The sequence below is a fragment of the Haliaeetus leucocephalus genome, unplaced genomic scaffold (assembly GCF_000737465.1).
Source record: "Haliaeetus leucocephalus isolate CR32 unplaced genomic scaffold, Haliaeetus_leucocephalus-4.0 Scaffold273, whole genome shotgun sequence".
NCBI classification, from domain to species: domain Eukaryota; kingdom Metazoa; phylum Chordata; class Aves; order Accipitriformes; family Accipitridae; genus Haliaeetus; species Haliaeetus leucocephalus.
This window is the reverse complement of record NW_010972709.1, coordinates 9,453,130-9,524,445: the sequence shown is the minus strand read 5'-3', so window position 1 is coordinate 9,524,445 and position 71,316 is coordinate 9,453,130. Positions and strand designations below refer to the sequence as shown.

Sequence of the window (71,316 nt, the reverse complement as noted above, 5' to 3'; positions counted from 1 at the left end):
AGGAAAGCCAAGAAGATTCTTGCTTGGTTTATGATTGGTTTGATGCAGACATGGTCAAAGGTGAGACATCGTCGCAACCAGCAATCTAACCTTTTGAACATATTTAATTAGCAATGACATTGCTGGAGGAGCCACCCAGAAACTCACTCCCAGGCCCAGGCTGCCACAATGGGGACTGTCATGGAGGAGCGAAGCCAGGGAAGCCCTGGAGCCATGCTGGGGCATGCCTGCCCTGCTGCCCCAGCTCTGACTCACCTCCCTTCTCCCTCTCTCCCAGGGTTCAGCTCAGCCCCAGTCAACACACTTCACTTTCCCCCCCTTTTTTCACTTACTTTTCTTTCTTCCCCTCTTCTCCCTGCCCTGCCTCTCTGCTGCATCCCAGCTAAGGGATTAGAAGCACCACAAAAGCCATTCTCCTTCCTTTCGCCCTCTTCCAATAAAATAAAATAAAATAAAATAGGAAGAGAGGTTTAAAAGTCTCAGATCATTCCACAGGGCCAGGTTAGGACTTCGGGGTGGGAGCACTTCCAAGCATGGCTGTTGCAGGGAGCACACGGGTGACTGCCCCACCACCTTCCTCTGCCGGCCGTGCTCCAGCCCGTACCAGCTACTCCAGCCCTCCCAGCCTGTGGTGGATAAACAAAGTCCCACTTTCTGCAGTTTAACGTACCGATGGTGCCAAAAACACTTTAAAGAGGGCTTGTGTGAGCACCTTTGCTGGCAGCCTGAAGAGGAAGGTAAGGTCTGTCGGTGCATGGCCACAAGCAGGAATGGAGGGACAGGTCCTGCCAGTGCACCTACACTCACAAGAAGATGTAGCTGCACCATTACAGCACATCTCCACATAAAAGGCATTCTGCATCACTGGAGGGAGAGCTCTGTTTTGATGGCTCGGGGGTGCCCCAGCGTGAGCACGGTGCTCCGAGGGAGGGTACGGGCACTATTGCACCACACACAGTCTGGAGAGGCTGGAGCTGCATATTCACAGTGGTGGCACCAATGCAGTTGCTCAACTGCTGTGCGTGGGAGACCAAAGTGGCAGCTATCATTGCTCACTCCTGATGAATGCTGGCGTGACCAGGCTGAGCAGACATCTGGCAGGCCAAATCCTGCACCCAGCCACGAGAGCACCGGAGCTGCGCTGGAGAGGGCGGCCAGGGGCTGCCTCGCACCCTGCAAGGAGCAAACCCACCTGCCCAGGAGTTGCCCTGAAGTCTCGGATCTTGGACAGGCAGTGCCACGTGCTCCCGAGGGCCAACAAGGAGCAGGCAGGGCTGAGGAGCGCTGCCCGGCAGGGTTAGCAGCAGAGCCTTACGCAGGAGCTGACCCCAGAGCAGGCAGCCAGGTAAAAGGGCTGCCGTGGGGAACATAATCCTCGGTTTTGGGGTTTGAAACGGTCGTTAAAGGGCTGCTCCACTCTGCACATCTCTTACTGTCACTTTACACAGAGGCTCGATGTGGACTACCTAATCTGGGAGGAAAATCTTTGTTCTGCCACTTCGGCAAAGGAGAGATTGTAGCAAGGATGTCACAGCCCTCGCTAGCACTTTGCAGTCTTTGTCACGGTCTCTGAAGTTTCTGGCACCTTCAGCCCCAATGGCAGAGACTTTCCAGAATAGACTCCATCCTGTGATTAGGAAAATGCCTCCACTTATAAAGGTGAGGACAGTCAGCATTGCACCGTGTCAGCCCTCCAGCTCTTCGGCAATGCTGTTTGCTTTGGATCTTCCCTGGAGTTTCTGCCACCAGACGGTTTGTGAGTGAAGTGGGAACCTGAGCTGTGTTGCTCAGAGAGACGTGCAGACTTGGGGTGGACTGGATGCTGACCAGCTCTCGGCTTTGCAAAAGCAATGTGCTCCCTTTATTTCTTAGTAAAAGTCTCTTTGCAACATGGGGCTTGCTCCAGCTCCATTTAAAGCCAACACAGTGTCATCACCGGCTTTGGGCAGGAGCAGGACACAGAGGATGCATGCATAGTAGGAATGTAAATATTTTCTACATGTACACCCACAGACACAGCATATGCAATAAATACTCACTCAGCATATTGTTTGCTGTGTGCCAGATCATAGACATAATTATTGATGCAGCAGGTTTTCAGAAAGACACAACAGGGTGTGTACTTAATTTGGCAATAAGAGCACACCTAAGTGGCCCTGGCATTTTCGGCTGGGTATTAGACCACTGCCACCCACGGGTGCTGCTATTTTGTCTCGCATTGATGTGTTGGCCATAACAGAAAGGAAACCAAAGGCAGATATTTGTTTATTGAGATGGAAAAACTCCACCGAACGCTGCAAGGTGCTCCTTGCAAGCAGGATTACTGTAGACCAGTTCTCAGATTATGCTACACTTTCTAACAAGGCTATTAGGGCTCTGATCTTAATAGCACCCGTACACGTGCCTAACCATAAGAATAGCTCATCCTGCCACAGTCAACAGATGTGTCATAGCTCCCAAAAGGGGCAATATCGACAGGAATTATTTTGCACAGCTCCATGTTCACTTGGGAGGTGGCTGTCGTCAGAAAAATAGGCTAAAATATTAAGCTTGTCATGGCACTTTGCAGAGATTCAATTGATTTCGTTGCCTCTGTTTGCGTCAGCCCACCTCTGAAGGCTGATGATCTATCCCAGTCAAAGTGGACTTGCGCAAAGACTCATAAAGTGTCTTTGAGATCTAAATATTCTGTCAAGGGAATACATCAGGCTGTACTTTCCAAAATTTCGCAAGGAAGGAATCTTCAGCAGACAAGAGATAAAATTATTGTGTAATTTAGTGTAATTCATCCAGATTTTAAAATATAAAATATTTTTTTGAAATAAAAAAAATTTAAAACTTAACAAAGTCCCTGTCAAAAAGCTGTGACGATGGCTGGGCTGAAATACTGCCAAACAAACTGTGTGGGAGTCAGAAATTAAACAGGCCATTTTCAGCACACCAGGAGGTCGAGATGGGGATGGTAGGAAATTCTCCACTGGGGCCAGCCTTGTTTGTGGATGGTGTGGAAGAGTGCTGCTCTTCCCTGGTCTGCAAGGGATCACAAGGATGTTGGGCAAAACCAGATGAAAGGGCAGTGCAGGCAGAGGTGAAACCCTGCCTAACTCCTGCCAGGTGATGGGGATGGAAAAGAAACATCTGGACTATTCAGACACACAGCTGGATTTCAAAACTAACAGCAGAGGCAAGAAAGTGGGGTGAAATTCTGCCTCTGTTGAAGCCACCTGTAAAAAAGACTTCAGGACTTCACACCATGTAGAAATGTGACTGCCTTCCATAAATCTGGGGACAAGGACAACCAGGAACAAAAGAACATTTCAGAGGAAATTGCTTTCTATTAACTCATAATTACATAATGCAAAATTAACTCGCAAAGGCCAACAGCTTAATTGGATTCCCAAGAGGGGAAGACAGTTTCGTGGTGAATAAGAACCTTCCACAGCTACATTAAATATGGTGTTTCAAATACAGAATGTAAATTCTTCTGCTGTGCAGCAAAAAAAATGCCCATTGCCTTCAATAGCTACGACTGAGGGGATTTTAACCACTTCCACTCAATCACTGACCAGTGCCAAGCTACCCACGTGACCCTATGAAAAAGCTCCATTCTGGACACCTCCTTGCACTTCCAGCCACACAGCTGAATCCTAATTAATTCTGTGAATATATTTGGATATTTTGCCAGAGTAAAGTATAAAGGCTTCCAGCCATCTTAACCTTCTTCCCAGCTTGGGCTTTGATTAACTGGAATAAATACTTAATTAGAAAGGCAAAGAACTGAACCTCTTGACCACCCAGGCATTGCTTCTGTAGTCATTGCCCTTTGATGTACAAGGAAAGGGCTTGTAGGACTTTCTTAAAACATGTGCAGCCTTTCATTTCTCTTAAAATCATAGCAAGTTTGGGCAAGTTTGGGGGTTTGTCATTCAGAAGCAGTGTGGTGAACATTGCGCAAAGTGATTCCTGCTCTACACTACATGTCGGGCTCCACATCGGTGACAGCGTCGGGTGAGAGAGGCACCCATTTCAGCCATGCACCCTTTCCCCTCCCCGTAACCTGCAATTCAACAGAGCACTCAAATACCTGCTTAAAAGTCACCGACTTCAGCAGGGCTTAGGCATGTGCTGAATCAAGGCTTAGGAAGCAGCTCAGCCCGTGAGAGCAATCTGCTAGAACCATCAACGCCGCCTTTAGGGTTCCCTGTCTTCTAGGCTTAATTACCGCCTGCTTTTGGCACTGGCACCATTTGTGCCGTATGCTTTTATTTTTCCCTAAAGGAGCATTTGCACCTTTACTATATTTATTTTATTCTGAGGAAATCCTAATGATTTTCTTTCATGCTTGATTTTGTTCCTGTTTGCAGTGGGACTCCTGCTGTCACTCTATAAATATCTGACTCTGAAGTCTTTGCAGGAGTGAGCGTGACTGAGAGCAGAAAAGGTGAAGTCAAGCTAAAGAGACCTTTACCAGCTCTAAAAACAGCTGCTGCTCTTGCTGCCGCAACTGATTTATACCTCATCTGGAGAACAACAGTTCAGAGCCCAGAATCATTGCCTCCAATGATTTATTTGGCTGTGCTGGAGTTTGGCAACGTGCTGTATAATGTTTTTTGCATGGAAGTGTCACTCTGAGGGAGGTTTAATTGCTTTCAACATGGATGGTGATGAGAATGCCTTGGAAAAGCTATTTGCATACGTTTTCTCGAATGCCAAATGTGTAACTTCCTCCACGCTCAGGCAGTCTGAGGCTGCTTCCCGGCATTAGTCAGCTTCGCTGGGTGCCTCTGAAAAATTAACAACCAGAAATTCCCCAGCATGGAGCAGAAAGCAAAACTCGGGGCCAGTTGTTTTGAATGTAGGATTATTTGTAACAGCTAAAACAGCAGGACTCTGAATATGGGGTTGCAAACCATAAACAGACTGCCCCAGGCCCCCAGCATCCAGGGCTCTATGGCCGACACTGCTTGCAGAAGTCCAGGGCGAAGCAAGGGCAAGGGCTCTGCACTGCCTGTTCCCAGGGTATTGGCTTGACTTGCTGAGCAAAAGAAAGTAAATGAGCGATTTCAACAGTACAGGGCCAGTGTCAAAGAGCTGAGCTGCCACCAAGGGCAGGGCACACACCTGCGCAACGCAGCACCACTCACACACTGTCTTTGCAGTACTGATTCTGGAAAACGCTCACCAGAGTCATCCCTCTGACGACCTTCACGCAAGGCCAGGAGGTGCCACACGCAAATTCCTTATCCTTCTTTCTCCACAGAATTCAAGGGCAAAGTATCTCTCGAGCGGCCTCAGAGGTTTACGCAGCATCAGTCACAACAATCTGGCCTAAACAGATCTTTACTGCACTACATCTCTCACTCTACAGGGCAGTTCATTTTTTTAATTACTTAATGTTTTGAAGCATCAGCTGTTGCCACAAGCAGGACCCTGCCTAAAGGAGTGAAAATAGGTATTGATTTAATGTCCTCAGTGCAAGGGATCCTAAGACACCTGGAAGCGACTTATTTTGGAACTGCAGCCACCCCCCTAGGCGAGCTTGCTGCCTGCCTGCATTTCCCCAGATACATGCTCTTTTTCAGCCTAGATGTTGTACCTGGAGAGGAGTTATTTACAGCAGTCCGGGATTTGCAGGCTGGTTGGCAGCGCTGTACAGCAGCCCCAGCTGTGCTGCCACACATAGCACAAATCAGGAAGAAGAAACACAGCATTTTTCTGTCCGTCACACAGTGAACGTGCTGCAAGACCAACACCTTCTGGAAGCATCAGATTTGTTGTGGAGGTGCTGTGCAGCTGCGTACGTGTGTGTGATGGATCAGCACCTTTTGAGCGCGATAGATTTGCTGAGCGTGTACAAACCATCTGCCCAGGAAAGCCACAAAGAAAGGCACCAGTCCTGGTTCCCCACACAGGACAGCAGTGGTCCTGTTTGCCCGCAAAGAAAAATGGCAATCATGTCACGGTGGACCTTGAAAGAGGCAGAGCATTTCCTGATGGACACCACATTTCTGGTGCGACGGGGTTGTTTGCGCCAACCTGGATACCGCAACATGGCACCATTTGTCCTGCTAGCCAGATTTGGGTTTGGTTTGGTTTGGTTTTACACATGTGGCTCTGTGTGTGTTGTGTATCCATCTGAACAACAGGAACAAGGGCTGCGATCCACAATCAGGCTGAGCCTGCTTTGATCCTCTGGGGAGCTCAAGATCTCAGCCCAAGCCCACACCAGGGTCTGTAGCTGACAGTGCAGAATGACCCTGAAATGCAGGGCAGGGCAGGAAAGGCGGAGCATCACCAGCTACTACAGAAATGGTGGAAACTGTAGCAAAGCAGAATACAGTCATCTAAACTGGAATTTAATCAAAAGACCAGAGCTCATATTTGCTTGTTATGAACAACCTAAGTGACTATGTGAAGTAGCTACAGCCAGAAAATATTCCAGTTGAAACTCAGGCTGAACTTTGTAAGAGCAAAAGTGGAAGTGGTAGTTTCTTTATTTCTTGCTGTCACCCAGTTAAAGCAGTGTAATTCTGTGGAATTTATGTCAGCCACACATCCTACCTTCCTGAAACACAAGCTGTAGGGTTCATTACAGGGTTTTACAGATGATAGTATGTGGCCTGTGATACAGAGGTGGCCAGCTGCAATGACCTAATTGGGTCTGCTGGCCCTAACTGCTCTGTGTCCCCAGACAATCACCACTTCATGATTCACAGGGAAAAAAGGTACTCCTTGCATTACCAGCATGACAGCTGGTTTCAGCCAGGTTCGCAGAGTTTCTCATCTTATGCAAGCTCTATTAGTTATTCACAACAGCTGACTGCAGCTAGCAGGCGAGTTTGCTAAGAATGGTGCCTAGTTACAACAACAAACCAGGCTTGGCTTTGCCATGGGCATATTTTTCTCAGATAAACCAAGAAAAAAAATTTTACAGTGTACAGTTCATTGTATGCAACCTGGATTTAAGCTGTTTAGTTTGTAAGGGTATTTTAAACTAAACAAACAGCTTTTTGTTAACATTTTCACTAGCACTGCAGATTTCTAGGTTTAAAATAGCACTGATCGCTTTGAGCCAGTACCGCTTCGCTGGGACAGAGGTATGAGATGTTATACATCCTAGTCAGAACTCTGAGACCATGCAACCACTTTTCTGGCAGTGTCCCTGAAATTAATTGGAGTATCAGTCAAAGGCCTGACCCTCAGGCTTTCCCTTGGATTTCGGAGCAGGGGGAGCTGCTGGTTTACAGCTTCATCTCACCCTACAGCCAGGGAGAGACATGGGCAGCAGCATTATGGCAATGGGCAAGGCACCCACTTCAATCCGTGTGCCACAGCTGGATGGATGTGGAAGAAAGATGGAGCGGCTGGATCTATCAGAAGAGTAATTGCAGGGGTGAAAGGAGGCTGTCAGAGCTGATCTCTTCTTGGAAAGAGAGGAGGATCCAAGGAGAATGGCCTTGCAAGGAAAGAAATAATTCCTTTGCCCTCGGCTCTTGCTCTTTTTACAGCAGCTTTCCTCCTCCAGCACTGCTGGACAAGGTCTGGCTGGGGAAGCATGGAGTTTCTTCAGAGGCACTGGTTAGGTGCTGTGTTTTGGATTTGTGACTAAATCAGTGTTGATAACACCCCAGTGTATTACCTACTGCTAAGCAGGGCTGTCACAACCTCAAGGCCTTTTCTTTTTCCCACTCTATCCCCGCAGCGAGGAGGCTGGGGAGGGGGTGAGAACATGGGGGTAACACACAGCTGGGATAGCTGACCCCCAGTGACCAAAGGGATATTCCATGCCATAAGATGTCATGCTTAGCAATAAAATCTCAGGCACAGGAGGAGGAAAGGGGGATGTTCGAGGTTATGGCGATTTTCTTCCCAAGTAACCCCTATGCGCTTCCCTGGGAACAGCTGAACACCTGCCTGCCGATGGGAAGCGGTGAATGAATTCCTTATTTTGCTTTGCTTGCTCTTGCAGCTTTGCTTTGCTTATTAAACTGTCTTTATCTCAACCCACCAGTATTTTCTCACTTTTGCGCTTCCGAATCTCTACCCCATCCCACTGGAGGGGAGCGAGCAACTGGGTGGGTGCTTAACAGCCCACCACAGCTAGATCGGTTTCCTTCATTCTTCCGTTTCGTTTCCTTTGTCATATATCCCCTCTTTCCTATGAGATAGTTACCGTTCTTGCCAGTGTTAAATCTTTGTTATTGTTGCTTTTTCACTTTACCTCTCTTAAATCTGTACTTCTCCCCTTATCTCTACTCCAGGCTACAGGAGAAATGTTGCTCTATCCAGGGCAAGACAGGCCATGTGGCCACGGGAAGGGATACCCCTCTCTATGATATGCAGCCGGCGTGTTGTGTGTCAAAAGTGATTTGTGGAGTAGGTGTGAACAGGAGCTGTGTTGTATCAACAAAGCAATTGCTGTCCTGATGAGGGATTACAGAGATAACAGAAGCAGCAGAACATTCTTCTATGGAGACACTTCAGAGGAATGCCCATAAAAACCACCACCAGCTGCCTCTGATGGAAAGGAGACATTAGAGAAAGTGTGGTCTACTAGTTAGAGCAGGAGTCAGCACATTCAGATTATTATTTTTCTCTCTGCTATCACTTTGCTGTATACTGAACTGGATACCTGCATCATTTCAGCTGTGAAACTTCTCTCTTCCAGCAGAGGCACCACGGACAGGGTAACGGAGCCTACCAAAACATCTAGGTCCTACAGCTTGGATTCCCAATGATCTGCTAAACAGCACTGGGCAGAGATCTCTGTCTTTCTGGCTATATCCAGGCTACTGAGCAGAAGCAGGTTGGAGGCTGGGAAGACCCAGCTGATGGGAAATCTGTGTGCACACTATCATTAAATCACACTTTGGAGTGCCCACCCCAGATGCCTCCCCATGTCCCAGCTGCCTTTGCTGTGCCATCCCATTACTGGCAAAGGGCAGAGAAGACTGGCGTCCTTCTTGGAAGGGCCCTGCATTGCCTCCTGCAAGGGCTGGCAGGTTTCAGAGGCAGCTCGAGAGCAGGCTGCTCATGTGAGCATGAGGTGACAAGTCCTGGGAGTGCCCAGCAGCTCCAGGCTATTGCCATGAGCAAGAAATGCAGTTTTTTGTACAGTTGTTCTCTTTTCCCATTGCCATTTGTTTGTAGACATGTCACAGCAGATGCTTCTCACCAGTACAACAGATACTTGGACTCATTTGGAGCTGGTACCAGTAACTGTAATCCAGCTAACAAAACACTCTGTTTATCAGAATTGTCACAAAGCTTTGTTAATTCCCACTGACAGAAGGGCTTTCAGGGTAGTCTGTAATAAGGAAGGAGGAAGAACTTTTAATTTATATGCCAACAAGAATGTAATCTAGAGAATACCTAAACGTTGCCTGCAACAAAAAGGTCTTCAGCGTTAAAAACAACCCCCAGCGGAGGGGCAGGGTGTGAAGGACTGCTGTGGGAGGGAGGAAAGCAGGGGACAGGCAAGGCCAGGCTTTCTGAAGCTGGTATTTGGGTTTCATCTCCCGGGTGATGAATGGCTTCTGTCTGGGAAGTAGCTGCCGCCTGGCCACCAAGGGCAAAGGCGGACACAACACTCATGGTTGCCCCCAGCGCATGGACCTACATCCAAGGAAGCTGCTGCCAGCCAGGTCCAGAACAGAAAAGGAGGTGGCTCTGCTCACAGCCCGATGCAAACGGGGGACCGGCTGCCAGAGGAAGCTGCAGATACTATAAGGTTCCACTATTTCAATACAGTGAAGAGTAGCTGGAGAGGCTATCAGGAGCAGGACTGCATCTGCTTGCCCTGTTCTTTGTCTCTCAAGATGTCTGCTTACAGCCTCTGCTGGCTTTTTGTAGGGGAAGGGGGGTGTTGTTTTTTTTAAATTCTAATTCTTGCCTGATCATAACTGATTTTTCCATTCTCGGTTATTTTGTTTGTTTTTCTTAATTCACAAATGATGGTTTCTACTGCTGGCTTCTTTTCCTGTCATTCCCTCTACACATGCACACATGCAAAGTGCCATCAAATCCTGGGATGGATACACATGCACCAAATATATAGATACACTCCAGAAACCACACCTGTGGCAAGGTGTGGGAGGCTTGAACTTGCAATGCTTGTTTGAAATTAAGCATTGAACAGCCCTTTAAAGAAGAAACTAGATTGACTTGAGGAAGACATTCAGGAAGAAATGGAAAAGGGCGGTACTTTGTCTTCACTGCCTTCTCTCGCCTCATTTTCTAAGTGTGCAGAAGCGTTCAGAGGTCACTGCTGGAAAGAAGACCCAGGGCCTGTAGGACCTGCTGGTCTGACGCACTGCGGCTGCATTCCTGGGCCTGGCAGAAGACATGACCGTGGAGCTGCATAATGCTGGGCTCCAGCCTGTGGTGCGGTCAGCCCATGTGTCTGGTTGCCTGTGGTGGCCAGAAAGGTCAGATAAGTAAGTGGTGTTAGTGAGAGCCATCTGTGCTGGTAAACAATCAGCAACCTGTTTAGTGGGAGATTAGGGTGAAAAAGTGGGAGCAGATTTCCCCAGTCTTTGTGGGTCTTGAGATAAAGTGTTGGTCAGAGGGCAGATGGTAGGGGACTCTGTGAGATGTGCTTCCCAGCTCACCTGTTGACTTGCTGTCCGTTTCAGGGCCGTTTCTCCAGCCTCTCTGTGCCTCAGTTTAGGCACTTGTAAAATAGCAACTGCCTCCTGCCGAAGCCTGTCACTAAGCATAACCCATTCATGCTGGGAGAGTCACGTCTTGAGACAGAAGGGCCATCACACACTGCTGCAAGAGTAGACTCAGATGAGTCACAGCACACAAGCACAGCACCAGCTCTGAAACACATGAAATGCCTGAGTTCTCAGTCCAAAAAAAATTCACTGTTTAAAGGCAAAACCTAGGGAGGACAATTCTTCTATGATCTGTGTCTGGGGCAGCACCTCCTGGCCCCACTAAACAGTGTCTGAACCATTCACCCAGCTGACCCTGTCTGTTGGGAAGCTGGCGAGCTCTGTGGATGGGGACTGTCCTCTGTGCCTGCCTATCTGGCAGAGCAGTTGTCGGTGCATGGCAGGGTACAAGCCAGTAAGAACAAGCATCTGGTGTCAATAATGAGGAAATGAGATTCGGGTTGGGAGGGCTGCAAACAGGGCTGGAGAAGCCATCACTTCTCAGCAAGGTACTCCTCACACCATCCCCATGTCCACGGCAAGAGAGGAGTTCAGCCTCCTCAGCCCATGTATTCAGCCAGTTGACTAGCAGTGCCAGCAGGTGACATGACAGTGTCCTCAGGAACATTTCCTCTCAGTGCCCTCTGGGTCCCTGTTTCCAAGGGCTGATCCCATTTGTTTGCATTTCAGACTGATCACAACCTTTGGTGACTGGCTACAGCAGCACATCTTGCTGGGCACTGACTACAGCCATGAGATGTGCTTCCCTCTGTCACTGCTTCCTCCTGGATAAACTCCAGATTTAGCATGTCAAAACCAGATGAAACATGAAATGAAAAGCAAACAAACCAAGCATCCAATAGTTTCAAACAACAAATACCAAACTAACAGGAGAGACATTATCTGCTGAGAACTCATGCCTGGAATTTGCCTCTACGTATATTTGTTTATATTTATACATATAAATGTGTATATATGTATGCACACACACATATGCCTACTGCATATATCTAGAGAACAAGAGAATAAGATGCTATATATACTAAGATACATTACGAAGATATAAACCCAAATCTATATGGTGAAGGGTTTAAAACAATTTTCAGCATTTCATCAGTCAGCCTAAGAGAATCCTTCCCATCTGCCCAAAAGCAATAAAGCAAGCAAATTACACGGCTGACTCTTTCCCTACCTTCTTAGCAGCATGCCTAAGCTTTGCCTGTATAATAAATAGATGTCCTGAGCTGATAACAAAGATCATTCATCCTTCCTTTTAAAGTACCATCAGTTCTCTCAGTCTCATAACTGGACTGCAGTATAATTGAGAGAAGGGAGTAGGAGGAGATGATCTTTTTGCACAGAGGTTGTTTTCAGGTCAATGCAGCTCCCCAGCATTCACATCCCAGCCTGCCAACATCTTCAGAAGCTGTGATGGGACCGATCCTGGGGGATGATGAAACCCCCAAAAGGCAGGTCTTTTGTAAGTAATAAGTGCCCTGTTGGCACTTTGGTGCTGTAGCCATAGGCATTTCCTCACATGCAGCCTACAGATACTGACATTTTAAGGTCACTGCTGATTTCGGTATTGCTGATACTGTTGATTTTGTCTTACGTCTTTGAAACCCCAGGCTCATCTCATTGTTTGGCCTATACCATATTCCACACCAGAATCAGAACCTGGCTTCGGGTGAGCTTAGAGCTGAACCCCTCTCCGTACCCCAGGAAATATTTTATTTTTACTATAAAGCCAAGCTATGAAGGTGATGGGCATATTTAAATACTTGTAGGATAGTTCTAGAGTAAATCTAGGTGAAGCACTTCCACCTTCCCTACAACATCTGGCAGCATCCTCCCATCGTCTAACTACACAATGCTGCAGAAGGAAGTTCAGTGCTCTCTATTTCAGAAAGACTTGAATTAAGGGTGACTTCAACCTCCCTAAGATCACTGTGTTTGTAGATAATCTAACAGGCTAACCCAGATGTCTCCAAGTCCAAAGACTGCCATAACTGCTAAACCAAGTCCCTAGAGTAAATCTGGCATGCCCTTGCTCCTAAAAGCCCACAGCCTCCACTTCTAAGAGAGAACAAAGTCCTGTGCCTTTAAATCAGTGCCTTTCCCTACGTTTCCAGCACAAAGTTACAGCTGGTCACTTACTCATCTGTGCCTGCCCTCAGTGTTCCACATAGCTATCTATTTAGGCTGTTCTGTATAATTTAAGAATTAAAACTAAACACTATATTACCTACAGCCACATCATCTTAGATGAGCTTCAACGACTGTGAAATTCCTGGGATCTATTAAAAGCAACAATCAGCGCACACATTAATCAACAGATGCTCAGTAGCTGTGCATCAGAAAACCACAAGTGAGAAGCAGGCTGACAGGCCTCCTGCCAAAATGATTACTTTCTGTTGCAACCAAGTCCTTGGAAAACCACCTGTACAGTGATGCTAGACCGGTGTTTGGTTCACTAGTTATCTCAATGGTAGTAAGTCTGACTTACCCCTTCTCAGTGGCAACAACAGGTCAAGCAAGCAGTGGTATTTTCTGCTGATGAGTCAGAGATGAGACATGAAAATTGCCATCTCTTCATATGGAACATTTTAGATGTTATAATTTGATGTCAGCTGTGGTTAATTCACCCGTAGTGCGCTGCTCTGAGGGATGACCACTTCAGCGGAAATATAACAACTCGCTGTAACTGACCAACTGCACCTCCCGGTACCGGGGGTTTCCTGTTCTCACTTACTCACTCAACCCAGCAGCCTTTGATGCCTCCAGCCGCTCTGATGCTCCCCCTCCTACAGGGGTCCCTGGGATCCTTGTGCTCCTTCTACCTTTTCCCTTTTTCTTCTTTTTTTTTCCCTTCAGATCCTGGCATTTGCGAGGTTCAGTCCCAGGTTTGTGTTTCTCTAAGTTCCCAGGCCTCTACTTTCCTGGCTCAATCCTCCTTCCTTCCATGTCCCTTCCTGGACCCTTCCCATGGCCCCCAACACCCATCTGTGGTTCCCCTTGGCCAGGGCCAGCAGCCACAGAGAGGAGAAGGTCAGCTCACATCCTGAAGAGTTACATCTGCATTCATCCCTTTTCTACATCAATCTCTCATGATTAAAAGCACATGACAGCTACAAGGCCAGTAAAGCAAAACAAGCGTGGAGTTTCCTGATTATGCCAGTTGAAAGATTTAAGGAACAAAAACAACTGAAAAAAACGAGGCCAAGGCCAAAACCAAAAAACCCCAAAACAAAAGCAAAGAAAAAGCAACGAGAAAGCAAAACAGCTAAAATTTCTGGCTTTCATTCTTAGGCCAAATGACCTACTCTTCACGCCAAGCAAAACTCGAGTAACCAGGAAAGATAGTTTTAAGATTTTCTTTATTCTGCACCAGCCTGGTACAGAATTGAACACCACTCTGTTGACAACTGCAAGAGCCCATTGCAACAGGTGAAGTTTACACAGGACTCTAGCCATGCCCTTTTCCCTGACCGACACTGCTGCAATGGCTCTACATCTTCCACCATTTGCTGATTTGCTTTTAAGAAACTTTGCCCTTGCAGACAGATGCAGCTACTCCTTTTAACCCAGAGCAGCATAGGCACAGCTATAAGATATGGAGGAAAAGGGGCTACAGGGAGGAGGAGCAGACTTCCGTCAGAGCTGCACAACAAAAGAGGCACCAGTTATTAAGTGCAACAAGGGGGCTTCCAGCTGCACAACAGGGAAAAAGTTCTTCGCCCTGAGAGTGGTGCAGCATGGGGACAGGTCTCCCAGAGCAGCTGGGGACTCTCCATCTTTAGAGATTTTCAATATTTCTCTGGACAAGGCCCTGACCAACCTCCTCTAACTTTGAAGCTGGTCCCACTTTAAGCAGGCGGTTAGACTGGAGTCCGCCGGAGGTGTCGTTCAATGATTTTTTTTCTCTGATTTCTACGTGGACAGGATAAGGACTGGGCGAGGAGGGCTGGGCTGCACATCACGGGAGCTTCTTCCTGTCACCCAAAGCACAAGCTGTACAGCGCGGAGGCAAGATGCATATGGCCCCCACTGTCCTTCTCTGCCACATTCCCACCCACCTGTTCTCCCTCAATTTCACTACTTTCAATTTCACTACTTTCAATTTCACTGGGCTTCCCAGAAAAGCAAAAGAAAAACCCCCAAAGTCATTTTGACCTAAAACCATGCAAATTTGCAGAAGACCAATTTCTTTTTAGAAATGTTCTCAAGGGAAACACTGACAATTCACCTTTTAGTGACCAGCTACTTACAGCAATCTAGAGTGACCTGCACCAGTCTCAGTTCGTACTGAAGTGAGCTTCCATATCCCTCTGGTGCTTTGACACAGTACATTTGGAGTAGTTCACAAATACTGAAACTGGTCAAGGCTTGGCAAACTTTGCATTTTAATTTTTGCACAAAAAAGGAAGACAGTGTTCATAAGGAAACTTCCTGTGTTTCACCAGCTGAAGTGTAACCCATTCTGGATCAAGCTTCACTATTTATGGATGAAGTGTTGTTCATAATCTCCCCTCCAGAGCATTGTGAAAACTGAGATCAAAGAGCAGAAGCAACTGAGTTTCTGATGTGTTGGAGGCCTACAGTCCCCCCAGTTTCCAAATGGAGTAAGATGCGCACATTACCTCTGGAAATCAGCTTAGAGCACCTTGCAAAGTGCCATCCTCATTTTTCACTGGCACCAGTGAGTTTTAAGTGCACCACATCACATGTGCCTAAGCTGAAGTCATGCACTCTAAACTGTCCCAAATGCTACTGGGATGGAGAGAATGAGTTAAAGCAGATGGGGCTTGGTAAACTGCAGATTGTCGGAAATTAGCCAGTGTGGAAAAAAAATTTGGTTATAACTGTAGTAAGACTAAGTACGTCACCAAAAAACAACATCAGAAGATGAGAGCAAAGGAGGTGTGGGTTCAGTCTCACTACAGGAAACCAGACATTCTCCAGCTCTGCCCCACCTGTGACACAAAGAGAAAAACAGCTGCTGCCCAAATCTCACTGTTTTTTAAAACTCATGCATGTTCATACCTATTTGAATGGCCTTCACTTTCATTTAAACAGATCACGAGTGTCAGTGTGTCTGTGCCATAAATCTACATTTTTGTTTTGATTAAATGGCATAGCTGATATTCTAATGGGCCTCCAAAAGGACCTGAGGGATACAAACCAATATGTCTGTTTGTACAACCCCCTTTTTTTCCCTGAGGAAGTCAAACCAGAAATTAACAGAAACGCATGTGATGCTGTTATACTATTTGTTTCCATAGTGCCTGTCATCCCAGCATCTCAAACTTTCACAGACTGGATGTATGTATGTCCATGACTGGCTTTGTAAGCTGGGAGGTGCTAATTAGCCCCATTTTCGAGGTAAGAACTGATACATGGGAGAGCTTAGAGATCCAAGTCACAGCAGCAGCCTGTGTCAGAGGAGGGCATTTGAAACTTACACCAGATAAGGCCGACACCTCAATGATATTTTAATTCAAGATTATTCTGACACTCATTTTGTGGCAGTGGCTTTCTGATTCAGCTTGATGGTAACTTGATAAGCACTAATTTGATACTTTCTTTTTGCTGTAAGGCTAGGCTCTCAGTCCGTGGTTGAGCAGTGAAAGCCAACCATGGATCAGCTGTCCACATACCCAGGCCTGCTCAGCCAGCAGGAAAGGGTTAGGGGAGCTGCAGGTTGAACATGTCTTATCTAAAAAGTCAGGATCCATTTCCTGCTTTTAGGCACCACACAATATTTTGATGTGATGCTTCAGCATACTTCTGCAGTCATTATACCCCGATTTCCAGCACACCCTCTGAAAAAATAACCCTGTGCCACCACGACCTCAGTCTCCATTTAAGCACGAGGGGTTACTTATGAGCTTGGGTAGTGGCAATCGAAGGGAAAGGAGCCACCAGGCAATGACCGTTGAGGGACAAGGAGCTGCTGGGCGATGGCAGCTGAAGGGAAAGGAGCCAGGCAATAGCGTCAGGGAAGGAGCTGCCAGGTAACGACGACTGAGGGACAAGGAGCCACTGGGCGATGGCGCCTCTGAGGAACGTGATGGGCCGCTTGGCAACAATGGCGACTGAGGGACAAGGAGGTGCTGGCTGATGGTGGTTCTGAGGGACACGGTGCCCAGCAGCAATGGCGACTGAGGGACACGGAGCCGCCGGGCGATGGCGGTTCTGAGGGACACGATGCCCGGCAGCAGTGGCGACTGAGGGACACGGAGCCGCCGGGCGATGGCGGCGGAAGGCCAGTCCCCAGCGCGAGCCGCCAGGAGCGCGGGGCGCAGGGTGTGGCCCTGGGGGCAGGCCATCCCCGCTGGGCAGCGCGGGAAGGGTGACATCACACCGCGGCACCAGCCCATGACCACGCCGCGCCGGCACGCAACGGCGGGACACCGCGCTGCCCGCCGCGCGCGCAGCCGCCCCCGCTCTCACGTGACACCCCCCCCCCGATCACGCGACCGCTTGAAGGACGCCGGCAGCAGGCAGCCGCCGTGTACGCATGCGCGCTCTCGCCCCCCCACCCTCCCCGGTCCTATCATAGAGATTGCGGACGCGCCCGCTAGAGTGTCGCCTAGGAGCCCCGGAAGTGGCTGCGTGCCGGGCGGCTCCGCAGGAGCGCGGTGGGAGGTTTAAGCCGGCGGCCGGCAAGATGGCGGAGTGAGTGTGGTGGTGGTGGTGGGGCCGCGGGCGGTAGGAGGGGTCGGGCCGCTCCCCTTCCCCGGGCCCTGCTGGCGGGAAAGCGTCGCCTCCGTGGCAAGGCCTCGCTGCCGTGCGCCCGACGGGCGGTGCCCTTCCCCTCAGCAGGGTCTTGCGGGGGGGAGGGGGGGGGCAGTGTCCCCAGCCCCTCGGTGATGGCTCCTCCGCTCAGCACGGCGCCGGGGGCTGAGGGCTGCGGGGTGGCCCGCCGTGTAGCGGGAGCAGCCCGACGGGCTGTGCCTACCCCTGGGCTGAGGGCTGCAGCGCGGGCCCCTGGAGGGGGGTCCAGGAGCATCCTGCCCACGGGAGGAGGAGAGCGGCCCTGCGCGGCGGGGAGGGCTATGGGAGCTGGCAAGTGCAGTCCCTGCGGGTGCCGTTAGTCTGGCACTGCGGGTTTGTTAACACTCGGTGGGTTAAGTGGGCTAGTTCGTTCTCTCTGTGTCAGGCTTTCACCTGCATCCCAAGCTGTAGCGCAGAATATTTGGTGTATGCTGTGCATGAAGGAACTCAGCAATAATAAGCCTCATGAATCTGAGCTTCCAGTATTTGTCTGTAATCAGAGTCCACTTTTAAAAGGCAACATTAACGTGTTGGTCACTGGCACAAATTCAGTGTGATCTGGTGGTTGTTTCATGTCTGCGTGTCTTTAGTAGGCTAAGTCTTTATCATGCTGTTCCCATCCAGTATAATCACGTCTTATATTATCCTGACAGGTCTGCAAATGCCACCCATGAAGTCATCAATGTCACCCTCCACGCTACGCTGGCTGCTACTACCAAATTGGTGGTACCTACACCTGCTAAACCTATCCTTCCAGTTCAGACTGGAGTCCAAGCACAGCAAGAGGAGCAATCTAGTGGCATGACGATTTTTTTTAGTCTTCTTGTTTTAGGTGAATGATGAACTGAAAAGTCTTTTAATCTCTGTTAATCATGCTCTGTATCTGAGGACATAGGCCACCTTTCAAAATCATAGCATTTTATTTCTCCTCTGGTTTTCTCTCTATGAAGTAGAATATTGTACAGGCACAGGGATTTAGAAAGTGGAGTATATAACTGCCTGAACCTCCCAAACCTGTGGAAAGCTGAGGACCATTGCAAACCTTTTCACCATGGTCTCAAAGTGCAAACAACCTGTTTATGGCATATGTTCATGTATGAAAAAGACACTGTCAGAATACTCCATGGAGCTTGCAGCTGTGTTTGAGGACAGTGTACTAGACAGATGTCAGTTTACTTCTAGCACTTCTGGACAGCCCTCAGATATTCTGTTATATAAGACAATAGAAGGCAGGCAGATTTACATGCATAAGTACTAAAGTTCAGTATCTATTTTTCTGGCTCTCCTTACTTTCTTACATTCCTGCAAGAGTGCGATAATAACATGCAGATTGCCGTAATTATATTAACATTGTTGTACATGTATAGACATTTTGAATGGCAGATGTGTGCCCAACTTTTCTGTAAGTCTGGGCTGTTACCTTTCTTTAATAGAGTATAATTATCTCTCACCATCTGCTTAGAGAGCAATGCTGTAGTCAAAACTAACAGTAACAAAACTTTCATGGAGGGTTAAGGGTTTGTCTGTTTTCCTTTGTGTGTTTGTGTGCTTGGTTCCTCCAAAGCAAGCTACACTGAGAGACTTTTTCTGTGACGGATGGGTCACCTAACTTCTCTGTGGTTATTCTTTGCAGTAGCAAACGGAGAAAATAATAGGTATGGAGTTGGCAGCAATGCAGAAACTTCTGCAAATCATTTGGGCTTTAAAAAAAAAAAGTCTCCTATAAATAACTATTAAGTGCAGCAAAAAGTAGAAGGCTTCTGCTTATTTTTAAAGTATCTATTTGTCTTCAGAGAGGGTTAATGTTTTCCCAGAAGTCAATGGCATATTAGAATTTGAACAGAAATGAAAGACCAAAGCAAAATGCAGTGGATCAGAAGACTTCTAAGACGAAAATAAAATTTCTGAATATGTGTGTCTCATGGATTTTAAAAGGGCCATTCATGGTAAAATTGTATTCCTAGGAGTTTAGAACAGACCTATGACTTTTTTGGCTGTGTTCCGCCCTATTTATGCTAGTCTGATAACTTAATGGTTCTTAAAAGCATCACCCTCAGGACAGGGGAGTTCCCTGAACAAAGTAAAGCCAGTATAAAAGCTTCTTGTCCATAGTTATTCCCATTCATAATCTCTGATTTAAGAGTGTAGGAAGGGTGAAAATGAATGTGTATACCATACTCTTAAATCTGGATCTCATGAGCTGTAAAATGGTCTTTAGAATGTTCTAAACTGGAATAGACCCAGAAGCAGATCCGTTCTGAGCTGCATTGTGTCAAAGCCAAGCCCCAAATTTAAAGTGCCTGAAGTAGCATGAGTTAGTCTCTGACCCCAGGTTTCTATGGCTCATTTATCTGTTCAAACACCACTTTGCTTTCAAAGTCATACCTCTGTTCTGCCATGTTCATGTGATCCATTAATTCCCTTCTGTTATGTTACATGCTTTTACTGTGCTCTTCCTTAAGGGGACACTGAAATGTTCTTTTACCCTGTCCAGAACACTGCTTTTTCCAGCCTCTTGCCCAGTTGTTATACTCCTGATACATGCAAGTGCTTGAAGCAGATAATATGCTGCCAGATACAAACTGCACAGTCTTATACAAGGAATGGGTGACCAACAGCTAAAGAATGTACCAGGCTGCCATAATACTTAAGGTCGTGGGAGTTACTTCATAGACTATGGTTGCTTTTGTTTTGTTGCCAAAGCAAAGTAGTCGAAAGCTGGTAGGAAGGAGATGGTGATTAGATCTGCTAAATAGAAAGCATGTTTGTGCTTGTGTTGGAGTTTGCTGGAAGTCCGTAATGTCCAGATGCCTTTATGGATCTATTCCAAAGAGCAGTATCGAATGCTCTTAACACAGTAATCCTAGATGTCTTTACTGAATGCATATTTTTCATGTTTTAACAGGCAGGAAATTGATACGAAACTCAATAATACTGATTGACAGGTGAATAAAAACTTTGCTTAGGATATCATAAAGATTGGTGGAGTGGAAGTGGGGTAAATTTGTGGGGAAGGGAGCCCTGCCAGTCTTCATGGATGGAGCCATCCCTGCTCATCACTCCGAACCCACAGCTTTGGCCCTGAACAAATTACATGCCAGTAATTGAGCAAATATTACTGTTTTTCATGAGTCCTTGCTCAGTTCATAAGCCCAACCATGTATTCATGTGCACATCAGTGAAATGCTCACCATGTTGTGTATGAACTGGGTGTATGAGATAACAAGTGGGAGAATGCAGGTGTCAGTGTGATACCCATTCCTTAGCACTGTGTTGGAGAACAGAACAATGAAAAGTGGTATTTGTTTTTATGAGGTTTGTACTTGTTTTTGTGACACTGTATAGTAAATACAAATCATGTTGTAAACCCCAGTAGTTCACAGGTGGCATGATCCAGCAAACCATGTCAGTGCTCAGAACTACTTGTGGGCCATTTTGCACCTTTTCAGGTTGTAAATTGAAAGCATTCTTCTGAACGATCTGTGAGTGGCTGTTTGGTTTTTAGTTAACTAGAAGGAGCTGTTAAACCAAATCACTAAGAGCAGTTCCAAGAAGTGAGTTCATTCCCAAGTTCAAAATGTGTGCTGCTGTAGTGTGGCCTGGCACTGTGCTGCCCACACTGAAATAGGGTGAGAGTCACAGACGGAAGGCAAAGAGTAAGAAGAATGAAGATTCCGATTGCAGTTATGACTAGGTTTGCCAAATACACAGTTTAAAACAGTCTCTGCTGCGATTAACAGGCCACAATTTGATTCCAGTATATAAAATGCTATTGACTTTGCTTGAGCTTCGGTTGCTTTCTGACAAAGCACAAGCAGTAATACTGCTTATATCCCAGGCCACTGCAAAATGATTTGTTAGCAAATAGAGCGAAATACATGTATTACAGACATGCAGGCCAGATGTTGTTTCTTTGACCCTTTGTTGAGCTAAATTAAAATGGGAGAAGAATTGTGGTTTTCAATGCTTTTCAATTTCAATGCCGGGAATATTCAGATCAAAATTGTTAGGAATTTAATAATCCAGGATTATTAAATAATAAGTTTCCTGTCTACAGTAGTTCTAAAAGAATCAAGTGGTATCTTCCAACTATATCCACGGGTGGTACTCAGATCTGCTATAGATGCTTTGTAATTTGCCTTTACCATTGGCATAGAGGCTGTGATGGCATTTTCATATTACTGTAACCTTCATTTTTGTTGTGAGATATAGACTTTCTCCCAACTGGGTGAAATACATTACTACAGTACAAAATTCAGTTTTTAAAAATAATAAGTGAATGTTGCATCAGATTTAAATTCTAATTATTTTTAACTTCAAGCCAAATCTGTTTTGTTATTTTCCACACTGGTCCTTTCCCCTTACTGGTTTAAATTTTAGCAATGCTTAGCAGTAAATGTCTTTTGCTGATTTGGGTAAGAATTTGGCCGATGCTTATTATGAGAACCAGGATATTTAAATGGTTACCCATTCTGCAACCTCGTAGCCCCACTGAATGGGATTTGCAGAGGGTATGAAGCCAGACTCTTCTGAGGTGCACAAAAGAACAAGAAGCACCAGTCACAACTTGCAACAAGGGAAATATGGATTGGAGAGAAGAGGAAAATTCTTCATCATGAGACTTAAGCACTGGAACTGGGGTTGAGAGAGCTTTTGACTTCTTTATCTAAAGAGATTTTCAGACTTGACTGGACAAGGTCCTGGGCAACCTTCTTTGGCTTTGAAGTTAGCCCTGCTTTGAGCAGGAGGTTGAACTAGATGACCTCAAGAGATCCCTTCCAATGTAATTTTACTGATTCTGAGATTATCCATTTGGGTAAAGCCCATCTGCTCAGAGGGACTCAGATGTGAAAGTGTGTAGCTTTGAAATTTTAATTAAGGCTATGTGTACATGTATGTTTTATTTCAAAATTACAAAATATTTACCAAAAACTTTTATTAAAACAGTCTATTCTGTATAACTGACATTTTTTATAGCTACTGCTCAAATAGGGTTTTCTTGTAAGCTGACTCAGGCTCTAGAAGTACTAATACTGGTATTTTTAGAAGATAATTTTAAGTCCTAAAATTTGCCTTAGTTATTTTCTGTCATTTGTAGATCCATTTACGTACTTCAGTGAGAATTAGGTTTGAACTAAAATTTGGTTGCTTGCATTGGTGGATTTCTACTAAATCATTAGGTGAAGTTTTGCTGTGTGTATTTTAGAAATACTACTTAAAAGTGTATTTTATTCTCTTCTAACAGTTCTAAATCTGCAATTTATTTTTTTTCCTTCACAGCTATCTGCATCATATTGGTGCATTTACTGATAAAATACCGACTTCATTTTTTACCAGAGAGTGTGGCTGTTGTTTCTTTAGGTGAGTAACTATGATGTTTTTATATTGAATTTGTGTTAATTCAGGGACTCTCAGTAGTCTGTACTTGAAATAATGCTCTGTTGTGTGTTAACCATGACTAGAAAGATGCAGCAAACTGGATGCAGTGCAGAAAACAACCAATTCATAGAATTAAATTCATGGAAGAAGCATGGAGCATATGTGCAGAGTCTGGCCCAGTAAAATGACACATATAGGCACTATAGGGTTGTCAGTACATAAGTACTTTGCCAGCTTTCTCTATTTTTGCATCTGCACTGTAGTACAAGATACTGCAGCACTCCCTGGCAGCAGGGCCCTGGCCTTCCCTTTGTAGTGGTAAATGTGTTTGTATTACTTTCAGTAAAATTCTGTCTGTATGTGATTTTAATCTATCTGGGGACTGTAATTGTATCCTGAAAACTTGCCTTTACTGCTAGATACTTAACTATCCCTGTAGTACCGTGACAAGAGCTCTTCCTATGACATAAGAATGCCACCCTTAATGAAGATCAAGTGCTTACTTAATTTCAATTAAATTTGGAGTATTCCTAAGCCTGTAGTTTTATGTTAGGGTAATTTAATTTATTTGTATGGTGTTGCTCCTGATTTATAAATGTGTAAATGAGGAGGAAATCAGGCCAAATACATTTATTATTTTCTGTACATACTGTCTAAGACAATGTTTAAAGAACCTGGTCTAACTAATCCCAGCAACAGTTTTTCAGTTGTCTCTGTAACTTGCTTACGAGAATCTGTGGTATTTTTGCCTCTATTACTAGTGATAATTTCACTGACAGCAATTCTAAAAATACAACTAAAAGAAAAGGATGCTTAGGTGTAATACTAACGTAGTGTAGAGGAGTGTAATACTTGTTGAGCAGGTAGATTTTTGTCTTTCTCCTGGGCTTTGCCCACTGTACTTTCTGGTACCTTCTCTCATCTCTTAACTGTATTTTCACACAATTTTGCAGTGGGAGGAAATAAGCTTTCTGGTGCTTGTCAGTACCTTATGCTTTCTGGAAAACAGGAATCTTCTTGCATCTTGGGTGCTAGATTGAGAATATCTTCGAGCTGTTACTTAGCAGAAAGAAAAACATATTTTCCTACAGGCGTGACTCCCTGAAGTTTTAGATAACTCTGTCTGGTGCAGACCACATCACATTACTAGCATAGTAGAAGGTGTTGAAGCTTAAAGAGACATTCACTTGCAAAGTCATATTTGAGTTTTGATGTTTCTGTGCAGCTGAAAAACAAATAGACCTGTAAGAAATCTGTCATAGTGCTGGTATGGACTTCCTGGGTGTTGCATGCACACCTTATCTTTGTAGGAGCAGCATCCATGAGACTTTTGTGTGTTTATGCTTCTGTCTATCATAGTATGACATAGAAAGATCAGAGCTGCTGCAGATCATCCTGGCTTGCTTTGTCATCCCCGCAGAAACCATGCAGTGTTTGTTTCATTATTGACACACTTCTCTTTCCTTCCCTTCTTACATTATTGCTGTGGACAGGTGAGATGTCTTGTGTGGTATATCTTCCACTGTCTTGAAAGGTTCCAAAAGGATACTACTATCCCTTCAATATCCTTCCTCTTTGTACACAAAAATCCAGGTGAAAGGTGTTAATTTAGCTTCTAATCAGGTTAGTTACCATTGTTATCAAATAGCTAATCTAAATTTAAGCATAATCCCCAATTTAAAATGCAGCAGTATATTGGCTCTTGCTGGCCTACTTTTGGATTTTCTTTACTATCATTTCTTATATTCTGCCCCAAGCCAACTACTGGGCAGTGCTGAGCTGAGGTGTTAGGCGAGCTTGCATCACTGCTCTTGCTGAGCTTTGCAAAGAGCAGCAGAGGCACAGACATTCTTTTCTTTCTGTTTCTTGTTCTTGGCATCTCAGCAGCAGGGCAAGGATTTTAGCTGTGCTGGTATGTTTTGTGCTCCTGTCAGTCCCAACAAAAGCTTGTTCATGAAACTGGTAAGTTTTTTTTGCTGGCACTGTCACTGCCACTCAAGATGGGTAAGAAGGAGCAGAGGGCATGTAGGAAACTTGAACAGTTAGGTTTTGAGTGTGAACCACAGCATAGCTGTAGTCTACTTCCCAAACCAGACAAGATGATACCAGCAAATGCAATTTCACTAAGTCAAGTGAGTGTTATACCCAGTAGCAACCCAGCTAACAGATGTCCTGTGTCACTTAAGCCTTGTTTATTTAGTTTATTGACTCAGTCGTGTTTAAACTACTGTCAGCTCTGTTGACAGGACGCGGCATCTGTATAATCATTGGAATTGCCAGCTAATTGCTGGTCAGTGAACCTCTGTTACTGGTAATGATCTGCACAGCTGCAAGAGCACAGCTTGAGTTTCAAGTATCCAGTTTTGCTAGCAGTGCCAGAAGTGAGATGTGTCCTATTTTGACTTGTAAATTAAGCATATGTTCTGAGGAAATTATTGAAGACTAATAAAAATGGCAGCAGAGAAGGTAAGTATGATTTTTCACAGCTGTTTTTCCTCCCATTGGCTAAGCTGCTCAAAAGCTTCTCTTTTACAATTTCTAGGGCATGTTACTCTCCTGGTGGACAGGGCTGGAGTGGATTTTCTAAGGATGGACCCAAGTTATTCATTTAACTTTTGATATCATGAAAGGACCTTGTCTGTCTGTGGCACTGATGTTAGGGTCAGTTTGTGATTAGCTCTTCCTCTAAAAAAGAGATTGAGACTGGCCTTTTACTTAAGCCTCTTGAGCTCATAGGATAGGGATGTCCAGCTTGTAGCCCACAGGCCACAGTTGGCCTGCTCACAGGGGTCCAATTTCACAAAGTTGCACTGGAGCCCTTCCACTTCAGCAGAAGTGAGAAGGGATTCTCTTTTCTTTTAGATCCCCTCTAAACATAGTTTTATGTGAGGGCTCTCAATATACTAATTCATAAAATACTGAAAGTTTGTTCAGGAAGTACAGTTCCTGAAGTCTGCCTTCAGATGTATAGACTCTGGTTGTTGTGGTTTGTTTTTTCCCCACATAAACTTCTTGTTAAGTGATGCAAGTACTGCCTGTACCAGTTAAAGACGATGTTGCTGCTCTGCAAAAATTAGAAATGTTCTAGTCCTTGGCTTCTGACACTGCCTCCATCCCAGAATGGAAAGCCTGACTGTCAGCAGAGACCCGTGTTTATATGGTATGTGAGTGGCTATGCATTCTGTCCTCCTTCAAAGAACAGCAGACCTTTGATGTTCCTTCATTAATGTTTTTCTCTTCCTTTCCATATAAACCATTTCATGGAACAACTATTTCTACCCTCTGGGACCAATGCCTTCACATATTTTTGTATGAAAGAAGGCTTAAGCCTCATGGTTTTGTGTGTATGACACATTTATCAGGAGTAATCCATGTGATGCTATTTGTAAGACTCTTTTGATAGCTACAGCGTGAGAGGGTAAAAACACATGAGTTACAGGAAACCATATTTTAAGCTTCTCAGCCACTTTTTACCTTTCATTCAGTGTATTTCACTGCTACATCCCAGTGTTTGACTATGAAGACTCCATTCTGTAAATAATAAAACACAGCTATGCAGAAACACAGATCTGGAATCTGTGACTAAAGACAAATTCCTCATAACTCCTTGAAAGCAATTAATGACAGTTATGAATTATCTTCATGACTTCCAGAAGAAATCTTATTAGTTTGGAGTTTTCTGTCTTATGTGTTTGGAGATGTACAGGAGGAAAGAGCACGATAACCTTTAATCATTGATTTTGCAGCACCCTTGATAAGATTCTTTTATACTCAAATTAGTATTTCTACATGACTTAAAAGATGTGTAATTCATTTGGGAAATAGTTCTGACAGTGTCTCCACCCTGATCAGAATTTGTTGCCTACTTCATTGCCAGTAAGTGCTATGATTTCATTGAGACAAAATTCACTTCTGTGGAGAAGACTGATTTCACTTAAGCTGTGTTAACATTGCAAATAGCATTGAAGTGATGTGAAGGTTTCATGCTATCATACAAATCTCTAACTCATAACTTTCTGATTCTTTAACAAGAAAGGTGGAATTTTATTTGAATGCAGCTTAGATGAGAAGCGTTTTTGAGTAGTTAAACCTGTTACCTTTATGAACCAATGAACACAGCACTCTCAATATGCGTGTTCAGTATTTGGATATCCCAAGTGACAATCTTGTGTGCAGGGAAGCTATGTAATTATGTAACATACTGGAAACCGTCATCTGTTGGACCCAAAACCACTTTGTGTTTTTGTGATTTGGGAATGAAAGACTTCCTGCTTTATGTTTTGCCTTGTTTTCACTTTTAAAACTTTGTTGACTGAGAGTCAATAAACAGTTAATGGAAACAGTGATTCTTTTTGTGAATATTTCAGAATGTTATCTCATTCTTTCCTAGGTATCCTTATGGGAGCTTTTATAAAAATCATAGAGGCTCAAAAGCTGGCCAACTGGAAGGTATATTTGAAGCAATTTTTAATTGTAGAACAATCCTTAAGTGTTTAAAATAAGACTGTTTGTAATACTTGTTTATTTAGATGTAATTTCCAAAAACTTATGTACATTATACTTGATGCCAAAGTTTTGGGGGGGGTTGATACTAATAAAACCAATTTGAGGTCCTGATCCTGCTGGATATTTTCTACACAATATGTTTTCCCCTGAGTAATCCTTTTTATGGTACCAAATCTGTTCCTATTAGATACATGGTAGAAGAATGTACTGGGCATCTTTGGGATCAGTTACAGAAAAAAAAAAATAGCAATTCAGTTATTTTTCTTGCATACTTTTTGACTGTATTTCATCCTCTTCCTCCTTTTGGAGTTAATTTTGTAGGTGTTTTCATAAATAAAAAAAAAAAGTGTTTTGATAGGTTGTAAAGCCACATGTTTTACCTGAAGATGTTAACATAGATTTCACAGAGGTAAAAAGGAGCACTTCTTCAGAATAGCTGTGCTAAAAGTCATGTTATTTACTTATTTTATTTAGTTATACTTAAAACTGCAACAAATTGTGGTGCTAAGAATAGACAGTTCACAAAGCAATCCATTCAGCATGGCACATTTCTTGGGTACTCCATTGCTTCTTGTGGAAAGACTACCGAAACTGGTGTGCCTGAAGCAGCAGCATTTTTCATGCTGGCTGAGACAGTGGAAACATGATTTGAGCTTTATTTCCAGCAGAAAATACAGGCAAGGCTTCTGTGCAGAAGGTCGTCCTTGTCCTGGTGCCCAGTGCTTTACAGACTGAGGTACTAGGAAGAAAATGTTAACAGTGATGCCAGCCAAACACAGGAACATGTGACCAGAGAGATTGTGGGAATCTCCATCCACAAAGATATTCAAAACTTGGCTGAATAAAGCCTTGAGCAGCTGAAGTTGCTCTGAGTTGGCCCTGCTTTAAGCAGGGGCTTGAATCAGACAGCTCCAGAGGTCCCCTCCAACCTGAATTAGTGTGTGATGCTATGAGGTCTTACCTGTGCATGTGTGGAGTTCCAGAGGCTTGCCAGGGGAGAGAGAATCCTGGCAGAAGTGTCTCCAAGAGGTGAAGTCTACAGTGAAGCAAGGATTTTGCCTCCTACAGTTTATCTACATTATCAAAGCAATGAACTCTTCACTATTCCTGCTTTAATTTAAAATCTTGCAGTATTTAAATTGTGATTTTGTTTCATAGGATCAAACAGTTTATTAGGATTAGATCAGTGAGCTGATTGAAATCACAGTGATTTGAATTGCCAGTTTTAAACAGGATTTATATATCTTGGTCTGAGTAGTGGATTTTAATCCTAGCTTGCACTGTAATATTTCTTGGCAGTTATTTCACTATCAGATGTAGCTTTTTAATTACATATTATACTATTTTGTCAACTAACTACACTAATTCTGTGTACATTCATTTAAGCAATTACATAGTTCAAGAGTCATGTTGTGATATTTCATTTTTACATATTTACTTATTGGAAACAGTGGGTGGTGCACAAGTTAGTATTTTTTCATTCCTGATTTGTCAGCTGGATTTGACTTTAAATTGAAAGTCAGTTAAACAGCCACAAAATCAGTATTTTAATATAGCTTCTTACTGGTTAAATAAAATAATCTGAAGATAATCATGTATGTAGGAAGAAAAAAGAAAGCTTAAAGTATGCTCTGATTTGAGCACTGATTCTATAAACAGAGGAAATATTGATCATAGTGAATTATGTAGTTTATTTCTGGTAAGTATTGGTCAAATCTTGGGACGCACTGGGGGTGATGTGTCCAGTTGCTCACGTTATCAGCTGAAGTAAAGGGTCACACATACCATATTATTATTTGCTTATTTAAGTTACTTTCACTGTATTAAAGCTTAGGTTTTAACATAGGCTGTCATAATTTCAGATGTGAAATGTTCTAAGCAATAATTATTATGTACTTTATAAAATGGTTTTAAATGTTTTGAAATTTACTAGAGGATTTTTCTTTATCTGATATGAAAAAAAATAGAGTATTTAACTGCAGGCTATATCTGTGTACAAAGCAAATCTTGGTTCATATCCTTGCCTTAAGAACTTTGTAATGCAATTTCTTGCAATCATGCCTTACTAAGTCTTCAGTGGACCTTGTACTAGCTGGTGATTCTTGCTGGCTAGCATGGCTGATAATTACAGCTGTCATGTTTTGCTTTCCTGATCTCTGCTTCAATGCAGCACAAATGCAGTCCTTCCTTTTCATTATTTCTCACCTCCTTGTCCAGCTCTGCTTTCAGGGGCTTTTAAACAGTGTAATTAATCAGGTATGTGGGGTTTTTGTTCTAGCGAAGTTACTGTATTGACAGAAACTAGGTAGTGTTAACCATCGATGCACGGAATTGTGCGTGCAGAATAACGGACTGGAGCATTTCAGTATAAAGGATGAGTTTTATTTTCTAAGTCCCTCAAATCCTTTAAGATGATTATCACTGGTACAGACAGGAATGAGACTTTAAAGAGATGAGTGCTTCTTTTTTGAAAGCTGGTGTTTTAACAGAACAGTCAATCAGCTGTTTAACCTGGATTTAAACAAATTAATCGTTACTTACAAAGGTGACAAGTTCTGCTGTATTCAGAACTGTGGGGACCAGGAGGGAGCCTGGTGGGTAAAGAGAGAGAGGCACATTCAGCCATGATTAATTTGTCTTCTGGGCTTAGTCAGCCAGCAGAAAAAAACCAGGGTGCCAGTTTGGCAGTACAACTCCAAAAAGCAGTGTTAGCCAAGTGATGAGACAGGCGACAAAGAGTAAGGCCACCAAAACATAACATCTTACTTCACAGTAGATTTCATTTGTATCACTCCGATGGTAGAAAGGAACCATCAGAATAGTGCCATTAAATTACAGGCATAAATTACATTTACCAAGAAGAATCAAGCCTCAGACTCTTAACAGTGGTATATATATTGAGCCTGTTCATTTGCAAGTGTACTAAGATGATGATCTGATTTCTTCTTGTCAAGTGATGAGTTTTCTAGTGAAACCGTACTTGTCACAGTTGACCTAGATGATATTCAAACCAGTGGCCAAGAAGTCACTGTTCCTTGACAGTCCTTACAGATTTTGAGACTGTGCTATAAGATGGGAATACTTTTTGTGTAAACAGAAACAGTTTTCCTTTGCTATAAATAACCTGTTTTCTCTGCAGCTTATTTGGAGATAGTAATTTAAAATAAGTAATGCCTAGATTTCTATCACTGGATTAAAAAAAAACAATAGAAGTAGCAGCCCTGGAGTATTTTACTATTCCTCAGTCTTTTGTTTTGTGATAAGAAGAGAGAAAGATTAATGAATGCCATTTTCATTTTTCAACTTTTTTTCTAATGATTTCCCTTTTGGAAGATTTGATGTTATTTCAATAATTATGGTATCCTTGAAACTATACTTCATTTTTGTTTTGCAGGAAGAAGAAATGTTTCGTCCAAATATGTTTTTTCTGCTCTTGCTTCCACCTATTATATTTGAATCTGGATATTCATTGCACAAGGTTAGCCCCTGCCAGACACTCATTTTACATGTTGAGGTTTTGTTTGGAACACATTCTGCTTTTAGTTATCTTCATTAAGTTTAGAATAATTGCATTAAATTCCATCACGTTAATAATCAGGGAACTGGGAATGCAAAATTCAAACCTCTCCAACCCAGAATGCAGGGAGTGTAGCTTGTTATTGTTAACTGAATGTTGGCAGGGTGTTAGGTACTGCGCAGAAGTTGTTTTCCTTGGTTTGAGAGGTTTCTTACCTCATCAGAGCTGTGCAAGGGCTGATGTGAAGAAGGTGGGGTCACTTCACAGCTAAAGGAGAGGAAAATGTTTACAAGGGTTTTCACCCTTTGCCTGGGAGCCTGTGTTTCCATGGACATACTTCTAATAGCACTAGTCCTGGCTGAAGTGGTTCTGGTCCTCCCTGTGTGCTGCCTTTCTACTTGAGCTGTGCTGCAGGGGAGGGAGGGAGCAGTGTGTGATAGTAATATCATGAATTGGTACCAACACTGAAGATGTTTACATACAAAATCACAGCCTAAGAAATGGACTAGCAACTGGGAAGTTTACAAGCCTTTTTCACATGCCCGGTCTGCAATAGATGGATTAATCTACAGTTCTGTCAGGTGAGGAATGTGTCAAAGTGCTCATGAATATCCAGCTCTTCATCTGAGGATTAGTTTGTTAGGGTGCCAGACTGACATCCTGTCCTGGGTATCAGAGAGATTGGCTGTTGTCTTCAAGAGAGCAGGCTCTTTAAGGAGATGGTATGGATGTATGTATGTCCTGGGGTACCTGGAACCAAACTAATGAAGCTTTTTTATCAGAAACCCAGTTGTGTATCAGAATCTAATTTAGATGCAGACCCAAACATGAGTTTTCCCTGAGATCATTTTCACTAATTTACTTACTTTATTATTGTGTTCCAGGGTAATTTTTTTCAGAACATCGGTTCCATCACTCTGTTTTCAGTATTTGGCACTGCAATATCAGCTTTCATTGTAGGTGGAGGAATTTATTTCCTGGGCCAGGTAAGAATAACTGCTTTGAAGCACTTAAGTTTATGCGGCTTGCTCTTTGAAAGTCCATTTTTTAAGAGCAGACAAATGTAGTGAAAATGAATTCCTGGATCACAAAGTCCAGTTCTCTGCTGTCACAAGGGCAATGTTATATAACCCCTTCCATAGATAGAGCATGCTCCATGTTAAAAGCAATTAAGACTTGAGTTGAGTTTTACTTCTTTTTTTACTTACTCAATCTTCCTATCAGAAGGCCGCTCCAAAACCTGTATTCTCTAGAGCCATCTTCTAATTTCCAGTATTAAACTTACTTGTTCTTCTGTCAATAAATTTTTTTAGCTTCTCTGCTTTGCTGTTCCCCCATTGATTAGATACAGACATAGATAACTATATTTTCTCTCAGACTTCTTTCTAGAAGGCCAAATAATCCACGCTTTCCTCTTTGCCTCTCAGATTTCCATTCCTTTGAATGCCTGAGTTACTCTACTCACCTGTACATGTTCCAGTTTCACCTGGTCTTCCCTGATTTTGAGTGACCAGAATTGTAACACTAGATCACTGTTGGAGGGCAGTGTAGACTGGGTAACATCACTACTGTGATTTTTTTTCATTATAACAAACTTAGGATTTGATGAATAGTTTCATTTTTAAAAACAGCAGAAAACCACAGTTGATTGTGATATTTTCTATGTTTTACCTATTCTTTCAGGCTGATGTAATTTATAAACTCAACATGACAGACAGGTAAGCTCTTGGGGAAATGGTGTAGTATATGAAATGAAGCATTCTTCAAGATAACTGTATATGGGAAATGCACTGTAGTTGGCCAGCTCTTCTGGTTATTGTTTAGATTGCTTAGATTCAACATGGTGTATGAAACTAATAAACAGATCGAACACTTCTAAACCCTATTTATTACACCCTTATTTCCAAATAGTGTTCTGTGCTCAGTGATTTTTCTAGATAGGAAAGATACTGTTTTTTTTAACCAAGCTTTAAAGTTAAAATATGTAAACTTTGATTAGTTTGTATTATTAATATATATGATAAGGGCATAACTTACTTGTCCAAATCTTCTCTTAAAAGACAAAATGAGTTTTTCAGCATCAATAATGTAGATAATTTAAGAGCTTGGCAAAGGATCTAACCAGTTTTTTAGGAGTACACTGCCCTACCATTAAATAAAGTTCGTTCCTGGTTTATTTGGGGATTTTTGTTTGTTTGTTTATTGTATAGCGAATTCAGCAGTTTTCTGTTAAAATCCATAAATAAATTGGGTGGCAAGCAGGAAACATAACAAGTAAACCATGCATGAACAGCAAAAATCTTCCTTACTTGGTTCCAGTGTTTGACTTTACACAGCTGAGCAGTCCCATTACGTCTCTATTGTCTATCTTTGGATTCCAAAGTAATGAAGTTTTAGCAGTTCCCTTTAAATGTTCCTCTCTAGTACACCTGAACAGGTAACACTATGCATGTATGATACATGGTTTGGGCTGTGTCTGTAAAATTGTTTCGTTTCCCATTCCTCTGATTTTTTTCTGATTTAGCTGGAGTAAGACATTGACACTGTTGTTGAGAGCTAGGAGATAGGTATTTCTCCAACATCTCTTCCAGCTGGACAACTTTTCTCTTTGGTATATCAGTAAATGAAAAACAAAAACTTGCCTTTTGTCAAGTTCTTATGAATGTGAAGAACGCATAACTTTTCACTGTGTAGAAACTGTAACATGTAACATCTTTGTTACTAATACTTCATATACCTTTACTAGGTACTTATTTTTCTTTCATCTAGTTTTCTTTTCTGTTTTGTGTTCTCCCAGTTTTGCATTCGGCTCTTTAATATCTGCAGTTGACCCTGTGGCTACTATTGCCATTTTCAATGCCCTCAATGTGGATCCTGTACTTAACATGTTGGTTTTTGGAGAAAGCATTCTCAATGATGCAGTCTCTATTGTCTTGACCAAGTAAGTGCATTTGAACTACACATGTTTATGGAAACAGCAACCACATTATTTTCTGTTAATTAGTTAATTCAGATATATAGTAATTCTTCCATCTCCATTTGGAACAAATCATGTATTTCTGGTGTAAAGCTGAATTTTGTATGATCTGTCTTTGTTAAAAGCAATCCATAACGTAAACTGCATAGGCAGAAGACAGTAAATGGATGTCTTAGTACCACTATCTTTAGTGCCTTATCTCACTGACTGCAGATAATAGATTGCTTTCTAAGTCCATACATTTACCAGCTCTCTTTCCATCTGAGGGTCCTGACAACAGAAAACCAACACATGTCCTTTCAGGCTTGCACAAAATATTTACCTTGCCAAATATGAAGCTGTGTCTCCTGTATCATTAGCTTATTCCCAGAGGCACACTTCAATTGGCAGGGCGGGGGCATACATCAACGTCCATGCAATAGTTTTACATTTATGTTGGGGCTATCACAGGAAAGAAGAGCATCCAATATCCTTATCCTTTGCCCATGATAATTCTTTGGGGCTGAAAGAGTGAAAAAAATTTAGATATACCTTCATGGTATTGCTGAAGTCAATAGATGTGACTATGAATGTATAGAAGGACTAGATATAGTAAGAAGACAGTGAAGTTAAAGAGTCATTTTTCAGTGAACTAATTGCTTTTAATACAGCCCTGGTTCTTTTACGGAAGACCATGAAGGCTAACAGCAGTCAAAACGAACACTCGTTAGAATCCATGTCGTCTTTGCATGGAATTCTATGAAATACATTCCTGAAATTCAGAGATTTCACCCCTTTCCCCATAAGAGCTTCTTTGTTTTTCTTCAGTGGCCGCCCTGTCTCTAATCCACACCTAAATATTTGATGAGAGGTCTTCCTGTTCATTTGTTCTTCTTTGAGGATCACATGATCCATCTCTTTTCTTCTTCATGCCCTGAGTTTTTAGCACTGCAAAATGGGTTTCCTTTTCCTTTTCAGAGTTTGAAAATTGTTTTGTAATACTGGGCATTATCATAGCCTATTTACGCCATTCTGGGGATTCTTCAGAAGAGCAATGCTGGATTTCCAGATTTTTAGCAGAATTGGGTTTCCCTTTGGGGATTACACTAAGACTTGATTTAACATCTTTTGACATTCCTCTTGTTATATACATCACAGTAAAAGCCTTTTAAGAGAGGTAGCAACAAAGAAATGGAAATCTTTGTTGTTGTTGTTCTCAAAAGATGTTTGGTATTTTTGGATCCAGGCTTAGAATTTATAACCATTTCTTTTTATTTATTTTTTAATTATATCTAGCACAGCAGAAGGTTTGACAAGAGAAAATATGTCAGATGTAAGTGGATGGCAAACCTTTCTACAGGCTCTGGGATACTTTCTTAAGATGTTCTTTGGCTCTGCAGCACTTGGCACACTTACTGGTCTTATTTCTGCATTAATATCCTTTTTTAATTTTGGTGATACACATGTATAAATTGGTGAACTTCAACATTCCAATACTATTTTTCTTTCCCATCTTCTTCAGCATTTCTTAGGGGATATTTCTTATTAGACATTATTTTGTTAGCTGAGGATATTCTCATGCTCATGTTGTCTTTACGTTAGTGTGCATGGGTGTGTGTTAAACTTGCATCAAATTTTAATGAATATAATTAAGGTCTGAATTGTTGTATAGTAGCTTGTGTGCATTGGAGCATTACAAAAATATGGTAATTGTTTTGTAAATTCAAAATATTAATTCCATTTCAATACTGATCTATTTTTACAAGCATATGGCTCCTTTTTTACATACATAAAATGGTTAATTAAAAAGAAAAAAAAAAGCTGCTTTTCCCGAGGGCTTTTGAGTCAAACCGGCTCATTTGTCCCGATGTATCATATTCAGGCAGCTGAATACAGATACTGTTCTCTTTGGATTTACGTTGTGTTATATTTTGCCTCTTCCACTTCCATGAATTGGTTGCTAAACAACCCAGAAGCTTCTCTGCTGAGATAAGGAAGGGTGTTTGTTCTAAGTCAGACACCTTTGTTACTTTTCAGAGCTTGTTTAATGTTAACACTGACTTCACTGTAGGTAATCTTTTGTGCTAGGCTTGTAGAACAGTTATTCATGTCATCTGGGACATCCTGTTAAGCACTTTCTTTGTAAATAACAAGAACAGTGTGTTTGATTAAATATAGAAATATTTCTTCTCTTGGTTCATTAGCCTGATTCCATGAACTTGTAAATTATTCCATACATTACAACAAAAGAGGAAGGCAGATGTTCAACACTTCTTTCACTGATACCTAAATGATATTAAGACAAAGCGAAAAGGAGCTTATTTGCCCTATTACAGTTATTTGTGCCTCCAAGTATTGGATTTACCCTAAGCATGCAAAATTTCAATGCAGCAACGGACATCTCTTACTAGTTGCCAGCAGATAAATATAGTTGAAGGTTATTGCTGGTTCATGACCCAGGAGGAATGTGAACTTCCATGTTACAGGCATCTAATCCTCTGAATTTTAACAAAGATGGTAGGTGGAGTATTTTAAGCATTAAGGCAAAGATGTGATTAAGGGAATATTCCTTACTGTTAATATTACTGCAGATCTGTCATATCCATTTGAAAGGAACTAGAAGGCTAGTGACTGAACAGAGGATATTGCTTGCATGCTTAGTGTGGCAAATAACAATGTCTGAGGCAAAATCTACTTGTACTTGGCAGCTGTGCTGCAGAACTGTGCATGAGATGCAAAGCAGAACTTGTGACCCTTGACAAATGTCCATGTTTATGACTACAAATGTAAAGTAAGTTTTAAGTATCTTGAGTATCAAAAGGACATTATTTTTGTTAAAACATAAATGAGAGCTATTTTACTTTAATTTTCTGTTTCATAGCTCTCCCGTATTTTTAGAAAAGCCTTTACTATTTAATGATTCTCTGTGGATTTTCTGCAGTAGTTTTAGAGCAGAGATTTCAAAGACTGAACGTGTAGGGAAATGGCCCTTCTAGATCCAAACAAACAATTTAGCTTGTTGTTTTCAGTATTACATAGGTACATCAGTAGCAGATGTTTTCTGTCTCTAGGTCTGTCCATTCTGATAGACTTCTACCAGCAGTAGCTTCTGTAAGAAACACTCCTTGTAAGAAATTATTAATCTTTCCATACTTGAGTCAAAGGCCAATGGGTAGACTTTATTAGCTATTCAGTAGTTAAGTACATTAAGCATAATCATTGTTTTGTGATGGAATGACACAGCTTTAAGTTTTTCTTTGATATTTTTTTATTTACTTTTTCCATAACGTTTTCATGTGTACGTGCTAAAGCACATTGATTTAAGGAAGACACCCTCCCTAGAGTTTGGGATGATGATTATCTTCGCTTACCTTCCTTATGGACTTGCAGAAGGTATCTCACTCTCAGGTGAGCAGCAAAATGAGTATGTGCAAGTTTCTTTGATAAATTTAGGGAGTAGGTATTATGTGTGGCTAAGAGGGCCCCTGGGTTTTTTTATGTGTTTTTTCCTTTAACCTGTGCTCTTACTTCTAACTTTGACTTACTTTAAAGGAACACTTATTCTCTACTTTATGTTACAGAAGTATAGAAAAGGTAACTGCAGTTTTCATAGACATTAGTTAGCCAACATAAATACTAGTATTCTCCCCAGTTACCTCTGCCTAACACAGAATTAAAATTTCAGCTGCACACTGTAGATCTCAGCCACATCAGCTAACTTAGATAATGTCCAGCCTACTACCCTGTAGCCGTTTTTCTGCCTGTCCCTTCAGCGCCTTTGGGGAAATCAGCTGAGACCACTGAGTGTTGTATATATCTCTGAATACTTGGTAGAAGTTTTGCTGAAGGCCACGAGAAGAGGCTGACAGGTGAACTTCTTCCATAATTCTGTAGAATCAAGTACAAAGACAGGGTCAAGTTCTGCTGGATGCCCAATGTCTCTGAGCTTTGCTGATTTAAATGGGTTTTCAAGGCAATCAGCTTCCTGTCTCATTTCTCAAAGGAAAGTGGAAGGGATGCAACAGTTACTATAATTCAAATAGCTAGAGAATCTGCTTAGTTCCTTTTTTTCTTTTTCCTGTTTTCTTGGGTTGTTGTGTTTGTTTTTTTAAATAAGTTTTGAGTGCATTAAAAGATATATTTGCTCTACAGCTTGGATGATACAAGAATGTTAGAAGTTTGTTCCAAGTCCTGTTACAAGCAGGACTAGATTTGTTGTAAATAAGTTGCAGGTATGAAATCAGACTTTTTTGAAATGTGCATGTAAGCTAATGTGAGTATTTTTGAATGGATCTGTAGCAGTGTATATCAGCATAACTTCACTGATGTCAGTAGAGTTGTATTTTTTTGTACATATGAAGATGTGGCCTATAATCATGGTAGTTACACAATCAAGATGTATAATCCTAATGCAAACATTCCATTCTGCCCACTTGCATCCAGAACTACTCTGTATGTGTGTATAGGGCAACGCATATGTAGGGGAATGAAATTATATGAAACCTGAGCAAGCAGTTTGATAATGTTAAAATATTTGTATTGCTGCAAAAACAAGTTTTGCCTTGTGAGAAGATTATTCTGGAGGGTCTCAGCACGTGGCCTTTTCTATTTCTAGTGTATGTTTCTTACTAATATAAAATTATAATAAAATATTACAGAATTACAGTGCCATAGCATTATATAACCAACACATCTGTGTGTTGGTATACAGTGAAAAAGAATTTACAGTAAAATTCCTACTTAGTTACTCTCAGGGTGATAGAGATTCTTTGTCATTTTATTTGTGAAGACAACCTCTCTAATTTGCTCAAGTGCCTTCAAGAACAACTTCTCAAGAAATGTAAACTTTGAATGACCTTATTCAGGTCACCTCTGTGTCCAAACAAAGGATTCTTTTGACTGTACCTCAGCTATTCTAATCCTTCCAGTTGTGGTCATCAGGGCCACTCCTGGGCACGTAGCTAGGAGTCTAGTCTTTTAAACTTCCCTTGTTTTGGGCAAAGCAGGTATACTCCCGCATGTCATCCTGTCCTCTCGAGATTTGCATTGCAGTTGATTTCTTCTGGGTTATATTGTCAGTTTTGGTCAGTTATTTCCTCACAAGGAGTGCTGTAGTTCTTCATGTGGACTGCTAAATCTTTCCACAATCCTAACCATCATTTCAAATAACATCCTTTGTGGGTGTAAGTCTATGCAGCAGCTGTGGAAATGCTTAAAACTTCCTTTAAGGTACTCAGCTCCTTAGGAACAGTGAACAACTGACAGTGTCTATGATATGTCTTGAGCAGTTAGCGAAATAGGTTGAAATTCAGATTCTTCCCATAAATAACCAAGAGCTGGGAAGCAAGGTAGATGGAAAAAATCCCTAACACAAATCAAAGATTTGTGAAATACATTGAAATCTGAGGTAGCTGTTCAGGCCTGTGATATCAGTTGCTGTCCAAGCTGTGCATGTCATTAGGGCAACTGAACTCTATAATGGAAAATGCGGTGGCTTTTTCCCATAGTTGATAGCTGAGATTAATCTCTGTAGTAATTTAGAGCAGATGGTTTAGTGACCCTTTCTGCTGGAGGCAAGGGACATTTTGCACAGTAGCATTCCTTGCAGGCCCTACGTATCAGGCTATACCTTCCTTATGGTTGGACTCGATCTTAAAGGTCTTTTCCAACATAAATGATTCTATGATTCCTACAAAGGTAATTTTTCCCCTTGAATTCTCAAGTCTCAATAGCTTTTCTGATTCTCAGATTGATAGAAAATTGGTGGTACACCTATATGTGCTATTTGGTTTTAATTTTTTATGGTATTAGATGTGATACACCATACTGGAGTGGATTCACATCCATGCCCTGTTGGTCTCATTCTAATTCTGGTGGAGTGATTGGGCCTGGCTGATCAGCAGGTGGGAAAGAATGACACACTTTCTGGGAGAACTGAATCATCTTTTGATCTCACCTCTCTGCCTATTAGGAGAGTGAAAAAGCAGAAAAAACACTCAAGGATTGGCTTTTTATTTCCCTCACTTTTATGGGAAAACCTGACATAACAGGTATTTATTCTAGCTTGCAAGTGACCTATACTGGACCTCATATGACTGTGATCAGTGGAATGAGACCAGTATGAGTAACAATGGTGATAGAAACCCCACTTATTGTTTCATAAGCTTTTGCATTAGTAAGGATTATAAACAAATATTTGCAGAGCGCAAGCTATTCTTCTGTTGACTACCATGTTTTTATCTACAGGTATCATGGCAATCCTCTTCTCTGGCATCGTGATGTCTCACTATACACACCATAACTTGTCCCCAGTTACACAGATTTTAATGCAGCAGACGCTGAGAACTGTTGCTTTCATGTGTGGTAGGTGCTACCTGCTATTCATATCTAATATTAATAGTTTAAAAATTTATTTGCCTGAAATGGTGATTCTGGGAGCAGCAGAGGTGTGAATTTTCTTCTAGCCATTTGTATGGCAGCAGTACATGTCTTTAAGGGAAGAATTCCTAATAGTGGAGGCTGGAAGGCAGTCAAAAGTCACCTTTCCTGCCATACTGGATAAAACACACAGTAAATCTCTCTCTCCCATCCTGCAGGCTCCTGCTAAGATTTGCCATAAGATTGATAACCGAATAGAGATCTCTGACTCCTGTATTCCTCTGGTCTATTTTTAGTTTTAGGAGATGGATTTTTAGCAGTATTTTTTAAAATGGTTTTGGATATACAAAGCTACTTGCAAAAACAATGGCTTCACAAATTGGGAAGAAGTGATAGAAGCAGCTCAGAGCCTTTCCATTTCCTTTTACAAGTCAAACTTTTAAAGAAACTACTTGCTTCTGTATTACAAATACATCCCTGTTTTTTTAGAGGATGGCATGAATGTTCTGTATTGTTTGCAAGAAGATGCATTTGGAACGTGGTCAGGGAGTGGCCTTGCTGCAAACTAAACTTAACCACTCATTACCTGAACACCATAGCTCATCAGGGTTTGGTCTTAATCTATTACAAATGCTAGAAAAGCACATATTCATTCAAGTCACTGTAAAGGTGTTATTTAAGATACTGTGCAATTTCACACGTTTGCAGCAGGTTTTGAGCATGCAAATATAAGTAGCCAGTACCCAAACCATGGCAAAACAATGTCTTATGCTACAGTAACTCGGGTATTGCTACTGTCTGTCCAAAACTGTCCTGTTTTTAACTGCCTTTATGATAAGGAACCTACCTTGCTACCACAGCAGTGAACTGACGAAACATCTTGACTCTGCGATTCTCTGATGGTAATGGGTTGGTGCTGTGGAAATAATATGTTTGAATTATTGCAGTCATTGTGCAGTGGTGGTACTATTACAGATTTGCAAACATCTCTTCTAGAGGTTATTAGAATATACAAGGGTTGTTAGATCATACAGTGCAGTATTTTATTACAAAGCAAGCCATGAACTGCTGCCGTTTATAAGAATTTAATGAATTGAATACTTTATAATAGTGTTCAACTTGCAATACATAAGATTGTGCCTGGCGTTTCAGTTTTATATAGAATCTGATTCAAAGCTACAGAAGTCATTAGTAGTTACTCCTGTAGCTTGTGTTCTGCAGCTTGTCCTGTATTCCTCAAGTAAAAAATTCCTCAGTCTTTAAAGCAAGGTTTTGCTAGCTTTATTCATACTTATTAGTAATTTACAGCTGAAAAAAGCCTACACACACAGACTGAGGTGCTGCCCACTGACAGCGAGCGTGGAAGAATCTGGCCTTTTGCTTAATGGCATTTGTGCCTATTTGGTGCATTCAAAAGTCAGGAAATATTATTTTATGTACTGTATGTAGTAACTTATAATAGGAGTAGAAAAGGTTTTCTAGAATTGTTTATTTAAGATGTAATTTCTCTTTTTCAGAAACGTGTGTTTTTGCATTTCTTGGCCTGTCGATTTTTAGTTTTCCTCACAAGTTTGAAATGTCCTTTGTCATCTGGTGCATAGTAGGTATTTACTTTCTTCCATACTTGTTTAGAGGTGTTTTTGATATTGGGGAGGGGGGGAAACACCTTACAGTTAAAATATTTCAGAATAGTTGTTATTTTTTGTAGGTTTTTACAAAAATGCTTTCATATTTTTATATATTGCACAAAGTTAACTCTAAGAGCATGAAATTATTCTTCTTGTTCTCAGCACTTTGGTGTACAAATACATCAGTCTTCTTTAAGAAATTCCAGTTTGCTGTTATTTTGGAGCCCTTCTGTATAAGGTTATTAAAAACAAGGAAAAAGAACCTTGCTTGGTTTGACCCTATTAGATTTATTAAAAGAAATCTCAAAAGATATTGAGATTATTATACATGCCGCTTTATTCCAGAAGTTATTTTACCAGAAAACAATCCGGAGTTTTTACATATATTTAGCTTCATAGGAACGATTTGTGTGAATAGACAGTTTGTAGAAACTACAGAGCAAACTAGTATCAAACTCTGCTCCATTTCATTTCTCCAGGACTAGAGCTTTTGAGTCTTTCTCTCTCATATGTCACTGCAGTTTGTTTACATAAAGCAATTTAGTCCAGACATCACTTCTTCACTCTGAGCTCACCTTCTTCAGAGGAAGTCCGTACTCAAACCTTCTCCAATGTGTATTCATTCTTCGACTGCATTTTTAATTCTTTTTCTTCTATTCTTTATTTCAGTGTAGATTTACGTAGTGGCACTTTGAATTATGTTTCACATGGGGGTTACCTACTTCCGTTGCTATTATAATTGTTTAATATAGACATGAAAAGTATGTTCGCTTTTGCAGAGTCAAAAGAGGGAAATGTGAATCCATTTCCAGTTGCATATAGCAACGTATACTAGCATGTTTTAGTCCATGGTTCAAGGGAAGAATTGTTCTCTACAATTTACAGATAGTGGTATCAGCATGGGGAACTGCTATCGCTGCATTACACCCAACTTCCTTATCTAATACATATCTAAGGTGTGACACTTCCTTCTCTGTAGCATTGCCCTCAATAGTATAATGCAAATTGTGTAATTTTGGGGTGATTCATAAAGGAAAACAGCACAGCCCTTCAAGGATCCTGCTGACTAATTCTAGGATGTTTACCTTATCAAGGTCTGTTTGTGGTAGAACTTAAAAGTAATGCCATTGTGATAACCTTTGCTTTTCTGAGTTAAAGTTTTCACTGTATTTGTTAATTGTCTGCCATTAAATCAATAGGGTTTTTTTTTTCCCCCCCGTCTCACAACTTTGCTTCAATGTGTGGTATATTTTATAACCATATACAGGGAAGTGTTGAGGAACCAGATTACATGCTATTTGGCTTCTGGCCTTTTTCTCTGAGGAGCTGGTCCATGGGGAGACAATAGAAATATCTTATTGCCTCTTAGCTGCTGCGCCAAGGGAATGATTAAAGGAGCTGAACTGAGGAGAACTTTTACCCAAAGTAATTCTTGGTCTCCCTGGAATGCCTCTTGGGTTTCATTTATTTATTATAAGTAAAGTAGTGTCTGGTCTCTGTCAGTGACAAGTCTGGTTTACTTTCAGTTAAGCAGGCAAAATGTTTAAAAGGTTAAATTCTGCATCGACCTATGCTGAGAGATTTCTTTACATTAGTTTAGCAGCACAGCTACTTGCAAGGCTTGTGAGTGAAAAGAGCATATTCACCTTGCCCTGTACAAACCGTATGCAACTGGGGCCTGTGTGAATGTAACACATCAAATGGTCTTTTGCTTTTGTTTCTGTTTTTCAGGTACTTGTTCTGTTCGGTAGAGCAGTGAATATTTTCCCACTTTCCTACCTACTCAACTTTTTCCGTGATCATAAAATCACCCCCAAAATGATGTTTATCATGTGGTTTAGTGGTAAGTTAAAGATCACGGTGTGGAGAACTGGAAAAAATGTTTTATTTTTTTCATTGTGTGGGCTACTCTGGGAAGAACTGATTTTCCATCTGTGGACCAAAACTCAACTGAACATTTGCACTGTTCTCAAACCCAAGTGCAATACGTTCTCTTTCCCCTTTGTGCTAGAGGACTATGCAGTGGTGATCCCCACTAAAGCTTTTCTACAGAGTCTAATTTTCTTTCTAGGCCTTGCAACTTCACAGTCTGAACAACAGTATCTGAAGAGCTCAGATTCATTTTAGGGTGGTAACCAAATGATAGATAAATGGACATGGTATAGGATTGTAAAAATCTTTTAAAGATGGAGAATTCCTGTTGAGTTATCAGGGTACTGAGGACCAATATAGTTGTTGATTTACTCTTCTCTCTGATAAGGTTTACGTGGTGCAATTCCCTATGCCCTCAGCCTCCATTTGGGCTTGGAACCAATAGAGAAGCGGCAGCTCATTGGGACAACAACAATCATCATAGTACTGTTCACGATTTTGCTGCTGGGAGGAGGAACCATGCCCCTCATCAGACTGATTGACATTGAGGACTCCAAAGCACGCAAGAGGAACAAGAAGGACATTAATCTTAGCAAGACAGAGAAGATGGTTTGTTTGGGTTTTTTATTCAGAAGATCAATGATATTTTTTTTCTTAATTTTTTTTATATTTTCCAAGACTAGTACATTATTTTTTACTAAAAGGTAAAATGAAAGCAATGGAAAATGCCAAGGTGGTAGGAAAAAGCCAAGCAATATAATTTTAATATATCCCAAAGACAGAGCTTGGTTAGTGTTTACACAAGATAACTGCTTAGAGAAAGGGAGGAGAAATAGTCTCTTAACTCAATCTAATTATAAATTGATCCATACAAATTAAAGTAACCCCTGCAAAAGCATAAAGTAGATGATACAGGATTGAGTCATATACAGAGGGAAAGTAGCTAGTACAGTGTGAGTCATGAATTAATCATAAAAGGCAGATGGGAATTATTTTGAAAAAGTCAAAGCAAAGGGCATGAGAAGGTGGTAATAACAGCACCCTTCTGACTGGGTTTTATTTTAAAGCAATTTCTCACTAAGCAAGACTACTGAAGAAAACTAACAGTCAGTCTGAAACCTCATGTCCAAAAGGCTGGAGTACATAAAGTATCCCAGAGCATTTGCCTGGTTTTCCCCAAATCATTGAATAACACATGCAGGGTATTGTTTTGTAGGATCCGAAGAACAGCTTCTCTTGGCATGAGGTTTCAGAAAGCTTGCAGTCTTTAGAATTACCTTACTCTGTCCATGTAGGAAGGTGCATATAGGAAGAGCACAGGGACAGGGTGTGTTCTGATACAGGGCTTATTTCCAGTGACACAACGATACGAGCATTGCTTGCAGGATAAAATCATTGTCCAGCTCACAAGAGAAAACCAGCACACTAGAAATCTGTTCCCAGCAAGTAATAATACAAAATATGGAACATTTGAGGTCTTTTACCTTTCAGTGTGGAAAAGGAAGCTAAGTGGCTCTGGGAATCAACAGCTGGACAGATTCATACAGCCATAAGCCCTGGTAGGCTGGGATGATAATTTCCATATTGTTCCAGCATGTGAATTGGTTGTGAGAAGGGAAAGCACAGAGCAGGGAGCTGAAGCAAGCTGGAGGGATGACTGCCACATTTCTGAGGTTATTCCAATATTTGTGATCTTTCTAGGGAAATACCATAGAATCTGAACATTTATCAGAGCTCACAGAGGAAGAATATGAAGCCCAGTACATAAAACGCCAGGACCTCAAAGGGTTTATGTGGTTTGATGCCAAGTATTTGAATCCTTTCTTCACCAGAAGACTCACACAAGAAGTAAGTATTTCTTGTTTTCTTGAAGAAAAGAAACTGTGGTAGAGTTGGTTGTAATTTCACTCTGTACCATACAAGGCTCATAGTGTAGCCATGCAACTTCTACATTAGGAACAGTGAGCTGTCTAATACATTACTTGTGCATATGTAGAGCAGCTGTAATGAAAAGCTGGACTGTAAAATTGCAGGTTGGATTAAATGAGCATCTCTCAGGGCTACCACAATTAAACTTTAAAAGGTGTATGGATTTATTGAACTAGCCTTTAATCTTGCAGAGTACCACAAAGAGTATCAGGAGTTACTAGTTACTACTGTTGTTAGGAAAAGCTGCCACCACTCATGCAGAGTTTTTAAAGTGCTATCACACAGAGTTCCTGCCTCTTACTGTACATGGTCCTGTGAATTCTGGAGCTGCAATTTTTCTGCAGACTGCAGTTTTTATGTGGGAAATATGTACCAGCATTGCAACCTTCACTTTTAAGACTTCTTGACTGGGAGACCAAGACTTTGAAGCTGTAAATGCAAAATGACACCCGATTGAACATGTAACTTAACACTGAGTGGCTCTGAGAGGTGTAAATACTATGCCATTTTCACTCCCATGACTCAGAAACCTGAGACTCCTTAGCCACATAATTCACTGTTTTTCCAGTTTGCCATAGAATTAAGCATTTTTGCTGTGGAGCTGATAATTTTGTGTAAAGTGTGCACATTCCATCTTCCTAGCCTGCTCAAACATACTATTTTTCCTCGTTTTGTACGTTCCTTTTCAAAAGAATGTTTTCAGCACTTTCCCACAAAAGCTAAAGGCATTTTTTTGCAAAACCAGAAAGGAATCAAGAAACCAGAGTAAGCATCTGATTTGTAGTTGGTAGCCAAAAGCAAAGGCTGCCATTCAGATTTCAGCCAAAGGCTAGAAAAGTAAGTACATGAATCGCCAAAGCAGGCCACAAGCTTCCCACTGTCCCTGGGAACATATAGTGAGGAGTCAGATTCAAAGCCAGGCCATCCAGACGGTATTAGGATTTTTGAAACCCACAGAGCAGGACTGCCTAGAAGACACAGGTAAAAATACCTGTCATCAAAAATACCATCCTTGGAAATAATTACTGACTGAACACTTGATAAATATTTTCTGGTAGGAAACAGAATTGCTTTGCATGCTTTAGAGACCAGGAATGGATTATGTTCTAAGGAACATGTTAAACTAGCCTTTCTCTTTTGCTCTAACACAAGTAGTGTTGTAGCTAAGTAACAAACTGTTCTGGTTTGCTTTTGCCTTAGGACTTGCATAACGGGCGCATACAGATGAAAACCCTCACAAACAAATGGTATGAAGAGGTACGACAAGGACCCTCCGGATCTGAAGATGATGAGCAAGAGCTGCTATAGCAGACTGGGGCAGGAGTGCAATGAGTTTATCATTAGAAAGAGGATTTAAGTATCAAGAGTCTGACTGCACAAAAGCTGGAAAGCTAAGAATGAACTTTCTGATTTCAGGCATGTCTTGTGCTACATGTTTAGGTATAAAACCGCAGATCTACTGTGCTTGATATTACTAGTCAGTGATGGAAACCCATTAAGTGTCAGACACTGGACTGAATGAAGAACCTTTTGTTCAGACTTTACAGCATAACAAATTTCATGCAGCCTATTGAAAAGCAGAAACATCTGCCATGAAATGATGACAATGTTTAATGGGGGGGGGGGTCTTCTTCCTATTATGAAATCTGCTGTAAACATATGCTGAACTACAGAGCCATTGTATGACTCTGCAAAACAGACTGAATTGCACTTTATTTATTTTTTTTTAATATATATATATTCATTCACAGCATGGGAAGTCTTGACAGTTTATACTGTGAATTTGTTTCAGCACTAGTAAGGGAATTTGACTGGAATAAATCTATAATTTATGGGATTTGCACATTATGAATCTGGAGAAGATGCATACTTTGACAAAAAGCAGATGTTGCACATACAAGGAAGCACCTCTGAAAACTGGTGGTTTTGTCAGTTAAGAAATTCTTGATTTCTATTTTATGGGGTTTTTTGTTTGTTTTTGTTGGGTTTTTTTTAATATACTGAGGTATCCAATCCACAGTACTGATTATAGCATGGTTTGGGGGAGCGGGGGATTGTATGACACAGTACAGAACTGCATTTAAAATTGTAGTTTTAATGTATTTTTTTCTTTGGCTAAAGCCAGTTGCAGTTGGGTTTCTGTAATTGGCAGCTGCTCCTTGCTGGCACTTTGGCTTCAAATCTTAGAAAACAGCAGCTTTTGTTTTGCCTAATTCATGAAGTGTCCCTAACACTCCAGAATTCACTAGTGGAATTTTTAGGTTCTAGTGTGCACACAAGGGAGAAGAGTCTACAAAATCTAATGCAGGTACAGAAAGGTTAATATTGCACGTTGCTGAAGCAGCCTCATTTGGGAAGTGCCAAACAGCTTTCATTAAGCTGTCCTATTTGTTAATACGATTTTTCTCTTCTGCTTACCTTGTTTCAAAATCAGCAGTATCACTTCACTTTTTCTACATGGCCTAGTCCATTTGCTCAAAACTGCATACACCTAAACAGACAATGCAGTGTTTGTTGCACATTTGCCATGGTTACACATGCAGCAGTTTGCTCTCGCTGCCAACCCAAATTCCTCATTAGTCATTTGCATATTCACTGTTGAAATGTGAATTGTAGTTCTGCACGTAAATCTGACCTGCAAGTGCACATGTTTGTTTCTGAAAGTGTGAGACTTATATTTTTGGTCTGGTTTTGCTACTAAGGTTTTTAATCAACTGCTTACATGCTGGGAAGAATAAAAGTTCAAGAATGTATTTGGAATCCTAAACCTGTGTTGTCTGAGCAGTTTTTAAAAATAACACATCTTGCTAGAGGAGTCCCTCTCCCCTTTCCCTGCCCCAGTAGTTCAAAGAACTCTGCTAATCCCAGATCGGAAACATGCACTGGTGGGAGTCTGAATGGGGCATGAACTCAGCTTCTGTTCTTGACCAGAAGGCAATCAGTGCTGCTTGCTTTATCCTTAGGAGAGGATCTTTGTAAAAATCAGTCTTTCTAGACTTTCCTTTTTTTCTTCACCCTTCTAGACAACAGTAGGCAATTACATTTTAGTTACCCATCAGCCTTACTAGGTTTCTCAACTTGAACATTTAAGCCCAGGAGCTGGCTGGAAGGTGTCTGGGAGCTTCTCCTGTCACTGGAAAGTGTACATTGATCTAGGTGCTATTACACTGGGCTTAGTTTTATGCCTTAGTCATGCTGAAATATAAAATAGCCTCTAATTTCTATTGTTACTCCAGTGAAATAGGTCACCTGCAAAATAAATAGAGGTATGTACCGCCCTTTGATAACTTCCATCAAGACAAATTGATCGTTTCGTGCCCTCTGCTGGCAATTGGTGATAGTGCTCTGAGATCTAATGAGAGCCATTTGCTGGGAATAATTTTACACATTAAATTGAAGCAATTAACTGATATAGCTAGAACTAATGAAATCACTTTGAAGAAATTAAAGTGAAGAAAATTTGGATGGTTTAATTTAAAAGCAACGATTCTAAAACTTAAAAAAATACTACATTTGTCAAAACTTGGAATTAAGACAACTTTGTTCTCTCTCAAAATACACATTAACTTATTTCAGAACCAATAGAGGAAGTTTTTACCGTTGTTTCAGTGACCAATTTTCATATTCATTTATCAATACACTGGCTTTTCTGTGACAGTCATTTCACAGTTTGGATTTCTTCACTTAATTTTTCTTTTCTAAGCATATTACTTTATCTGTCTCCTTATTGACTTGCCTTGCAGTTACTTTAGGTCATTTCCTATTTTGTCAGGCCAATATTAAACTAATTCTCTTTCCACAAGTACTAGCAGCCCCATCCTAACTTGTGTCATCTGCAAATTTGTGCAAGTGTAAACTTGATTTTTTTCTGCTCTCAGATACGGAACCACCAGGAAGTACAATGCAAATGTTACTAATTGCAGAGGCCCCGAAGTTCTGCCAGGCTGCAATCCCAGTGGCTGTTTCTCTTGATGACTAAGGAGCCATGAAAAGGAGAGGCAGGGGGAACCCAGAGCGCAGCTTTTGGCAACTCAGAGACTCCCAGAAGACATTTTTCCCTCTTCCAGCCCATCCTGCAGCCCTGTGTTAGCCCATGACAAGGTGCCTTGGCTGCTTATGGCAAAACCCATCATCCACAGTGGGGAGACAACAATGGCACCCAGAAGCTCCCCCTGCCAGGCAGGGCTGAGCCCAGCCCCAGTTCCCCATTTCTGTGCCAGTGATGTGGCCACAGGCGCAATGTTGGCTCAGGAGCGAGGGGAGACACTGAAAGTCCCCAGCCTCCCCTGGGGCGCTGGCACAGAGCAGGCATTTCCCCAAGCTCAGCAGCCCTGCCTGATTAAGGATGCAACAGAGCTGCTCACAGAAAACAAAAGAAAGAAAGGTGTTTTCAGCAGTGGCTTTTCTCCCATCAGTTAGTGCATAGGCGGGCAATGTCCCCAAGGAATGGCTGTGACATGGCCAGTCCACAGCTGGGGTTGCAGGGAGCAGACCCTGTTTCCCTCCCGGCAGGCTGTGCTGGGAGGAGGCAGTCCCTGCACCAGGAGGAGACAACCCGGCCAGCCACCTCGGCCAGCAGATGCCTGCTGACACCACCATGCCATGGGAGACGAGGCAGGACACCCTGCAGAACCTCTTCCCCAGGACAACATGGGCTTTTACCAGGTGTCACTCCACTGCTCAAGAGGACAGCAAACCCACTCTGCCTTGTCACCACTGCCAGCTCACGTGCCTGCTCTGTGCCTCAGTTTCCCCACTAGACAAAATCCCTCTTGGAAAGCTCCCTCTGAGCTGCTCAACTCTTAAGGCTATTAAAACTACAGTCAGACTGGCCAGCCTGGCAACAACAACTGTGCCAGGCAGGGAGGAAAGCGGGCAGGGATCAGGATGGCTTCACTGAGCACGGTTGTGCCACCAGGCTTGGGGCAGCAGCTGACCACCCCCCCAGGGCGACCAGCCGACGCTCAGCCAGGGAGAGCTCCCAGGTCTCACCCGTAAGACACGACAGAGCACATGATGGGGCTCCAGCCTATCCTTTCTGCAGACACACCATCACCACTCCTGTCCCCCACAGAGTGACATGTCTGGGGGCACCTTGCATCCCGAGACGGCCGTGCGACAGTCACAGATGAAGCGATCGTTGCCGTAGGGTCTGATTTACGTTCAACCTGCACCATCTTTAAGCCCCACCTCTGTCCCAGGCGCCCAAGAGCCAGACCCCAGCCCCAGCCTGCTCATGACTCACCAGCCAAATGTGAGCAAACACCTCCAGCTTTCCCTGCCTTGGTTTCATCATGATGAAGATGTTATTTTTACTTCAACCGCACCAAGAGGCACTCGTTTATTTGAAACATTAAAGCACCTACGGGCTGTTTCTACAGCCTAATCTAAAAGCTGCCATAAAAGGACCAAAAGCAATAGTCATTATCTGCCGTTCAGAAGCTTAACCTTTGGAAAGAAAGACCAGGGCTCTGAGCTCTGCTTGCTAAACACCCTTTGCCTCTTCCCAGCAACTGTGCAGGCTGTAGGTGAGGTCACCCACCCCAGAGAGGAGGTTTCTACCCCTGGGGCTGCATTTAAAGGTCAGTGGCACTGACTGCAGCTGAGGCTGTCTGACCTTTGAGAAGAATGGGGCCACAGGAGGTGACACAGCCAGAGCACAGATACCAGAGGGGAATGTGCACCGTCGACTTTGCGCAACCACCGATTTCGGAGGTACAAAGGGTCTGGATGCAAGGGGCTGCTGGCCATTACTTGGAATAGTGGTCTGAGCTGAGGGCAGCTCTGATTTGAGCTGATGGGATCCTTCATCAGTCATTCTCACTTTAAATTTGAACAGGAGTTGGATGAACTTGTGTGGGACCTGGCAGAGCATGGAGCTGCTAGGGAGGCTGCTCCTGCTCCCAGTCCTGCTGGTGGGGAGACCAACAGCAGCACAACAACCAAGAGCCACCAGCTGGGAGAGTTTTACACATTCAATTAACCACCACAGCCAGAAGCAATGAAATCACTCTGAAGCAATTAAGCTGGAGGAATGTTGCGGAGGCTGGGGGTCATGTTATTTAAAAAGCAACTGCACTAAAACTTCAGAAGGTACCCACTACACTTGTCACAACTTGGACTTCAGACTGTTTTCCTTCAAACTACATGTTAACCTCCATAGTCTGGAGCCGCTGGAAGAAATTTCTACTGTTATGTCAATGATTGATTTTCACATTCATTTATGAATTTGCTGACTTTCCTTGACAGTCACCTTATTCCCCATTTTTCCTTTCCTAGGACACGTGGTTTCGCTGCCACCTTGGAGCATGTTGCTGTGCCCTCAGACCCCCAAGCAATGCCCTGTTTTGGTGGGACACAGCTCACAGTGGGCCCTGGGGACATATGATGTGCCCTGGCTGCAGGGCACCTCCAGTTGTTCCAAGTTTTTCTGTCCATGGCAAACTGAAAACGAAGCAGAATGGTAGAGCATGTCCCTGCTGTCTCAGGGCAGCTCTGAGGGGAACACAGCAGGTACCAGTCACCTCGTTTGAGGTGAAGCTGTCTTTGCAAAGCCAGTTCATGGAACCATTGTTAATAGAAATTAAACTCAAAGGGCAGATTTTTTTTCAAAGGTTCACATTTGTACACAATCTAACTGCTGCTACCTTTAGCTGAGCCCGCTGTCCAGACAGGAGCAGAGAGTGACATTTGCTCTCAGCTTCATTTATGTGTAAAAAAAAAAAAAAAAAAAAAAAAATCACATTTTACTGGCCATGACTGCTGTGAAACATGGCCCTAGAGATTGCTCCTGGGGTCTGGAGGACACAGCTCAACCAGGGCCTGGAACATGCAGGGAAGGACAGCCTTTGGGTGAAGCCATTTGATAAATTAAGACAGAGACTCAAATCACACACCACCCGTTTTGCCTGTGCTATCACACGGCCAGCTGCAGGATGCTGCATTGCCCCAGGGTCTGGTCCCATGTGCAGCTGAGGTCAGTGGAACATGACACTGATTTCAGGAGCGTGCCCATGTCCCCAGGATGAGTGGGAAGGCTGTGTGGACACACACTGGCTGCTTTAGTTCACCCTGAAATTCTCTTTCAAACCTAAACCCCTGCCAGGCCAGGGCTCTCCCGAGAGGGGCAGGAGTGCATTGCTCACCTGCTTACCTTTCAAGGTAAGGCAGTGGAGAAAGTGTCCTGGAAATGCTGCTGCTTTGCAGGTTATTAACAGTCACAGTGAGCAAACTGCATATCCCAGAGCCCTACAATACTGTCAGTGGGGCAACACAGAAATCCCAAGAGTTATTGCCCTATACAATCAGGTTATGTACCAAAGCGATTTTATGACACTGATGGATGTGAAATCATGGGAGATTTGGGCAGAAAGTAATCCCAGAATGGGCCAACTACATTTTGGAACTGCCTTATGGTTGTAGCTGGCCTCTGCCAGCTTGCCTTTGGGAAGGAATCTCTCTCCTTGAGAAAGATTTCTTGCTGCAGGTTTTCTGGCTCAGGCTGGGCTTTCAGTAACCATATATTTCTTATGTATAGATCAATGGAGCACATGTGTCTGCACTTGCCTCAGCATCTTCAACCTCAAGAGGGTGACTGAACTGGGAATACGATGGCTATTTGTAAATAAAGCCATCGCTGGTAAAAGGCACAAGTGCTCTTACTCGGCCAGCAACAAGTAGGAAACACAGCAACCGTAGCACACCTGCCCAGGCACCAAACCCAAACCAAGGCAGCCCTGGCTTGTTCCCTGCCCCAGGACCAGGCTCTCACCAAGCAGCAACACAGCACTGCAGCCCCCCAGCCCCCCTTCCCAGCCAGCTCAGAGCTGGGGACTGGGCTGCAGCAGCACCAGAAGCTAAAGAAATCCATTCTCACAACCAGCAACCACCTCCCAATCCCTGCCCAACTGGCAGCTAATGCAGACCCTACCTCAGCCCCAAGGGGCGAAGCCACTACCACCATCCTCCTCGCAGCCCCAGGCTCACCCCATCAGCAACCACCACCACAAGAACTACCCTTGCAGGGGGGGGTCTTGTCCTCAGGTAATTGGTGGCAGCTGATGGCACTATTCTCAGTGGGGGACACTGATTAAATTGGCACCAGCTGTGCCCTGTCCCAGGAGAGGGGTCCAGCCTGGCAGGTGGCAGTGTGTGGGTTATGGCAGCCCCGGGTCCTGCTGGTGTAGGAGGGGGACAGGACAGCCTGGACCTGCTCTTTGGCCTGGCCAGGGTACATGGAGTCAATTAAATTGATTGGGGTTTTGCTAAGTGGCTGCAGTGCCGCTGTCTGGGCTCCCCAGCAGCAGGAGTGTCTCTGTGAATGTAGATTAAAGCACACTCATGCTCTCAATGTTCTGCATTCTCACACCAGAGGTGGAGATGCTGATCTGGGCTTTTCCTGGAGTAATAAAGGACTGGGAGGATTTGCTCTTTTTTTTTTTCCCTGTCTCCTTTAGGTGATTTCTGGATGGCAGTGGTTTTTGGCTAGCAGGGGACAAAGCAGCAGGCCGGGGGGGGGGGGGGGGGGGGGGAAAAGCAAAGTAGGGACCCGATGTTGCATCAGTGGCTGGACCATACTGCGTCCCTGAGCCCATCACAGCCCAAAGCACCAGCCTGGTCAAGGTCATGTCCTTGGCCCCTCCGCGTGTCCCAGGGTGGCCATGCCCTGAGAGCCCCCACGAGATGGTAACAGCCTTTCGTGTTCATGTCCTCTGGTGGGAAATCGGCCCTTGGCCACCTTTCTGGAGGCTCCTCTCCTCCCAGGGTGGCGATGGGCAGCAGGTACAGCCTGGGCTTGGCCGAGGGAGCAGCTCAAAGGTGCAGCCCAGCCTGCGGGCCCAGGTACCCCAGCACGGAGCGGTGCGGCAGGGCCCTGTTACCACCGGCCACACCATCGCTGCTTCACCCCGGCAGGAGGAAGGCTCAGCTGCTGGGGAAGGAGAGGTTTGCTTGCCCCGAGTCCCGGCCACGCACAGCAGCAGGCACAGCAGCGATATTTCCATTTATCCCAGAGCGCGGCCGCTAACACGTAACTGAACCAAAAGTCGAACGCCAGTTTTGCATGAGTCGATTTACTTTAAAAATGTACAATTTCTGGAACATGATGACTAGTCAGCAGAGACACCGAGTGCCTGTGATTCCCTCATGTGCCGGGGTGCCTGGGACGGGGCACGGGGAGCAGCACCCCGAGCTGCAGGGTGGGAGGGGGACGAGCAGCCGTGCCCCTGGCTGGGCAGTGACTGGCCCTCCCAGAAACCTGCACCCACGTCGGAAACTTTGTCCTCTCTCTTCACTGGCTGCCCTGATTTTTCTTTCTTTGTTTGCAGCGTTTGCAAATATTGCACATATTTGGGTTGGGTGGGGGTTTTTTGCATAGCAGGAGTCGAAAGCGAAGGCAGGAGTGTCGCTCCCTGCGTGGCCTTTCAGCTATTACTTAGCTCTTGTGCATAAACCCTGCCCTGCCCCAACCCTCTGCGCCTACAGGTATCACACGTGGGCAAAACCATCCCGGGAAGATGCAAGTGCACCCCAGATTTACCGACGACCCTCTCTTGTCACAGGCCCTGTCCTGTCACAGGGAAACTGCTAGTTAAAGTGGCTAAGTGGAAATGACCAAGGGACAAAAGCAAGTGCCACGACTGCCATGCTGTCGTGCGCTAATTAGAGCCATGCAGCAGCAGCCGGTAATGATGACATACACGGGGAAAGCAAGGGCAGGACCACCCGCGCCCCAGCACCCTTCGCCGCTTTGCTGGGTGCCTCTGCATGCGGCAACCGCTTTCCCCGCCGCAGAGCTCACACCGGCCCCGTTGCCACCTAAACTGGAATTGGGCCACAACATGGAGGCCAAAAACCTCGGTATTTTTAATGCCTAGGTTCAGCGGTACCAAGTTTGTAGCTGAAATGACTGGTGGTGGGCATCTGCCGTGTGCCCCCCAGGCAGCACACCCACCCCTCTGGATTTCTGCACGCCCCTGCAGCTAGCGGATCTTTTGTGAAGTGCTGTGTGTCCTCGGGAGAGAGGAGGCTGCTGCATCTGTGCTAAGAAAAGGCAGCGATACATCCTGGTTCTAGGAGCGACTTCTAAAAATAGCAATATCTGTATCTGGAGAGCGGAGGGAGGAGGGAGAGCTCGGGGTCGGCTTCCAGGCAGGGCACAGCCAGCAAGAGCATCGGGGCAGAGGCTGTGTCCCAGCACTTGGTGAAGAAAATGGTTCACTATTCCCATTTAGCACATCCACGGTTTAACTCCACAGCTCTGGCAACGGGTTGTGGCATGGCTTTGTTCGTTAACCAGTGACAAGGTAAAGCACTCGTGTGAGTAACTGGCTGGCTGGGTGCCGGAGGGCAGCACGTTTCCCACCTCTGTTACTGACTCTTATCATCTCCTTGAATGCCTCTTTAAATTTTGGGGGGCATAACAACCCTCTCTCAGCACCCTGGCTGCGTTATTCAGACCCTGCAAAGGAAAACCAGCTCCCGCCGTGCCTGAGGCTGGGCACACGAGCAGCTCGGTGCCGGGGGTGGGACGGGGACCCCCCGAGCTCAGCCCCAGGCGAGCTTCCCCATGGGGCTGCCAGCACGCTACTGGAGGGAGACGTCTGCGAGCCTGCCCCGCGCCCGCCACGGCGGATAACGTGGGCACTTTTCTATTGCTGGCTTTGCGTCGGGCCCTTCCACAGCTTCTTGGTCCTTTTCGTCCCAGGCTCTTCCCCTGCGTGAACTGCCCGCGCTGATCTCTCCAAACGCCGACGACAAGCCCGCGGGATGCTGTTGCCCAGGCAGCTGCTCCCCTGCGCAGCAGCGCGGGTGGCGAGAGCTGCCCCCTCGTCCCAGCCGCCGGGAGACACCTTGCAGCCGCAGCCCCAGCTCCAGGGTGATGCTCGGCCACAGATTTGCCATTCCCTGCCTGGAGAGCGTGACCTGGGACTGCTATTACTCACACCGGGATTATTTTAACCCCAAATCCTTACTCTAAAGACAAGCTCCCATTTTGATCTATAGGCAGTGGTGGGTTTGCACTCAAATCGAGGGAGTGGGGTAACCCAGCCTGCACAGAGAGTAGTCTCTTGAGAGGTATATAAAGATGCTTCATAATCCCAAGTGAGGTAGCTGAGCTGCATGGTCCCGCTCCCCAACAGGATAGGACATGGTCAGCGGGGGCTGTAGGGGCTGGCGCTGGAGGCAGGATCCCTCTCAGGGCCTCCTGATCCCCAGCCCTCCCTGCCAGGCACAGTTTCTTAAGACAACCAAGTTCCTACTTGGTCATCAGAGCACCAGGATGGAAAAACAAAGGCCAAGGGCCCAGAGAGCAAGCCACAGGAGAAACTGCACCCTGGACTTGCACCCTGGGCAGATTTCAGGCACTGGGGGTCTTTATTTTTTTTGCAAGTGCAAAGACTAGGCTCAGAGTTGCAAGAGCCAAACCAGAGAAGGAGGCAAGGTTGGTCTTAAATTTTCGTGTCACTTCATCGACAGAACGTGCTGGGGACCCATCGGATATGTAGGTGAGAGAAATGCTGCGTTTGGGTTTGTCTTCCAGTGCGCTGGTGGGACACAGCCGGGCACGGTTGTGCTCAGAGAAGGTCTTTCATGATATCTGACGGCAGGGCTTCCCCTGCCACGTTCACAGCACCCAGGTCTGACCTTTTCCGTGTGACAAGCACCATCATCTGCACCGTCCTCTTCAGTCCCGGCTGGCAAGCAGCTCCATCAGCCAGGATAGCCAGGGGACCGTGCTGGGGCGAGCTGCCAGGCACCTGGGGGAGTTTGTAGCACTTGGGGTAGTTACTGAAACACTCAAAAGTGTCGTTGCAGTTTCTGCAAGCCCCAGGGTGGCCACTGAAGCCCGCGGATGGGAAGGGCTGGAGCGCGGCACTCGGGCACCCGCAGCAGAGGAGGGTGCGGATGGCCTGGAGGAGCATCATGTCCTTGGAGAGGAACTTCTGGAAGTTGGGCTTGAAGAGCAGGTACACCAGGGGGTTGTAGAGCGTCGAGGACTTGGCAAAGACGGCTGACAGCACAAAGGCCAGTGCCGGCACCTGGCTGGCATCGCCAAGGACTGCCCACAGGGCAACGACGGCGTAAGGGGTCCAGGCAGCCAGAAACCCCAGGCACACGGCAATGCTCAGCTGGAAGAGAAGGAGATGGAGACGGCGGTGCCGTGAGCCTCCTGCGGCACACGCGGGATGCTGACCCCCCCCTAAAACTCAGCCACGTGCAACGGGACACTGAGCAGTCGGTTACGTTCCCAGGGAAAGGTGCTCAGCCTTCTGGACCTGTCACACTGGATCATCGGGGTGTCAGACATCAGGGTAGCAACTCGGCACATCCCAGCGTGGGCACATAAACCTGCACTCGCTTCAGGTGACTCACACCCCATCCCACCTGGGAAGCTCAGCAATTGCCTCAGCCCGCCACGGCAGATGGGTACGAAGCACCCAGCAACCCGGCTGGGACCAGGCCAGCGTCGGACTCCAACAGCATTTTGGCAGCACTCAGAATCCCTCCAGCAATCTGTGTGCCAGCGTGCAGACTGACCGAGAGGCTCTGGAAACAGGCCATGCTCAGACCCCCCTCCTCTAAGCAGACACGAAGGTTTCCTTCGAGGCCAGGCTTGCAAGCTGTTTTCTTTGGTGTTTGGGGTTTTTTTAAAGGGTATCCACTTTTTTTTTTTTTTGGACATATCCTTGGTAAATTATAGTATTAGCTTGTAGTCTGGGGAGCAATGACTCATGCAAGCTCCTTTTAAGATCTTTTCCAATGTAATTTAAAACGAAAACTCCTCCACCTGATGGCTTTAAACGTGGAGAAAAGTGTTATTACCCACACTGATACAAACACCCGCAGAATTCATCAGGAGCAGCAGACACCCTGGCAGAAGGGGTCCTGCCACATTCACCTGCCCACAGGGCAGTGGGCACACCGCAGCACCCCGAGCCCTCCCCTACCTTCACGATGAGGCTGTGCACGCTGCGGGCTCTGCGCTGGGGGGACGTGTGCTGCCTGACGGCTCTCCGGGACACCCGCACCGTCCAGAGGATCAGTGAGTAGGAGACGAGGATGAGGAGGCAGGGGAGAAGGTAGCAGAAGATGAAGAGGGCGAGGATGTAGAGCGTAGCCTCCCTGCTCGAGGCTTTCCACGTGATGCAGCAAGCTGTCCCATAGGGCTCGGGGCCGTAGCTGCCCCACTCGGCCAAGGGGGCCGTGGCAAACATCAGGGCGTATGCCCAGACGCACAGCAGCAGCACTCCGGCGTGGCAGGGCGAGAACTTGTTGCCTGTGGCAGAGGGATCGGCGTGAGGATGGTTTCCCATGGGCGAGGGGCAGCGGAGAGAAGGGCTGTGACCCTGAGCTGCCCGCACGTCCAGGCACCGGGGACGAAGCCAGGCACCCTGGGACACGGCTGGGGCCACCCAGGCAGGACAGGAGCTGCTGCACACAGCATGGCAGCACTGCAGCCATGGAGCGGGCAGAGCGGTGGCAGCACTCACCCCCGGGCCCTGGGACACACAGGCATCCTCTTGTACCCTTGGGTGGGCGGCCAGAGCAAGGCGCCAAGAGAAATGTAAGGGTTTGCCCCAATCTAGGCAGCAAGTGGCAGGATCAGCAGTGCAGCCTGTCTTGGCTTAGGGAGGAATTGCTGGGAGATCATGCGGCTGCTGGTGGCTTGGCGGGGGACACAGCACCCACGGCCCCACAGGGATACTGCTGCACCCACGGCCCCACGGGTGGGAGGGAAGGGGGCTGCCTGGCTGCAGCAGCCTGAGCACAGGGCAGGGAGAGCTGGCTCCAGGACTGCTCAAAGCCATCACAGACACTGTCCTTTGAAGGACCTTTTGCTCTCCGGCAGACTGAAGCACTGAGGAAGGTGGTTTTTTTCCTTTTTGTCCCATCCCCCATCAAATCTAAAACTCCCTGATCTTCTAAGAGCTCAGTATAAAGTGCTAAATCTTCCGCCATACATAGGAGTAACATTTTTCTTTGAAACTAAGCAATTAAAAGCACATTGAGATTAGCTATTTCCTCATAGAAAATGGGCCAGGGCGTCATGGGGAGATAAGCTCAACGTGCCAGGCTGCCAAGTGCTGGCTCATCTAGAGAGCAGAACCTGCTCAGGGAAAAGCCACTGGTACCTGGGCTGCCTTTTAAGAGCCAACTTTTATCTTTATCTTTCCTTCCACCTTTTTAGTGATCTCCTGAGTTGTTGTGCTGGCACATAACCAAGGTGACTCTGCTCCAGCATCGTCCTTGAGGCACCGTCAGCTGCTGGGGACAAAGCGTGTTGGTGGTTGGCAGCAGCCGCGGGCTGGGGGCAGACAGGCAGTGAGCCATGGGAGAGGGGGTGACGATGCACCCTGGGGTGCTGGCCTGCAAATCAAACCAAGATCTTTGATTTCCCATTTTATTTCTATTTTTGGTCTTTAATCCAATGTATATTCTGAACATACATGCTAGATGGAGGGTTAGCAGCTGAGCTGAGGAAATTAAGAAGCAGCTTCAAATAGGAGGAGCTGTAAATGTGTAGGGGACGTTCCTGGATCCCCCCACTTCTCTCAGGTGCTTTCTACGCTGCATGCCCAAGCTTATAGCTGCATATAGCTGTAGAGCTGCACTCATGTTAGCTCTACAGAGGAAGTCCAGGTGAAAATAAAGCTACAGAAGTGAGCTATAACACTGCACACCCAGCCCTCCTGTATTAATTAATTCAGTCAATTAAATACATTTGGCCTATGGCTCTCCCCACCAGGGACAAGGGAAAGCGGCTCTTCCTTGCACTGCCAGATCTTATGGCTTCCCAGATGCAGAGCCTGCTCTGGCCTAAGCTCAAGTCTGCGTATGGACGTTTGAAACCCTGTGACCTGCTGCGATACAGCAGCTGGGACTTTTCCACAGAGGGAGGACAACGCCCTTGATACTTTTCGGGATGATGCTCCTGAGCCCTGGAGTGAAGCAGGGGATGGCTGAGATGCAAGCACAGGGCATGGGCACAGGGTGCTGGGGCTCCATAGCCCCACGCGGGTAGAGGGGGATGAATACACAAGTAATAAAAGCCTTCAGAGTCTGCTGCATCAGTGTATTAACCGGGAATAGGTTGCCCTTGGGCAAAGCTTTCCTAGAAGAGGTGTATCTGACCCATAAGAGAAGGAAGAAAAAGAGTTATGTTAATAGAGAAGGGTGTAAGTATAGATCAGATAACACATCCCAGCACCTACCATATGCTGGGTAGCAGACCTTCAGGCAGCAAACCGTGCTGAGCACCGTCAGGCTGGTGAGGCTGCACAGCCCAAACAAGACCCCGCAGAAGGCGTAGAGAGTGCACACCGCCTGGTTGAACAGCCACCTGCAAGGGAAAGCCTGCAGGTAAACCCAGCCCTTCCCCTCTGCCCGGGGCAGCTGGCTGACAGCCCCTGCCATGCGGCTAGACAGGAATTGTCTCTGAAATCCCTGCTCTGGAGGAAGGCTGGGTATTTCCCAGCCGCTCTCCTGGCAGTAGGGCCTCAGCTGCTGGTCCCACACTGGAAGCAAAGCCGACCGTGCGTGGGGCAGCTGCAATGGGCTGCATGGATAGCAGCGTGTGATTGCCCAAGAAAACATGGGCATGATCTTGCCCCAGATTTGTTCTCTAAGCATCCCAGAGACAGGCACAGACAGAGCCACAGGTGCAGGAGCTGCCCTGATCCATGCCAGCGCACACCACTGCAGTGCCTGTGCAATGTGAGGGCCAGCTCGGAAACCCACCACCAAACCCCTTTTACAGCAAGTCTGTGTGATAAACTGGGGGGACAGGGAACAGCAAAGCACCCTGCTGTGGGGTGGATGTCTGTGAAGGGCCACCAGACTGACTCCTTGGGTCCCCCTGCACCACCTGTCAGGGATCTCCCCATTTCAAGACAAGGTTTGCAAAGTGCACCCGGGGCCATTGGCCAGCACAGAGCCGCTTCCACAAAGTACCTGTGTGCAAAGAAGGATGAGGTGGCCAAGGGAAAGAGTGTCACCGTCATACTCAGGTCACTGATGGCCAGGTTGACGATGAAGAACTCGGCAGGCTTCAGCATTGACCTCTTACGATAGGCCACCAGCAGGAGCAGCGAGTTCCCAGAGAGGGACACAATGCCTGTGGAGAAGGCAGAGGAACGGTGCTGTATGTAACAGAGCTGGGAAAGGAGCCAGGATCATCTTCAGATGTTTGGAAGCCAACACCGGAGATGTCTACAGAGGGTGGAAAGGGCTCCAGGCTTCCCTCCCCAGAGCAGGCTGAGCAGGGGAGCCCATGGGACCTGCAGAGCTCTGTGAGCACATCTGGAGATGCTGGACATTGAATTTGATCCCTTCCCCTTCCTGAAATCCTACAGAGGCATTTGGTAGGATGGCAGTGATGGGATGAGACTGCAGTCGGCCCTGGGTGCAGGATCTGGCCAGAGTCACTTCTTCCAGCTGGAAGGAGCAAGGGGGGCACTTCCTTCCAGCTAGATAAATAACAGGAGCTTTGTGCGATTGCTCTTCTGATGTGAGGCCAAGGAGCTGCACCCCTTTGCCTTTTTAATTTCTTCCTGGCAATGTCACTCCTAAGTCTGTGTTGTCCAATATCATGGTAACAAAATAAACAAGAAGAAAGGCATTATGAAGATCAAGGAAAATCCAGACTAAACAAACGAAGACTCTTTGTTTGCTACTAGTGTATTTAAAACAACAGTGGTGATTAAAATTTTATAACAAGGGCTTTCTCTCTTTTTTAAATTATAAGCGTGCTTTCATTGAAAAGAGGTTTTGGTGTCCTCAGAAGGGGAATCTCTGCTGCTTTTGGGGCAGGTTGGGTAGGACAAGAATTTCTCCCTAATGGATTAGGCTGTAAATTAAATACAGTGGTAAGAACCAGCTTGCAAAGCCGCTAAATGGCTAACACTAAAGTTCCCCTCAGGAACAGGATTCCCACGCAAGACTTCATCAAATCCAGAGCTTTGGAAGTTTTGGAGTCACTGGAGGGTAGAGTAATGAGATGTTTGTCCTTCTTCCCAGCCTCATGAGGCATTTTTCCCACGGAGCTAGTCTCACATCTGTACTAAGTACATTTTATTAGCTTTACTAACTCCTAGGAGCTATAGGTGCCTGTAGGGCTGCTGGCAGTCCCAGTGGCGTGAGCATGCCTTGGGTTCCCCATCCTCACAGGCATGAAAAACTCTTCTAGCGTTTGGGAGACAACTTGCTCAGGGCTCAGATAACTGGAAGGCTTTTCGTTGCTCATTGTTCACTTCTGCCCACACCAACCAGGGCTAGGCCGCTTCAGAGCACATCCCAGCCCCTCGGTTTTGCCTGCTGGCTTTTCAGTGCCACTAACTCCAAATCACAGGACATTCAGCAGCTTCTTCTGCCGAAAGCAAGGACCAGCTGGAGGTCCAAATCACCTTCAATAGTCCTGAAGCTGGCAATGCTAACAGAGAGTCCCTACCTGTCTCACATCAGGTAGCTGCAGTAGGAGTTACAGCACGTTTCTCAAAGGTTGTTCTTCAACTTTCCAAATATTTAAAAACATAACTGGTACTTGCAGTTCCCCTGAGAGGGGAATGCAGTCACCAAGCTTTGGCCAGATCATCCTTTTGAGTAACATGGGGAGGGCTAATGTGGGAAGGGCCAGTTTGATTATTCTGCTAATGACTGAACGCTTCTGGAAGCATCAGTGACTGCAAAAGTCCTGAATGTCTCTCGAAGGCAGGCACCTGGGCTGCCCACAGCAGGGAGAGAGGTGTAACAGGCTGTCTTTCCTTACCAAAGACTAAATAAAGTGTGCCAAAAATCAGGTCTTCTCTCTCCGATAAGGTGGAGATGAACACCAAGGCGTTGGACACATTTCCCATCTGCAAAGCAAAATACAAATACAAGTGAGAGCGAATTTTGGCTAATGAAGGAGTGCTCACTTTCCTCCGTTCCCGGGGAGGACAGCTCTGCGACACGCTCCTGGCACGGTGCTACAACCAAGCCAGCAGCATGTACCTCACCGCGGGAGGTGCCTTCATTAAGGCTGCACACAGCACTGACCTAACCAGCTGGGCAGGGGGCCGATAATAGGATCACGCTGGTAATCTCACTTGATTACCATTTCTTCAATTACAGATTTTACTGATTAGCATTAGCCTTTGGATCTAAATTTTCTTTGCAAGTCTCGGCCATGTGCTGACTGCAGCGGGCACTGTGCGTTTGGACATGGGGATTGGCAGCTCAGAGCTGGAGGCTTCGTGTTTTGCAAAGTCCCCCACCTCCTCCAGGTTTGTCCCATCCTTCACGTGCCTCCACCAGTCCCTGCGTCCACATCAGCAGAGAGGCTTGGCCCAAACTCTCTTTGCGATGCAGCCAAGACCTGTTCATGTGCCATCCCGGTGGCATATTAATTGCCTCTACTGTGAGACATGCACTGTGTGTGCTGAGAAAGGCCCATGCAGACAAGGGGACTTGCAACAAGCTGTTCATCAAACCGCAGCCCAGGAGACCCCACAGCTGGGGACAGAAAGGAATTTTGTCACCGCAATCATCACTGCTCCTGGCTGGGACCCTCCTTCTGCTGTAACTAAATCTGATCTGTGCTGCCAGTAGTGCAGGCAGGGAAGAACTTGAGGGTGAACACATGTATTAACAACAACAAAAAAATAGTAGTAAAAAGTCATTCCCTTTCACACGGTGTCTGACTCAATCATTGAGTTTTATCAGCCTAATTAGTTTCCCTGGTATTTCATGCAGCTGAGCCAAAGGTTCCCAAGTGCTTAGGAAGTTAATAGGGGGTAGTAGAGCAGAACAGCAGACGTGTTTCAGTATATTCTCTCCCTTCACTGATAACAAATAAATGGAAAAATATTTTGTTCAGGTGAAGAAAAAAAAAAAGAGAGAGGGGGTGAGAGAAAATAATGGTTTAATTATATGTTTCGATAGCTGTTAGCTTGCTTGCTGGGATGCTTAATGCATGCAATATTCCTGCCTCCTTCCCCAAGGTCCCTACCTGCACGCTGTGGGAGAACTGAAAACAGTGCCCTGCCACGGAGCAGGGGCTGGGGAGGGGAAGGCAGCTGGGGCCAGCCTGGGCATGGTTTAACCCTCACAAGTGGCAACAGGCTGCTTATTCCTGCCCCATAGCCTAGTCCTCATAGGGCCATGCTGCGAGCTGGAACAGGGAATAGATTTGGCCTTATGGGGAGGAGGTGAATAACAATAATATCCCCAGCACAGATCCCTACGTGACCTCTAACTGCTGTGAGGCAGCTTGGGAGCTACCGCATGGGCCAACAGCCATGGGAGACGGAGCCTCTTTCCATGAGTTTTGCTGACATGGACTTCACAAACAGAGCGACTACCCTTGTTATCTGTACCCGGGTGAAAATGCGCACCTCACATCCAAGGCTGCATTCAGACAGATGGAGCTAATTACTTGAAGTACTGTGTAAATTAGCTTTGAGTGTAAATGTATTTTAAGACACTAACTGGTGTTAAACTGCCAAGAAATCCTGCCAGTAGTTTTTCATTCTCTGTGTTACTGGCCCATACAGATGAATATCGATTGACCATGGTTCCTCTGGCCTATTTCATGGCTTTCTTGGGTTAGGTGGGCACACAATCCATGGGATGTTTACAGCTCATATAGTCCCACTTGCTACATTTCAGTGAACTTATCTCAAGCATCTGATGTTAAGCAATCAAATATTTTTATGGTTGGTGCCTACATACCATGAGTACGATGAAGTTGCCTCTGCAGACCAGGCAGGATGCTGGTTAATTTAGTTAATGGGAGCTGCAATGGTCATCCATGGTTCTCAATTCACTCTGTTGACCGTCTGGCCTCTCTGGATGGTTCCTGCTCCTCTTATGAACAGAGATGGTGGAAAGCAAAAGAACTGGTCTGTGCAAAACAGTCCCGACAAGCGTGTGCTGCACAGAAAGGGGTGTCATGCACTGAAGACAGAAGGAGCAACAGCAAGCCAGGTTTTGGCTTGCTTGCTCTAGCAGACATGGCCAAAGCCCTTGTGCTGCTGGCATACTCCCACATCCTTGAGACATGTTTTGCCCAGGTTACTGGTTTGACAGCTTGATGCAAATGTGATTTTAAATTAAGCTCCATTTACATCATCCTGCTAAACTGACAGAGGCTCTCAGGAAGCTCAGCTAACGGCTGCTGAAGTGCAGCAGACTTGCCTCCTTCCTCAACTCATTTATTGGCTTTTGGCAATGAGAAAGAGGTACCATACTGTTTTGAAATGCCCCATCCTCCTGCCTGGGTCTGGAAAGTCTGCTCTGTGGCACTGCATGGACATCATGAAGGCAAACATGGACAGCCAGGAGGTCTACCCGCTTCTGTTTGGGTTTCCTACTACGGACTTTCACTTCAGAGAAATGACCACCACACATGGGATTTTTCCAATCCTTTGTTGTGCAAAACAAGGCACATCTAACAACAGTGTGTGCTTTACTAATAAACTAAACCCCGGCTATTATCTGCCAGCTTGGAAGAGGCTGCTAGCCCTTAGGGTTTGATATGCAAGCACCTATGGGAAAAAGCGCCAAGCAGTGTGATTGCCCAGGCAGGCTGACAGGCACACAGCTAATTTGCTACTTGAACATATCAAATGTCCCCTGTCTTGTTACCAGTACATACAAGTACAGTATGGCAACTTCTCATACATCATTACTTGTATTTATGTACATGCAGCTTTGATGTTCAGTCTTAAAAATTCAGTCTCTCTTAATAATTGCCTGGTAAAATATGTAAGGAAAACATTAACATTTGCATCCTAGAGGCTTCCTACTTTAACCAATATAGTATTGCTGTCAGAGCAGCAACCTGACTTGGAGGACTCCTTGCCAGCCCAGCACACACTTTGCAGGTGCACGCTCCCCTGACCTGCTTTTCCTTATGCTCTCCTGGCTGGTGGATGTTGATCTCAGTTCTGCTTTGGTGCCAGGGTAGCCTTGGACCACTCGAACACATTTGAATGTCCTCATTTGCATGATATAGTTCAGCTGCATCAATTTGCTTTTCTTAGCAAACATAATTCACAAGGTGCTTGCTTTAAACCCTTACTACCCTCTCCCTACTCATCTTCCCTGGTCGCAGTGTGGAGGACCAAGTGCTGTCAGTGTGGCCCCACAGCAGCAGATGCTGCTCACGAGAAGTCACCATAACCTCCATCTGCTCTCTTGGGCTTTCTAGCTGCTTTGGGCAGAGAGCGAACTGCCTGGCCATCCCCATAGACGTCTACACAACATAATTACTAGGGCATGCAAGGTTGGAGTCTGAGCAGCAATGGGCCAAGATCTACCCTGAGCTCTGCTTAAGAGGGAAAAGGGGTTAGGCAGAAAACTATCCCAGCTAATATTAACTTGGGAAGCTGCACACCAGTCCTCAGCCTGCACTGGATACCCAGGGAAGCAAGTCACTGTCTGATCTTTCTGCACTTGCACCACACTAAAAGCATCGCAGAGTAACTCAGTTTTCTCAGCTCGTGACCTCCTCACAGGCTTTCACTTACAGGTTTACGTTGAAGGTGACTGTCCCCTCTCTGTGTCCTCAGCACGACTGATGGCACCTGCAGCTCCGGGAAGCTCCTCCCTGCCTGCCCGGCCGAGACACTGGGACGTGCCGGTGTCCAGCCGGGGTGGCCTTTCCCGTTTGCTCCCTGGGAGCTTAGGGAATCGAATTGACAGGAATCCTGAGCAGAGCCCATGAATCCCAGACAGAGGGACCAGCACAGAGGTGACACCAGGCAGCTTTAAGCTGTCCCTCCTCACTCCGGTCTGTGCTGGCCCCATCTTTCAGCAGATATTAAAGCAATAGCAAAACTCTCGTTACCTGTTCTGGGAGCTGGGTAGCCCCAGGCCCTGTGACTTCGGTGTGCTCCCTCTGCAAGGGCAGCCTGCAGAAACCAGCCCAGCTGCTGCGCTCCTGTGAGGGTACGCCCCAGTGCAAGCCAGGATCTGGGCATCAAGTACAAATGGCTTGATTGCAGAGAAACTACAAAATCATTTAGGAGGGAAGCACAGCAGCTCCAGGGGTGGGAGACGACTGCTTTCTCCCTTTACAAGATCAATCATTTCAATAAAAGGGTGTTTCTGGATAACTGCGATGTGAGCACCTTGCAAGCATTCCAAGTACTTTCACACCCCGGGTTCAAGCTGAATCTCTCCCTTTATTGACTGTCCAGTGGAGACTTAGGTTCTCCCTTGAGATTTTCACTGACAATCCCGACTTGCTGGACACAAGTGCTGGAAATCCCTAGCAGGAAAAAGGGAAACATTTCCCACCCTTTCTTCACCTGCCCTGTGCAAATCTTGTCCCTAGCCTCAAATCCTCGCCATACTATGCAGTGACTCATAAAGAACAGCAAAATAAATGGGGCTCATGTTCAGGTTTTTGTTAAAATCTTGTGAGTCACTTTATCTTGGGAAAAAGCAGCAGTGGCAAATCTGGGCTTTAGTGGAAGACAGACAGCTGCAAGACAGACAACTAGGGGATCTAAGGCTTTAACTGAAGGGAGCAGGCAGAACTGATGGGACATTGCAAAAAAGTTCTCTGATGAGATTTCTCCATCACAAGGAAGCAGAAAAGGTTGGAGCCCATCTTCTCCCTTTTTCAGGCCACCCTCTAAAAGGTTTGTGAGGAAATGGGCTTTCCTCCTCACCAGCACATGCAGTAGCAGGCAGGGCAGGGTGAGAACATCACTCTGATGCATATTCATAATTGTCAGGGTGAAAAAGCTGCTTCAGAGTATTTAATTTCACAGCTAACGAAAATCCAATCTCAATGTGCTTCCTATGATGAATGTCCTTAGGAGCCCACCTCTCCCTTCCTTGTGTGCCAAAGCATTTTAATTGATGCTAAGGTTAAATTTATTAGAAAACCACCAAGTTATTAGACCCACAGTATGACACTGTGGATGTGGAAAAGGAAGGAGGGAAGAGGGTTTGCTACATATTCATCAGCTTCTAAGTTTCTCTTCAGAATTTCTTGAGAAAGTGACTCTTTCACCTTAACCACAAACATGTCAAAAATATGCAGAGCTTCCACAGACACATTTTGGATGCATGCACTAAGACATGAGCCTATGCCTTTGGGATAAATGCACGTGCTGTCGGGCAGTTATAGCTCTGTCTGGGACACTGAGTAACAGCACTTGTCCATACAAGTGCCTTCAGCGTTGCTTGTTGCTCTGACTATCCCTATACACAACCGACTGCAAGGAAGGGAGTTTCTGGTGATGAGACCCCTGCGACAGTGCAAGCTGGGTGAGACCCAGCCAAGGGGTCAGAGTGCTGGAGCGATGTCCCAAGCTGCAGAGTGGCACCTGGCAATGAGAGTGGGAGTCACTCACCCTGGAAGTAAAGTTGGTGCAGAGGAGAGTGAATCCAGCAGGAGAGGAGGATGTTGAGGTGCTGGAGACTGGCAGCCCCCCCTTGTATGATGGGTGGGCAGGAGGACATAGTGCCAGTGGTGAAAGGGGGCTGCTGGGTTCGTCTCCTCCACAGAGCACCTTGGATCCTAAATGCTTCACAGCCCAGTGAAAATAATCTTCCTTACTCTCCTGTGCTTTTTGGAGGGTAAAGAGTGTCCATGTATGGGGAGGGGTGATTTATACCTCCCTGTACCAGACTGAGTGACTCTGGCCATGAGAATGACGTCCTTCATTAACTTAATTGGAAACAACCTTCTTTTAGGGCTGAGCAAATCATTCCTGAAATTCTCATAATGTATAGTTCTCCCCTAGGCCACATTTCATTCTTCCTCAAGAGCCCTTGGAAGCAGACATGCTGAACACAGAACATGCACACCACCTCTCCAAGATGCTTTAGCAAAGCATACGTGTATTAAGAACATGGAGCCTGGGAAAAAGGAGGGACTGTGGTCACACAGCTGCACTGATGACGAGACAGGGCAAGGCCCAGCATAAACAGTTTGGAAGGAATTGTTCCTGCTCCTCAGCGTGCAGGCACACACGCAGCAAAGGAAAGAGAGAACTGGCAAAGCTTGCAGGACTTTATTTCCTTCAGATCCCTGGCAGGTCTCCATCCTGCAATACATCAGGGCAGCTACAAGTGTCCTGTGAGATCAAGCTGGCAAAAAGTAACAATAATCCAGGGGAGAGGAACTTCTATTTCTGACATATTACTTGGGATAGGCCTTATTTTTATGGTTGTGCTTGAGCTATTCGTAAAGCACACATCTCTCACTGTAATACAGAAAATTATAAAAAAGCATCTCTTGCACTGATAGATATGCTGATATCATTGACACATGGACGATAAATCAGTTTTATAGAAATATGGAGAGCTATAATTTTTGTATCTGAAAGTAAATCATAAACTAGATCCTGTAAACTTATCGTACCTATGTGCAGTGTACAGGCAAGTGAAGCTAGGATCAGTACAAAAACTACCACAAAAATCTCAGACTTTCCCCTGCTGCTTTCACTGGGGGCTTGTAAAGCCTTCCCCCCCAGATGAATTAGAAGGTGGTGCACTTGTCTGAGCTGCTCTGCGAGAGGGATGTTGGGACCTCTTCACACCTGGCCCCAAGAGATGCTTACATGGTCTTTACCCTTGTGGAAACAAGACAGCGAGTAACCTGCTTCCCTGCCAATTCACAAACCTGTTCTGGTTCTGCTTGCCTGCTGGAAACCTGCACAAAGGCCTTCCTTTCTCAGAGCTGCTCCCTCAGGTGAGCGTGCAACAGAGGGGGAAGCTTGCACAACCCTCCCCCTCTGCTGTCATGTTTAGTGGAGAGTCACAAGCTGCAGAAGCATCAGTGCAGGTACTAAACACATTCACACTCATTTCTGACAGAAACAGCTGCTGGAGCTTTCTTCCAACTCAAAACATTTCAAAAACGTGACTATGCTCAATCAAGACTAAATCTGTAACTCCTCTGGGAGGGGCTTCAGATGAGAATGTCTCATCAGGGGCTATCCAGCCAGCACAACGCGTGGCCCTTTGAAATCAAACTGCTTGGCCACGTAGTCTTTGGGCATACAAAGCTGCTGTTCAATTTGATTTAAGCTCCATTGCTCAGACTCTGTTCTGAGAAGAGACAGACTGTGAAAGCTCCTTTCCCCTCAATTTAATCAGACTTCAAAATGAGATGAAGTTTTCCAAGCAGCTGCTGCCACAGGTACATTACCAGGAAACCCTCATATTCTGCATCCCAGACTCTATTCTTGTGTCCACAGGAAGAATCAAACCTAAACCTACATCCCATGTCCACACCTGGCACCTGTGAGGACACTGGCATGGCTGGACTGGCCTGATCACATGCATTCTGTCTACCTGAAAAACCATACATTTTATTTTTGATTGCTGGTTTTGTCCTTTTCCTCTCCAGACTTGGACAGCCGCTTTTCTTCGGCCAACGTGCGACAAAGCCAGAGCCTTTCTTAGGCAGGAGGAGGAAACCTGATGAGCCTCAAAACTCTGCTGACCTCCAGTCTCTTTCAACAGTAAATAGCGTGAATTGATTTCTGAAATTCCTAGCACAGGGGAAGCTTAGACACTGCTGCCTGCCTAGCAAATAAAGCAAGCCTTAAAAAGTCCTAGAAGAGCAAAAGAGCATAGCGGAGTGACTGTTCACTACATGAAGGACAGACTGCAGTGCAAGGAAAGGCAGTTCTCAGTCCCCTACCCGAAATCACTTTGGAGATTACAGAGGTTTTGTGTTCCAGGGCTGCTTTCCACCTCCCTGTTAGCCAC

The 71,316-nt window shown here is 44.8% G+C and overlaps 2 protein-coding genes across 4 annotated transcripts in view; one reads left to right on the top strand and one right to left on the bottom strand.

Moving 5' to 3' along the window:
* The first annotated feature begins 17,255 nt into the window (after window positions 1–17,255).
* On the top strand, window positions 17,256–48,248 carry SLC9A8 (solute carrier family 9, subfamily A (NHE8, cation proton antiporter 8), member 8). The gene is made up of 16 exons (XM_010569665.1): window positions 17,256–17,336; window positions 18,089–18,267; window positions 22,716–22,796; window positions 27,205–27,263; window positions 30,715–30,798; window positions 31,722–31,823; window positions 32,521–32,555; window positions 33,635–33,778; window positions 35,090–35,228; window positions 37,096–37,201; window positions 40,040–40,156; window positions 41,689–41,771; window positions 43,531–43,642; window positions 44,060–44,280; window positions 45,373–45,519; window positions 46,801–48,248. Exons 1-16 carry the CDS (start codon window positions 17,329–17,331, stop codon window positions 46,906–46,908), a joined length of 1,725 nt encoding a protein of 574 aa, XP_010567967.1. The 5' UTR covers window positions 17,256–17,328; the 3' UTR covers window positions 46,909–48,248.
* An 8,731-nt stretch (window positions 48,249–56,979) lies between these two features.
* Window positions 56,980–71,316, bottom strand: part of LOC104833106 (opsin-5-like) — a 16,581-nt gene continuing 2,244 nt past the window's right edge. For 2 of the 3 annotated variants that reach the window (XM_010569662.1, XM_010569663.1), the window contains 6 exons: window positions 65,311–65,445; window positions 63,368–63,455; window positions 61,555–61,717; window positions 60,816–60,943; window positions 58,551–58,879; window positions 56,980–57,731 (listed from right to left, as the gene is read on the bottom strand). In XM_010569662.1, coding sequence (XP_010567964.1) covers window positions 57,177–57,731; window positions 58,551–58,879; window positions 60,816–60,943; window positions 61,555–61,717; window positions 63,368–63,455; window positions 65,311–65,313 — 1,266 coding nt within the window. In that variant the 5' untranslated portion in view covers window positions 65,314–65,445 and the 3' untranslated portion in view covers window positions 56,980–57,176. The remainder of the gene's footprint in view (window positions 57,732–58,550; window positions 58,880–60,815; window positions 60,944–61,554; window positions 61,718–63,367; window positions 63,456–65,310; window positions 65,446–71,316) is intronic. The other variant, XM_010569664.1, reaches the window with a different exon arrangement.

Bases quoted from the DNA above. Each gene is read 5' to 3' on its own strand.
- SLC9A8 (XM_010569665.1), top strand. The intron at 37,202-40,039 runs GTGAGCAGCAAA...TTTTATCTACAG, and splicing joins AGAAGGTATCTCACTCTCAG to GTATCATGGCAATCCTCTTC. The intron at 44,281-45,372 runs GTTTGTTTGGGT...TGATCTTTCTAG, and splicing joins TTAGCAAGACAGAGAAGATG to GGAAATACCATAGAATCTGA.